Source organism: Euphorbia lathyris, chromosome 3 (genome assembly GCF_963576675.1).
Source record: "Euphorbia lathyris chromosome 3, ddEupLath1.1, whole genome shotgun sequence".
Lineage (NCBI taxonomy): Eukaryota > Viridiplantae > Streptophyta > Magnoliopsida > Malpighiales > Euphorbiaceae > Euphorbia > Euphorbia lathyris.
The window spans coordinates 3,220,644-3,292,732 of record NC_088912.1 but is presented as its reverse complement, the minus strand read 5'-3'; the positions used below and the strand labels follow the sequence as shown (position 1 = coordinate 3,292,732).

At 35.8% G+C, this 72,089-nt stretch overlaps 1 protein-coding gene and 1 pseudogene across 4 annotated transcripts; one reads left to right on the top strand and one right to left on the bottom strand.

The window, feature by feature from the left end:
* Nucleotides 1–19,228: 19,228 nt before the first annotated feature.
* LOC136222503 (pleiotropic drug resistance protein 2-like) lies at nucleotides 19,229–42,093 on the top strand (annotated as a pseudogene).
* Nucleotides 42,094–44,018: 1,925 nt separating this feature from the next.
* Nucleotides 44,019–62,068, bottom strand: LOC136222246 (pleiotropic drug resistance protein 2-like). 4 transcript variants are annotated; one of them, XM_066009810.1, is made up of 21 exons: nucleotides 61,932–62,068; nucleotides 61,708–61,813; nucleotides 59,711–60,261; nucleotides 55,951–56,071; nucleotides 55,747–55,835; nucleotides 55,175–55,550; nucleotides 54,930–55,020; nucleotides 52,212–53,112; nucleotides 51,435–51,595; nucleotides 51,243–51,346; nucleotides 51,003–51,162; nucleotides 50,838–50,909; nucleotides 50,623–50,765; nucleotides 50,210–50,539; nucleotides 49,831–50,121; nucleotides 49,652–49,735; nucleotides 49,434–49,567; nucleotides 48,970–49,194; nucleotides 48,693–48,864; nucleotides 47,122–47,376; nucleotides 44,019–44,844 (listed from the first exon to the last, which is right to left on the bottom strand). In XM_066009810.1, the coding sequence occupies exons 3-21, from the start codon at nucleotides 60,085–60,087 to the stop codon at nucleotides 44,575–44,577; spliced, it is 4,356 nt and encodes a 1,451-aa protein (XP_065865882.1). In that variant the 5' UTR covers nucleotides 60,088–60,261; nucleotides 61,708–61,813; nucleotides 61,932–62,068; the 3' UTR covers nucleotides 44,019–44,574. The 4 variants fall into 4 exon arrangements, with proteins under 4 accessions (XP_065865882.1, XP_065865881.1, XP_065865885.1 ...); XM_066009811.1 differs by having other exon boundaries at nucleotides 44,020–44,413; nucleotides 44,643–44,844; nucleotides 59,711–61,813; XM_066009809.1 differs by having other exon boundaries at nucleotides 59,711–61,813.
* Nucleotides 62,069–72,089: the final 10,021 nt, after the last annotated feature.

Sequence of the window (72,089 nt, the reverse complement as noted above, 5' to 3'; positions counted from 1 at the left end):
GGGTGAGTGGGGGTGTCTCGTCTCTAATGGGTGGTGGTGGGGATTGTTGTTGGGAACGAGAGATGCGGGCCCGAGTGGACCGCGGGGGACGGATGTCCGCGGTTCTCTTGCTTCTTGTCATGGTGGAAGTGAAGGAGTAAGAGAGAGTTTGGAATGAGTATGGGGGGTTAGAGTGAGTGTGAAGGAAGAAGTTGGGAAAGAGGGTGAGAATTTATAGGAGAGGGGTGGAATTCCAAGGGATTCTCGGAGTTCCAGGAGGGATACGCGGGGCGTGAAGGGGCCACGCCTCGCGTATCCCACCTCCTGATCCGATTTAACGCGGAATTAGGCACGGCACGCGGGCCATGCATGGAGGCACGCCACGCGTATCTCACCTTCTGACCGTAAAAATGTGGGCGAATGGCGAAGATGCGGGGCGTGCCTATGGGTACGCCCCACGTCAAATGAGGAAGAGGAAGCATTTTTCGGTTTTTTAAGAGATTTTAAATTTTTATGGGTTTTCATTTAATGTTTTTATTATTTTAATGAGTAATTAAGAGGGTGGTTAGAAAGTAATGAAGAGGGAAGTTAGAGAAATTTGAATTTGAAAAGGTGAAGAGTGATTGGATGTTAAAAGAGGTGGAGTGGAGAAGTGGGAAAGATATTTGGGGAAGAGGAGAGAGTGATGGGAGAGGTGGAAGGTGAAAAGCTATCATGGGGAGTTGCAATTCGCAACTCCCCTAGGATACGCGGTGCGTACTCTAGGGGGCACCTCGCGTGTCCGTACACGTGGTGTTTCTTTAGGGAGAAGACCCAACGGTCGAATGTATGCGGGGCGTGGTAGGGCAGACGCCCCGCGTAGCGTGTCTTTGATTGCAAAAATGGGGACAGACACGCAGATATGCGGGGCGTGAAAGGTATGGCGCCCCGCGTAGGGTCTTGGATGTTAATGGGATTTGTTTTTCTTTTGATTTTCTTATTTAAAGAAATGAAACGAGACGGAAAAACAATAAAAATAAATAAAAATAAGGTGAAAAACGGTTATGATATATATAAACAAGGGGTTTGAGAAATTCAAACCGGTGCTACGTTTAGAGTCGGAGTAGCTTGACTTTCTCATGCGGCGGCTTACTGCAAGCTGTCCGAGTTGGAACTTGATGGGTCCGAACTTCTACCGTTAAGGAGGGTAATTGCTTGTCCGGACTCTCTATTTTTGCCCCGCGGGTTTTGCTCGGTGTTTGCCGAGAGAGTTCCTAGTGGCCTTTCCTGTTGCTGACGATTCAAATGGGCTACCTGGCGGCTAAGTTCCCTGCAAAACACCTCACTATCGGCAAGACGGGTTAAGATATCCTTTAACAAGGACGTTACCGACTGGCCATGCACGTTGTCGGGAGGCTGAATGTTCCGACCACCGGGCATGGTTTGTGATTGCCCTAGCCCATTTTCCCGATATTCTTGATGAAAGTCGGGTGGGGGCCTCAATACATTATTATTATTGCCGTACGACAAGTTAGGGTGTTGGTATTGAGGCCTCCAACCGCTGTCATTATTATTATGGTGGTGTGAGTAGGAGTTCGGGTTAGGGTTGTATCTTTGATTGCCTCCTACGTAACTTACATTTTCGGTGTCACCGGCGAAAGGGCTACCGGCTTGGCAATTAAGTCCGTCATAATCTCCACCACAATGATTGCACATCAGGACCTGTGCAACTTTGTTGAGGCTCAACTGTGCTATCAACACGTCCAATTTCTTATTCATTTTCGCCATGGAACTTTTTGGAGCCTCTTTCTCCACGGTGAACGTTTGATGTCGTGGGGGTCCGGCAAGCCGATCTTCTTGCCACTGTATGCTTTTCCTTGAGAGCTCGTGTGCTTCGCTGGCTGACTTCCTAAATAGGTCCCCACCTGCCGCGGAATCCACAGTAGCACGGTTAGTAGGCGTTAATCCGTGATAAAAAGTACTTACCAAATCGTGCTTGGGGATATCGTGGTGCGGGCAGCTTCGAAGCAACTTCCGGATTCTCGCCCAAGCCGCATGAAGGGCTTCGCACTCGAGCTGCCGAAAGGTAGTGATGTCGTTCCTCAACTTAACCGTTTTGGAAGGCGGGAAGTAGTAAGAAAGGAACTCCTTCTCAAGCTCCTCCCATGATGTAATCGAACCCGCCTCCAACGAGTGTAACCATTCCAACGTTTGTCCTGTCAAAGAAAAAGGAAACAATTTTAGTCGAACGGCCTCAACCGGAACACCGTTTTGCCGAGAAGTTTCGGCACACATAAGAAATTTATCGAGATGTTCGTTAGGGTTTTCATGGGGTTCCCCTCCGAATTGACCAAGTTGTTGAATGAGTTGGATCATGCCAGTCTTGATTTCATATGTGTTGGCCGGGATGGTGGGGGCGACGATTCCGTTACGGTTTTGAGGGCGATGCGGAGCAAGAATCTCCATCATCGAGCGCATGTCATTACCTCCACCATTGCGGTTGTTATTCACGGGTTGCACCGGCGGCCTTTGGTTGACCTCGGGTTGGTTAGCTTCATTGTTGAGGTTTGCCATTTTCTCTCTCCGAATCCTACAAAGAGTACGTTCAATTTCAAGATCAATAGGAACGAGAGTATCACTCTAAGACCGGGTGTGCATAAAATAAATAAACGGAACAAATTATAAACAAGAAAGAATGTTGTTAGTAAAAAGTATATATAAACAATTTATACAAAGATAATGCTTAGACTAACAATAAAACGTTTTTGTCTAATATTGCAAGAAATTATAAATCCCCGACAACGGCGCCAAAAACTTGATGTGGCATGGCGCCTAGGTAGAGCTTATGAAATATATATATATATATATATATATATATATATATATATATATATATTATGACAAGTTCGTTATGACTATGGATGTGATCTTCCTAAATGCTCTATCTCTACTAGACGCTACTATTTAGGGGCAAGTGTACCCCGTCGTATCAAATAATAATCCGGTTAAGACCGGGTATCGAATCCACGGGATTTATAACTACAAGTATTAAACGACTCGGTTTTATACGTTATCTAAGCGGTGAATACTTTGAGTTGATTCGGGGAACAACTACAAACTACTCCTAACTACAGGTGAGACAAATTTATATAACAAAAACTCTACGAAGTGGTATGGATGGTGATGAGTTATAAATACGATAAACAATGACTCCCAATATATACGGTTAATGATTTACTCTTGCAATGACGACTATGTGTAGAGTGATCGACCCGTGAAGTACTTAGACTACGTGGTTCCTAGTCAAGGCGTGTCTAATGCTTGGGATTAGAAATTAGGGCCCGTAAGTTCCGTGGCTTATCAATTCCTACGGTTTCCGGAGCGTCACTTCCGGTAAGGCAACACCTATATGAATCCCTAAAGATAGCCCGAATGGCGTCGGAAATCGCATTCCCCTACACAATAATCAATTACGAATATCAAAACAAGTAACAAACATCAACACATATATAGAAAAAGAGATTATGAATCATAAATTATAAATATGGGAAATGTAAATATGGAATACAACCAAGCCTAGTACATAGGAAGAGTACAAGCTAATTAGCAAGTGAAAAGTGAAGAATCCACCCTTGGAACTAGCTAATCGGACTTAAGGCCGTCTCTTAGGACTTGGAGGTGGAACTCTCGAGCTTGGTGAACGAAGATGGAACAGAACTTTGACGGAATGCCGGAATCAACGAACAAGCTCTCAAGGTGATAGAGTTTTGCTATATAAAATCTAAAAATAAAATCTAAAACTATGTAGCAAGAGCTCAATATATAAAATTCTCTAGATTCTAGCCTTTCAAATGAGTGCTAGTCACTCTTATTTATACACATCAAGCTAGGGGTAGAACTCTAAATTCACAAGATACAAGCATGGAGATACATTATTTCTGCAGAATTCCCATGATACGTCCCTCGTATGGTAGATGACGCCCCGCGTATTGACCCATTCCGTCAGAAATCTCCTGCATGTGGACCAAATTCAGATATTGTTGTCTCAATCACGCCCTGCGTAGACTAGGGTACGCCCCGCATGGTTGAGCTCCTGAGATTTTAATGGCTTGAAATGAGTCTTTTACGCCTCGCGTGGCCTAGCGGACGCCTCTCGTATATGAGTCCGTGGAATTTTAGATTGAAGAACCTTCCATATACGCCCCGCGTGTAGGTTGGGACGCCCCGCGTAAGAGCAGTTGACTTGGAAGACTATGCAGTCTGACATTTATGATTGGGCTTATCATTGCTTATACGCCCCGCGTGTAAGGTAGGACGCCCCGCGTGACAGTGGGTAAATCCCACGTGGTGCCTGCGGATTGAGCAATCATTTCTGACTTGGTGTTCCACGCCCCACGTAGAGGGTGATATGATTTTTGCTCCTTACTCGTACCTGAAATACAATTCTCGAGAGCCGAGTTAGCTTGACGTTTTATTTTCTAAATTAATAAAAAATAAAGATAATTAACCGAAAGTACGGATTTTATTTTTATTTCGTTATTCTATTAAAACATTCTATTTTTGCAATTAAACTTATTTATTTCATCTAAAATTAAACCGTAAATCACGCTAAAAGATAGGGACGAAACGCCCCTATCAGATACTTTCCATCCTAAAACACAAAGACATGGACTCATTTTCATAAATTAAAAATTGGGCCAAGCCCAACACTATCTAATGTATTATTTTATATGCAATATACATATCAAGAGTTCTCTTAAATTGATCCGATTATCTAGCCGAAATGAAATTTAGTCCTTACTTCACTTATGTTTCGATATCCCACTTGGATCATAGCTAATATATTATTTTATCTAGGCTAAATACATCCGGTGTTCCCTAAACTTAGTCTAAAATAGTGATTCACTATCCAAATTTTGGAAATGTCTCGTTATCACATGAACTAACTTAAATTGATAAATTGACCAATTACCTTATTTAAAGTGACCTTTTAGCCTTTTGATTTTTCTTGAAGTGACCTATTAATACCTAAACTCTTGGTTAATGTAATACGCATGTCAATTTGTCCAAATCTCACACTCCCACATGACAATGGAGAACTAGTCATGTCATATTAAGCAAGTTTAGAAACTAATGAGACATACTTAAAATTTAAGGGTGGTCGATTTTTCTTTTACAAAATCCGGAAGTCTTCAACATTTTATCTATTTATATCAAAAGGATTTATGGTAAATAATGTTGTCCCTACATTTTTACCTAACATATTATTTAGTCCTTTTATTTTAATAATACATTGTTTAATCTTTAACTTTTATTCTATTCAACATTTGAAAGTCCCTCTTTTCATCTCCAGTTCTGCATTCCAAGGTGAAAAGAATAGAAAATTGACGTCGATCACATCGGATTGGCCATTCTTCTAGGTGAAATTACCCCCCTACTTACTTGCGCTGGTAGATTTTATACCAGGCTGACCGTCCCTATGCCCATTGCTCCGTTCAGTCTAGAATTTCCTTCCCTTTTCTAACGATATCTTCCTTGCCTAGTTCGCTAGAGGACAAACACCAACAAACAGGGAGGGGAAGCGAGTCTGGCTACGTTATTGCCAACAATATTAATGTACTGCATTATCGTCTTTAGTCTTAAACTGTTGAATAGAATAAAAGGTAAGGACTAACAATGTATTATTAGAATATAAAAACTAAACAATGTCAAGTAAAAATGTAGGGATTAATATTTATAACACAAAAAAATATTTTTTAATATAATATATTTGCTTATTTCTATCAACTATGGAAGAAAGTACAAAATTGTAATCGGATTCCTCATGACTTGTAAAAATTATATCATAATTATCATATACACATCTACAAATATGGTACACTCCACAAAAATAGGAAAGAACAATATCCACTATCAAGCTAATCTGAAAAATCTATAATAGAATACACCAGCAGACTTGAACCTAATTCAAAAAATCAATTGACTCCACAATTTACAGAATATCTCATTAATCCATTAACTTAAGGCCCAATACATAAATAACCCCCTGAATTTGTCTAAATGTTGCAACTGCCCCCTCCAACTTTCAATTGTAACAACTTACCCCCCAAACTTGTCCAATTATAAAACATAACCCCTCAAACTTGTTTAATTGTAAAATATAAACCCAAATTGCTGACATGGACTGCAATTGAAGAAACATATGAAATATAAAAATTGCAACACTCGTGGAGTGTGATAATAAGATTTTTGGCATGATACGAATCCGGGGAAACGTTTTTACGGTTGCTTCAAATACGGGATAAAAAAAATTCCCAATTTGGGGTCATGTTTTGCAATTGGACAAGTTTAAGGGGTAATTTGTTACAATTGAAAGTTGAGGGGGGCAGTTGCAACATTAAGACAAGTTTAAGGGGTTATTTGTGTATTAGGCCTTAACTTAATTAAGTTGATTTATTGTCTACCTGAAATTCTTTAAAGTGACCTTACCCCCTTGAATTTGCTTACAGTGCTATCCACCCCCTTAACTTGCTTAAAGTGATGCATATCTCAATTTGACGTGGATTCGGAGAGTTAATCAGTCACTTTAAGCAAGTTCAGGAGACTCATGAGACACTTTGTAAATTCAATAGGTCAATCAATTTTTTTATACCAACTTAAGGGGACTATTGATGTACTAAACCTATATAAATCTATCTTTTTTGGAAGTTAAATGGTACTTTTGGCAGTTAACTTTTATCTTTATCAAATTATAAAAATAAACCTTGTGTTTTGGCGGATTTGCAAAGATTTAAAGGTTTTTAAAAAGGGGTATCTGTTTAGTTTAGTTACGAAATCAGTCATTTCGTGAAAAATGATTGTCGTGACTATTTACTCCAAAATATAGTGATGTGGAGCAATTAAAGAGTCTGACTTTGTAAATTACCGAAAATACAACGTCTAATTTTACAAAGTAACTAAACCATAAAGCTTATTTGACCAACGTAAAAAAAATTATTGTTGTGATTATTTTGCCTCAAAATGGAGTGATTTGGAACGATTAAAAAGAGTTTTGCTAATTACTGAAAATACAAGGTATGATTTTACAAATTAACTAAATCATAAATATTAGTTGATAAAAAAAAATAACATATTCTTTTAACTGTAAATTTCACAAAATGCAGACTCCTATTTACAAACTTTTACACCAGAATGACTATCTTTACAAATTTATATATTTGAAGTGTATTGTAATTAATGAAAAAAATGAATATTGTATGAGAATTAGTTATTAAAGATAATAGGCTACCATTTAAGGTTAAATTGAATGGTTAAAGGCATCAAATCGGTTAAACTAGTTCGAATTTTACTGTAAGGGAACTTGACGAGTTTCGAACCGAGAAATTACTATAAAAGAAAAGATGGGATTATAGACTAGTATTATCTTTTTAAAGCCTTATTTAGTGATTTTTTAATTTATATAATTTTATTTTAATTCAAAGGAACTCTTTTTACAAATAAAAAAAACTACAAAATTTATTTTTCTACCTTTGTCTTAATATAATTTAGGGAAAAGTATAAAAATAAACTTTGTGGTTATATCCATTTTCGAACAACAACAATGTGGTTTAAAAGTTTGCAAAGTGGTACCATGTACTTTATTCCGTTAGCAAACACATACCAAATTGACTAACGGTGTTAAAAGTCAAAGAGAAAAGAGTTAATTTAGTCCTTATATTTATTTATTTTTATAAATTGACCCTCTTATTATCTAATTATCACAAACAATCCCAAAAATAAAAAATAAAAATCAAATATACCATCTTCTACATCTCTCTTTAATTTCTTTTTTTTTTTCTCTCTCCTCTCTCTCTCTTAATTTCTCTCTCTAAAATAAAGCTATCCCCATGGACGCTTTCAAAATTTTAACAATAGATGAACTTTAGCAATAGATGAAACCAAAATTCAGGAACAGAGGATAGCAAAGCTGAGAATTCAAGTCAGAGAAGCAGCATAAACACACAAAGACAAGTTTAATTCCATTTCCTACCTTCAAATGAATACAGAGCAGCAAAACACCATTGAAAATTTCATGAAAACAAAAATTCCTAAAAATGAAGTAACAAAACCAACATAATTCACCTACAATCAAGCTACAACAAAGAGATAAGGTAAAACAGACAATTAGAACAAATTCATCACATCGAATGCATTCATCAATTTCTTTGCTCCAATTCCAAGAAAAACAAACGAAATGAAATTACATTTTTGAATATATACACAATCGAGAGAGATAGAAATAAACAAGGACCTTCGTTCAACGACGGAGATAAAGAAGGTCCCTTGGTAACAGTAGGAGGACCAGTACTGGACATCGGAATTCCAGCATCAAAATCCATATAGAAGGTAGTTTTATTTTAGAGAGAAATTAAGAGAGAGGAGAGAGAAAGAAGAAAAAAAAGAAATTAAAGAGAGACGAAGAATATGGTATATTTGATTTTTATTTTTTATTTTGGTGTTTGTTTGTGATAATTAGATAATAACGGGGTCAATTTATAAAAATAAATAAATATAAGGATCAAATTAACTATTTTCCCTTTGACTTTTAACACCGTTAGTCAATTTGGTATGTGTTTGCTAACGGAATGAAGTACATGATACCACTTTACAAACTTTTAAACCATATGAGTGTTGTTCGAAAATAGGTGTAACCACAAGGTTTATTTTTATACTTTTCCCTATAATTTACCCTCAAATATACCTCAAATAAAGCGCATAACATCCTTTCGTCTCTTCAAACTAAAGCTTCAAAATTATTAATCATGTCCATGAAATAAGTAAAAATCATCAATTGAATGTTCGTAAAAAAATCATTCAATTGAACAGTTTGAAAACCTTTTTTCCAAATTCATTTTGAGCCAATACAGAAATTATTACCATGTCACATTTAGGTTAGGATGGGGACTGAATTGATAATTTTTGCTTAATCCAGAGATCTAATTGATAATTTTGATAGTTGAATATCCTAATTAACTTTTAAGTTTTACTTTAGGGGTTAAAGCGAGTATTATGCTTAAGACAAAAGTTAAATACCAGAAATATCCTCCTTCTTCTTCTTCCGACCCATTTGCTATTTTTTCCGATCGGAAACAGCTCTTGCTTTTGCTTCTTCTCTTCTTTAAATCGAGGGCAATATTGTTAAGGAAACTTAATGTGTTTATTGATAAAGTCTGTGAAGACCTTCTTGAAGGTAATGCCTGACCTCTACTGCTGCTTTCTTTCAGTTCTAACAATGGCATTATCAGCTTAATTTTGTTTTTTCGCAAATTTTTATTTCGTTTTCTTAAGTTTTTCTTTTATGCGATAGCCCTAAGTTCGTGGAATTGAAACAAATGGGTCTGAAGAAGCTAACTTCCGGTGATGAAGAGGATCGGAAGAGGAAGAAGAAGAAGTGGAAGGAGGAGGAGGCGGTGGATCCTGATTCAAGGGTAAGTTTGGTATTTAATTTTGGTTAAATAATATATTAGTTTCTGTCTTTTAGGGATGGCAACGGGTAAGGTAGCTCCGGGTAGTACCAATCCCAAACTCTTACCCGTTTATTTTTTAATTACCCGTACCTATCCCATTATTCTAACGGGTATATGTTTTGCATTCCATACCCCGTCTCATTTAATTCACGTACTCTTGCCGGTTAAGAATCAATAAATAAAATAAAAAATATTATAAATTTAACGAAGTATAAATTTAATAAATTATCTATGTAAAAATTGAATAAATTGAACCTTAATCAATAAAAATAAAGTAGTTTAGTGGTATTAATTAACGGTCAAAGAACAAAAGGTCGGTTTACAAATCTCACATCTTACGTCTAAAACACAATAATATTTTATAATATATAAAAGGGTTATGACAGGTACCAGGTACCCTGTGGGGTATTCCCATACTCGTCCCATTAGCCTAACTGGTATTGGTTTTGATCCCACATCCTTAGTCCCATTAGGGTCGGATAGTGCCGGGTACCCGCAGGTAGAGTAGTAGATACAAAATGGTCATGTTGCTCTGTTATTTCTGTATATCTGTTTATACCAAATATAATGGTTAAAAATCTAAAAAAGAATAGACAAAAGGACTAAATGGTAAATATTGATAAAAAATAGGGATTTCCTAATGTTTTTTCAAAATATGGGAACTAAACAACGTGTTAGGTAAAAAGGAGGAGACTAATAAATTATTTATCCTTTAATTTTTATTTTATGTACAATAGATAACTTATTAATCCCCGCCTTTTTAACGTAACATACTGTTTTTTACGTAACATACTGTTTTTTTTAGGTATTACACATATTTGGCTTCTCAAACTAAAGCTTCGAAAGGAAACTATAATATAAAAATAACCAATTAGGTTTTTGAACTAAGCAAAAAATCATCAATTGAGTCTCCATCCCATATACAATTAGAAATTGTAACTATTTGATATAGACTGTAATAATCTTTGGGTTGGTTCAAAATGGATTTGCAAGGGAGTCGGAAACTATTCAACCGAATGATTTTCGATGAGGCCTCAATTGATGATTTTTGTTTATAATGGAGACTCAATTGATAATTTTGCTTAGTTTAGGGATCTTATTAATGATTTTGATAGTTTAACATCATAATTGGCTTTGAAGCCTTAGAGCATCTCCAACAGCCTCTTAAATTGGCTCTTAAGTTAAAATTTGAGGAGGGAGGATTAAAAATCAACTCCAACAGCCTCTTAGTAGCTCCTCAAATAACTAAGAGCCTCCTCATCCTCTCTATTAATAGAGAGTCTCTCTCCACCTCTTAGTGACTCTTAACTCATTTTTTATTAATAATTTATTATTGAGGATTCTCTCTCCTTTCACTATTGGTAGATAGAACAATAATTAATTATTGATTTGTCTCTCTCCTTTCACTATTGGTTAATAACTTTAATAATAAAATAATAAATAGAGAGTGAATATAAAGAGTATTGTTGGAGATGATATGTATTAGTAACTCTTAAATCACTAAGAGTCAATTTTTTATATTATTTTTAGGGAGTGAACTAAGAGTCTGTTGGAGATGCTCTTAGTTTTGGGAGCCAAATGAGTATTATGTTTTTTTTTTTTTAAAGCAGGTAAGATCCAGGAATGTTCACATGCACCTTAATGATCAAATGAATTTGGTCATTCACCGTTAGATTTAGGCTTATTAAATCTAAGCTGTAGTGTGCTTTCAATATTCACCCTAGGATTCTAATAAGCATAGATTTAACGGTGAATGACAAAATACTACATGGTCATTAAAGTCCATATGATCAAAACTGCTGTTTAGTCATCTTATTTTATAAAAAAACACATTATAAGAGAATCTTCAATAGATGTTGTTATAAATTCACTGTTAGATCTAGATTTATTAGAACCCTAAGGTTTAATTTAATAAACATAGATCTAATGGTGAATAACTAAATACATTTGATCATTGAGGTCTATATGAACACTGCAGGCTATAAAGATTGCCCAAACTTAACACATCGAGTTTTTATATTAAGTATTTAGTCTTCCATGTCACTTGGAGGACTCCTAATCACATTTGAACACATATATTGTGAGTCCACTAATAATTAAAATAGTGAGATCTCTTATAATATATGTAGTCCATGTTACACATGATAAAATATGTATGAGAGGTCATCCATTTGACATGGAGAACCAAGTGTTTCTAATGATTTCCCTAACATATCATACTCAAATATAATATTTTATTTCCTAATTCATCCGCATCACTTTTGGCAATTTTTATTAAAAAATAGTCTTAATACATCATTTGTCCCTGAACTTGTCCAAAAAGCTTGATTGGCCCCTTGAACTTTCGATGTGTTCCGATAGCTCCCTAAACTTGCATAAAATATTCAGTTAGCCCCCTAAACTTGTGTAAAATGTAATCAATTGATCACTCTGTTGGGGTTTAGTGTACTATAGACAATTGTTGCAGGATACAAACTTAATGTAAATGAATTGTTCTTTATATCATTTGTTTTAATGAGATATATGTTTTATAACTATATAAAGGCAATCCCTTTTAAGCACTAAATAAAGTCTAATAAAAGGAAATCCGTAAGTTTGTTTAAAGTGATTATAAAGTGTTAATACAAGCATGAAGTGAGACAAAACTTTATAATAAACTAATAAACTTAAAACCACCCCAAGTCAAGTGATATGTTTAGGATTGATATATCACTGTTGAGACATGTATGTAACAATGTCTTCCGTCCGACAGAAAGCTGATCTTACAAGCTTCATATATATAGATATCTGGACAGTTACATAGATCCGATGAAACGTCGTTCATTAGGATTGGGGATCCGATTTGAGATAACAGGATGGATAGATTCATCCTTGTCACCTGTTCATCTCATTGGTATTAATAGGTATAAGTAATCCTCAGACTCAAAGGGATGTTAATTGGTCATCCTGAATTACTGAATGTGAGACTTTGATCCTGCGGTCCCACGATCCTTAACAGAGATGACTCTGGGGTGTGAACTGCAAAGGTTGGGTGTCACAGGAAGTAATGTCAGTGTAGTTATACATTGGATTGAGCATTTATCACTCCCGATTAATGGGAGATATATCCAAGGATCGCTTGTGGAAGACTCGACTCTAAATCCTTGCAAGGTGATAGCTTAAGACTTGAAATACAGATTTCACTTAACCTATCTATTTGAGTTGACTCGGCCTGAACAAGTAAAACGAACGTCTCGCTATATGTGACTTGACATCATCCATAGTCATAAGATTCAGTTCAAGGATATAGTTGATAAAGGATCGAATTATACTATAACTAATACGGAAGGGTTAACGACAGAATCAACCTGTCTTCTTAACGGACTCTGGGGGAATGATTACAGACTTGCCAATAACATACTCAGTACATCATTCCGTTATGCAAGGATTAAATATAATTCTTGAAGAAATTAATTTAATAGTTGCATACGGCCAGAAGTAGTAAGAACCTAATAGATCACACATAAGACTTGGAACCAAAAGAGAGATGGATGTCATTAATAGATGGAAGCCCAAATGAGCCCAATAAGACCCATTTAATTAGGGGAGGCCGAAATTTGTATATAATAAGTTAGGAATTATTTTAATTCCCTTAATCCTAATTTGATTAGGTTTGTGAATTAAATTAATTAAGAGAGATAATTAAATTAGGAGTTTTAATTAGATTAATATACTCCTATTATTATCCAATTAGGTTATTTGTTATTATCCTAAATATATTATAAGATAATAATTAGGAATCCTATTGCGAAATTGAATTCCTATTAAGTAACCTATTCCTATCTAACTAGAGTTTAGATACAAGTTATTATATATACCCCTAATGTGTGAATTTCGACTAAGCCCTAACCCTCACCTCTATGTGATTTTCGAAACCTACATCTAGAGAGAGAAAAAGAATTCGCATCCCCTAGTTCGTGGACAAGAATTCATACGGCTTCCGTCGATTGATTAATTTCATTCATCTCCTTTTCTCTTTGATCTTGTGTTGGTTAATTAGAGGCAATCTATTTTGGTTGCATCTCATAAGGGTTGATTCTATCTTAACCTCACCGTGTTATACTTCGTGCTTGGGATCTCGGAGAAGAATTGTGGGCACTTCTTTAACAACGGTGGATTGTTCTTCAAAAGGTATTCCTTCTTATCCCTCTTTATATGAAATAACGATTAACGGATCGTATGGTTAAAAGGAAGTAGGCTAAAATTTTTATATTTCCACTGCTATACCTTAGCCTAATTTCCAACACACTCTGTCGTAATAAAGTAAGTTAAATGTGAAAAATGTATTACATGCATCTTAGAATGTTATTACATAATTAAAAAATAGATTAAAAAGGAAGTTATTGTTTGCTCAACTATACAACTTGTCTTCTCTAATATTAGAATCGTATACTCCGATTTTGGTCGTTTTACTTTTTTTTAAGACTCGTGGATTACATCTTTCGCATTTAACTTACTTTCTTACGACCGAGTGATCAATTGATTACATTTTACGTAAGTTGAGGGGGCTAACTGAACATTTTATGCAAGTTCAAGGGGCTATCGGAACACTTTGAAAGTTCAGGGGGCAAATGATGTATTAAGCCTAAAAAATACTTAATAGTAAGCAATTTTAAAAGTTGACACTATGATTCCACAAGTCATTACTTTTATATATAATTTATTTTAATTATAAATATTGTCATATAAATGGATCAATATAGTAGGCAACTAAATTATTTTTATATTAAAAAAAGTGAAGTAACTTTATCAAAAAGTGACAACATTGCTTGAAAATGTTAATGACACTTTTTAAGAGTTGACAAAGTCATTATGATATTATCCAACATTTTTCCAAACACTCTCTATTGGAGATGCTCTAAGGTTCCTATCTTTTGTCAGTGTTAACGTTTTTCTTATTCTATCTTTTTTTAAAAAAAAAATTAATCCAAATATATTGACCTTATAATGTGTTTTTAAAATAGATGGACTAAACAGTATGTTAGATAAAAAAGAGATGACTAATAAATTATTTACCATTTTATATGTATAGGCTAAATAGTTGACGTTAACAAAATTAGGGACCTTATAATGTATTATTGTAAGTACGATGACTAAATAATATGTTTGATAAAAATATAGGGATTAATAAATTATTTATCTAAATAGATAAGGTGTAATAATACTTCTAACGTTAACAGACACGATAATTTTACTCCTAAAGTTGACAGTAAAAGGCAAATTTACCTTTAACGTTAACAAGTTGTGTCAATTTGAGAAATAATTAATCAAATTGTCTACTTAGTCATGAATAATGTCATCTACACTCCACATGTATATCATTTTATCGCTCATTAGTAACAGATCACAACCATACGAATATATGTGAATTTAAAAAAAACATTAAAAAAATTATACAGTATTTTGTACGAGTTGGACAAGAGAAATCTAAATATTTTTTCGAATTTAATGTTAAAGGTAAAATTTGGTTATAAGCAATAGGAGTATTTTTGCACATTGTCTCTAATGAAAATATCTAATATTTTTTCATTAAATTGCACAAATAATCACCGAAGTTTGGTATCACTTTCAAAAAGATTAGGCTTAATACATCATTTGCCTCCTGAAATTTGTCCAAAAAACTTGATTGACCTCCTGAACTTTTGAAGTGTCTCGATAGCCCCCTGAACTTGCATAAAATGTTCAGCTAGCCTCATGAACTTGCGTAAAATGTAATCAATTAATTACTCGGTTGCAAAAGATTAATTTAAATGCGGAATATATATTGTACACGTCTTAGATTGTTATTACATAATTCATAAAGTAGATTAAAAAGGAAGTTCTTACTTGCTCAACTATAGTATTTGTCTTCTCTAATATTAGAACCACATACCCCGACCTTGATCGTTTTACTTTTTTAGAGACGTATGCAATACATCTTCCACATTTAACTTATTTTTTTTGCAACCGAGTGATTAATTGGTTACTTTTTACGCTAGTTCAGGGGGCTAACTGTATATTTTATGAGAGTTCAGGTGGCTACCAAGATATTTCAAAAGTTGAGGGGCCAATCAAGCTTTTTGAATAAGTTCAGGACGCAAATGATATATTAAACCAAAAGATTATTAAACTTTATTTTATTTCAATAAAGTTATTGATTTTTTTTATTTTAATAAAGTCATTTTAATTAATTGAGACAAGAAAAAGTCGTTGTGATAATTACGTTGGAAATAATTTACTTTTACCTATAACATCACAATCACGTTTATGGCATTTGACAAAAAAAAATATAGTTTTTTATTGTCATACTACAGTTTCAAACAATTGAATTAAGTAAATAAAAAATATAATTTTTCTTTTATGTCATGTGGCAGCAATGTCATACGTATAAGTCAATTATTTCCATTGTGGTTATTACGTCACTATTTCAGTGACGTTTTCTGTTTGAAATGCCCGAAATATTGAAATAAAATTAAGTTCAATTACCTTTTGAAATTGATCCCAAACTTCATTGACTTTTGATGCAATTTACCTAAAAAATGGTTAAAGGATAATTTTGGTATTTAAATTTTTATTTTATGTATAATTGACTGTAATTTGGTTTGATAAATGATTCTCGCCAATTTTTAACCATAAGGACAAAATAATTCAAGTATTTGAGAGACTAATTGTTGAATAAAATAAAGGTCTAATGCTTCTCCAGCTCCCTTAACTTGTCCAAATTGGTCATTTTACCCCCTCAACTCATCGAATATCCTATTTACCCCTTAACTCCATAAAAGTGGTATTTCTCACCCCCCTCAACTTGTCCATTTATTCCCCCAACTCATAGAATGTTCTATTTACCCCCTTAACTCCATAAAAGTGGTATTTTTCACTCCTTACAATCCGTTATCAAAACCTAAATTGATAACTTTTTTTAAATGTTAAACCTATATTTATGCTATTTTGTAAGTGGAACCTAAATTGGTACTTCCCCAAAAATCATAGGCATATTTTGGTACATTATCCCTACATATTATGTATTTAACTTGTTTATATTAATGTTCTTGTTATTTGTATTTTTTATTCGTTCTTTCTCTTTTCAACTTTTTTGACTACTATAAAAGGATAAGAAATACCATTTTTATGGAGTTAAGAGGGTAAATAGGATCATAAGTGGTGAGAAATACCACTTTTATAGAGTTGAGAAGGGGTAAAAGGATAAATTTGGACAAGTTAAGGGAGAGAAATACTATTTTTATGGAGTTAAGGGGGGTAAATAGGACATTCGATGAGTTAGAGGGGTAAAATGACCAATTTGGACAAGTTAAGAGGGCTGGAGAAGTATTAAGCCTAAAATAAAAGGTAAAGAACTACAAGGACTAAATCGTGTATTAAATAAAAATGTAAGGACGACCAAATTATTTTTCAATGTTTAATCAACAGACATCGATAAAATAAATGACCTCGATTAATACATCATTTGCTTCTTGAACTTGTCCAAAAAGTTTGATTGGCCGCCTGAACTTTTAAAGTGTCCTGATAGGACTCTCAACTTGCATAAAATGTTCAGTTAGCTCCCTTAATTTGCATAAAATGCGACCAGTTCATCACTCGGTTGCAAAAACGTAAGTTAAATATGAAAGATATATTGCACGTGTTAAAAAAAAGTAAAACGACTAAGATCGTGGGTGTGCCGGTTTATCATTAGAGAAGAAATTTTTTATAGTTGAGAAAGGAAGAACTTCATTTTTAATCTATTATGTGAATTATGTAATAACATTCTAAGACGCGTGCAATACATTTTCCGCATTTAACTTACTTTTTTTTTTTGCAACTGAGTGATCAATTGATTACGTTTTGCACAAGTTCAAAAGCCTAACGGAACATTTTATGCAAGTTAATTAAGGGGGCTATCAGGACACTTTTTGAAAATTCAGGGGGCTAATCAAGTTTTTTGAACAAGTTCAAGGGCAAATGATATATTAAGTCTATTATTTATATATACACATATATAACTTTCAAGATCGAAACCATCATCACCATCTAGGGATGGCAACGGGTAGGGTACTCGCGGGTAATGCCATTCCCAAACCCTTACCCTTTTATTTTTTAATTATCCGTACCCGTCCCATTACCCTAACGGGTATACATTTTGCATCCCATACCCTTCCCATTTAATTCGCGGGTACCCGCGGGTACCCTTACCCGTTAAGAATCAATAAATAAAAAAAAATACATTACAAATTTAACAAACTATAAATTTAATAAATCATCAATCTAAAAATTGAATAAATTGAACCTTAATTAATAAGAATAAAGTAACTTAGTGGTATCACTTAATTGTTGAAAAATAAATGGTTGGGGTTTAAATTTCATATCTTACATCTAAAAAACAATGATATTTATTAATATAAATTTTTTTTATGACGGGTAATGGGTACCGGGTACCCTAGGGGGTATTCCCATACCCGTCCCATTACCATAACGGGTAATGATTTTGATCCCATACCCGCCCCATACCCTTTTATATAAGGTACGAATAGTCTCATTAGGATCGGGTAGTGTCGGGTACCCGCGGGTACACTACCCGTTTCCATCCCTATCACCATCTCATTTTCAAAGAAAGTGAAAAGGGTAATCAAAATGTTCACTTAGGCGCCAATGTGAACATTTAGACGCCTGTCCAAAGGATGTAGGCTCCTTGACATGCTTGAGTTGAGGGCCTATGTTGTCCGGATACGTATCAAGGGAAATATTTTTTTTTATAAAACATAGGACATGGAAATGTGAGGGAAACGTGTAAATATTAAAAATATTGAGGCATATTTATAAATATTAAAAAATATATTTTCATATTTGAATTTTTGTAATATAACTAAATAAACACATATAAAAGAAATTATAAAACTCTTATCTCAACGTAATTATTAAATACATGAAATATAAATAATGTCAAAAAACGTTTTGAGGAAAAAAAAAAATAAAACAATGAAAGCTTTTGTCTTTGTCTTTTGGTTTATCTCAGATTTTATTTTTGTTGCACATACAGATCGACATACTCTTTTGAATATTCCTATTAGTTTTCCATTCAAATAACTATCGACCATGATTGCCCTATTTATCTATGTTTTTTTTTTTCCTGAAATGAAATCCAATCGTTTTTTTTGTCTGGGAAACGTGTTTCCCAGAAAGATAGGGTCATAGATAGGGGGCCTGGGGCCCGGCCCCTTCGGCAGCCGGAACCACCTTGACCCCGGGTAGTTTCGGCCCTCCTGTCTTAAATTTTTTTTATCCCGGTGTTGAATTAGCCCCCCAAGATGGCCCCTTAAGTGTTAGATTTATCCAAAATTTAAAATTTTAATAGTTTGGACCTATACTCCCTAAATCCAAATTTTTAATTTTTTTTGGCCTGTTAGGTATTCCTAACCAAATTTCTAATTTTTTTTTTTGGCATGTTAGGCTTGCCTGAATCCAAATTTCTAATTTTTTTTTGGCCTGTTAAGCCTCTCTAAATCCAAATTTCTACTTTTTTTACCTGTTCGGCCCTCCTAAATCTAATTTTTCTTTTACATGTTAGGACTCTTAAACGAAATCTAACTTAATTTTGAGAAATTGCACATTAATACTTAAAAATTGGTTCTTAACCATTCAAATTATAACAACCGTATATATATAAAAATTGAGCAAGTTCGATTTAGTTTTTTTTTTTTTTTTTTGCGAATGCACATGTAAAATCGGCCTCCCAACCGAATATCATGTATTCCAACTTGTGAATAGGGCCCCGAAACGTATACCAGCAGTTTCCGTATCTGAAACGTATGGAAAATGTGATACCCGGTATGTTGAAGTTTCTAGGCACGATGTAGTTTTGGTTTGAGAGACTGAGTGTGAGATCTTGTAATCATAGGGGAAGGTGCAGTTGAGTTGTTGGGTGGGGCTGCATTTTCCGCTGCATTTGCTGAATGTGGGACGTGATGGGATGGTGCACTAATGGAAATTAAAGGAAGCGAACCAAATGTGGTTAAGTCCATATTAAAGGAAAGGGAACCAAAGGTGGTTAAGTCCATGTGCAGTGTTGGAGAAGAGGTATGGGATTGAGCAGGTGATGGAGGGTTTGTATTAGATTTGTCTTGTTTGGCAGGTTTATAGCAGGATTAATAATTGATGGGGGCGTTGTTAAATTTGGTGGGTCTGAATTTTTTGGCAGATAATGATTTTCAATGAGACTATTTACGATGGAGACTCAATTGATAATTGTTGATGATTTCGGTAAGTAGTAATTGATTTTAAAACTTTAGTTCGGAGAGGTAAATGGCTGTTAGTCTAAAAATATAAGAAAGCTGTAACCTTCCAAAATCCAAACCATTATCACCGTTTCATTTTTCAAAGATTTCATAAAAAGTAGACTCTTTTTGGAGCATTTTGAAAGAAGGAAGAAGAACAAGTGTGGCGAAATTTCAGTGTTTTTATGTTATATTTCGAAATTCAGTAGTCATATTATTAAAATTGCTAAAGTTCAATAGCCATACTGTAATTTATCTATATATTCTCGTCTTTTTATCTAACATACTGTTTAGTCTCCCTATTTTAAAATACACATTATAAAATCTTTATCTTTTGTCAATATTAAGCATTTGGTTTTTAGATTTTTAACCGAACATATTTTAGCTTTCAGAACAGCCATAGTAGATATAAAATTGTCATGTTACTCTGTTATTTTCTGTCAAATACAACAGTTAAAAATCTAAGAAAAATAGACAAAAGGACTAAAAAGTTAATATTGACAAAGGATAAAGATCTTATAATGTGTTTTTCAAAATAGAGGACTAAACAGTGTTTTAGGTAAAAAGGAAGGGATTAATAAATTATTTACCCACATATATATATATATATATATATTGTTATTGTATCTCGCCAATGTCTGACCAGGACTTTGTTGTTGCTGCATATTAAAATAAGGTATAATACTCGTTTTGCCCCTTAAACTATTAAAATTATAAATTAGATCTTTAAATTAAGTAAAAATCATTAATTGAGTCCTCATCCTATTTTAAAATAGAAATTGTGACTATTTGACATGGACTATAATGATCTTTTTGTTGGTTTAAAACGAGTTTGGGAAAGAGGGTCTGAATTGTTCAACAGAATGATTTTCGATGATGACTCAATTGATGATTTTTTACTTAGGATGGAAACTCAAATGATAATTTAAATTTGGGTTAAGGTGCAAAAATACCCCTAACGTTTTGGGTCATGAGCAATTTTACCCTAACATCTAAAATAGTGCAATTTTACCCCTAATGTTTGTAGCCAAGAGCAATTTTATTCCTAACATTGATAAATTGGATCAATTTCAAACACTATTATAAAATACAGTCATTTTATACTGTCTTTTGTACGAATTTATCAACATTAGGGATAAAATTGCTCTTGGCTTCCAACATTAGGAATAAAATTGCACCATTTTAAACGTTATGGGTAAAATTGCTGGTAATTTTGCACCTTTAACCATTTAAATTTTTACTTATTAAAGATGTGATTGATGATGTTGATGGTTTGAAGTGGTAACTGACCTTGAAGCTTAGTTTAAAACGTGTGTTATGTCTAAAATATAAGAAAGCTGTAACCTTCCAAGATCCAAACCATCGTCACCATTTCATTTTTCAAGATTTCATAAAAAGTAGACTCTTTTTGGAGCATTTCAACGAAGGAAGAAGAAGGAAAAAAAAACACAAAAATGGCATTAGCTGCTGATGATATTAGCAGATTAAGTAGTAGTAGCAGGCACAGTAGCAAGAGAAGTTGGGGTTCAACCAGTGTAAGAGAAATGTTTAATGCACCGGATGTGTTTCAACGGAGTTCAAGATACACGGCGGATGATGAAGAGGCGGAGCTCCCGTGGGCGGCGATAGAGAGATTGCCGACTTTTGATAGAGTGAGAAAAGGGATGTTGCAGCGTGTTCTGAGTAATGGAAAAGTTGTGCAGAATGAAATTGATATTACTCGGATTGGAGTTGAAGATAAGAAACAGTTGATGCAAAGTATTCTTCAGGTTGTTGAACAAGATAATGAGAAATTCTTATTGAGGTTAAGGAATAGAATTGACAGGTTAGTTGACTTTCTTAATCTAGTTTATGTTGCACGAAAACTCGTCTTCAGTAGCATTTTCGCAGTTTCATATAAGGTACCTCAATGGGTGAGGATTGCCTCACATATTTAAGGAGCCATATAGCTTCCTCATTTAGCAATGTGGGATGTGGGATGTCTAACACGCCCCCTCACGTCCAATTCATTTGGTGCGTGAGCTAATATCAGCGGGAGCCCCATGGCTCTGATACCATGTAAACAAATGCCTAACTCACCCCAAAAGGTACCTCAAACGTGAGGATTGCCTCACATATTTAAGGAGCCATATAGCTTCCTCATTAAGCAATGTGGGATGTCTAACACATTTCTGGTGTCGGTTTCCGTTTCTGTGCAACATGGAATCTAGTCAAGTCTTTGAGGATCATATCAACATATTGAGGTGTGAAGCATGACCCTCAATGCGTTCATCAACATAGATCTCGATTTTGTCTCCAGTTAAGTGTTGAAGATTTTGTTAATCTATATTGCACGGAAACTGGTTTAGTATTTCATGTCGGTTTTCATTTTGGTTTCCTTGCTATGTTTTTTTAGAAATAATGTTTCATGGTGTCGGTTTCCTTCCATCTAGTGAACATCAAAATTGCTGAAAGAAAAAAGATGAACTCAAGTTTTTTACTTCAGCTATGTTGCAGGGAAACTCGTTCAGAGTTTTGTGTTGGTTTTCATTTTGGTTTCCTGAATATGTTTTTTTAGAAATAAGGTGTCCTGGTGTCTGTTTCCTTTTCCGTGCAACGTCGAATCTAGTCTATCTGGTGCATGAAAAATTTATTGAAAGAAAAACGATGAACTCAAGTCAACTATTTGACGATCATATCAACAACATAGATATCGATTTTCTCTGCAGTCAAGTCTTTGAAGATTTTGTTAATCTATGTTGCACGGAAACTCATTCAGCTTTTCCTGTCAGTTTTATTTTGGTTTCTAGCTATGTTTTTTTTTAGAAATAAGGTTTGCTGGTGTCGGTTTTTTATTTCAATACTTGGTTAGTTGACTTTCTTAATCTATGTTGCACGCAGAGTTTCGTGTCCGTTTTCATTCTGGTTTCTGTCAGAACCTGAGTTCTGATGAGAGAATTTCAGAATAGGAAGAAGGAAAGAAGTAGAGAATTAGAGGAAGAAGGAAGGAACAGAGATTAGGGAGAATAGAGAAGAGAAGAATTTAGGAGAGAAAAGATAAAAGTGACTTCATTAATTCTTGGATGATTTGTTAGTACAGTGTGTGACCTCTTATAGAAGAGAAGGCCAAAACAGTTGGTACAGCTGGCACTACAATCCAAAATCCTAACAAACTCATAACAAGTAGCTACTTTAGCTCATAGGACCTGTTAAGGAAATAACCTAAATAACTAGAAGGAAGCAAACAGAATTATAAAAACTAATCCTTAGAACCCGATTAACTAATTCCCTTTCAAACCACTAATAGTCGTGACAATACCCTCCCCTTCAGAGCATTCTTGACCCCAAGAATGTAAAAAAAGCAGTAAACTGAACTTGCCACACACACTGAAACTTCCTAGGATTGTCCAATGCTGTCACACCATGCAGTTCTACACGTATTTTAATTCCTGCAGGCTCAAGACTCTTAGTTTTGTCGCCCTTGAACTCCCTCAAGAGTGATGATGCAAAACTTTCATCCCCATTGGACCCTGTATCCAATTGCCGAGGGCTCATGATGTCCCCAGTGAAATTCCTCACTTGACTTATGAAGTGCACATGAAAATTGATAGCTGCAATCATTCCTTCACCAAAGTACCCCTAGTGTTGACCCCAATAGCCATATCAGCATTCATGGTATGTGGGTCTCCTTCCTTTCCAATGGCAGCAAGTAACTCATTTTCATACGCAACCATTCCTTGCATTTCATCTTCTGCAGCCTGTCTTTTAGCTCTGTTTATGAATGCATAAATTGCACAATATCTCTGCTGCCATCGCTCTTTTTCTATCTTGGACCACTTCATCATCACTCTAGCAAAAGGCCCAAATTTGTCAAATGCCCATAGAAGAAAATTCTCATCAATAATTCCATTTATTGCCAAATTCATGCCAATTAAAGCAGTTGAATGCTGTATAAAATCCTTGATTGTACCTACAATCAAAACAGTGAAAGCATTTGGTATGAGCATACCTACTGCTGAAATTGAAGCACAACGAACAAGGGCACCAAACAAGGCAGAGGACACAAGGGCTAAAGAGCCAATGGCAAGACCTGCGGTGGTGTTTCCAGCAGCACCAAGGGCATTCGTTCTCTCTCGAATTATGTGGCTTATGCCTGCTAACTCAATAAGTCTTCCAACATTGTCATTAATAAGACCATATTCATTCTTCCAACATTGTCATTAATAAGACCATATTCATCAAGAGACAATCCAATTTCAATAGTGCTAAGCATCCTCAGGGTAGCTACTAGAATTCCATCCATAGCAAGGATGAAATTAACCGAACTGCCTACTGCAATGGAAAATTTGAGAATGACAGATTCATATCCCAGGAAAACATTTGCAGCTTTCACATTCCAATGAATATTCCTGTGATTACAATACTCAGACACATGAAGGTATTCCAGCTCCCATGACGCACCTAAGGCCATTCTTTTCCTTGTTTTCCAAACTAAAACAAGCTCAGCAGGCTTGTGCTGGCTTAGACTATTTGCAACATTTAATTTTGGTATAAAGGAATACACCAAAAGACGTTCTTCAACTTCATATTGGAAAGCTGCATCCATTCGAAAACCTCCATTTCCAAGGACATTCTTCTCGCAAAAGTTTTCTTCCATCCGCTTCTTTTTCCCTCTTTCAAACGGATACAATAAATGACGAGGGGGAGAAGTTCTCTCCTGTCCAATTGGAGTAGTGCAAAGGCTCAGAGCCTTAGCATCAATTGGAGGATAAGGAGTCGCACTCCTTGACAATGACAAACCAATAAGAGCAGCAAAACTATGAGAGGAAGATGGCCCAATAGTTTGACCAGCAGCTAGGCTCACTTTGGTACCAAAACGTAATTTGTCTGGAGTTTTCTGGTTGAACAGTGAGAGCTGATGTTTTTGTTTGATTGGGGTGTTTTGGGCATAAGGTGAAGGGGTGATTGGAGATGTGAAAGTCTGGTTAGGTTTCAGATTGTTTATGGTGTTTAGGGTCCAAAGTGTAGTGGTTATTAGGGATTTGAATGGTGGTTTAGGTTGCAATTCTTCCCTGTAACCTTTGGCTTGCCTAAGGGCTGCTTGCAATGCTCTAGAGTAATAAGATCTCTCAACTGATTGAGATTCAGTATCTAAAGGAATGATGGGACATGGTAGAGAGTAAGACTCAGTAATGGAGGGGCTTACCTTTTCCATTTGGAGTTGTAGAGCTTTAAACTGACCCTCCTTTTCAGCAGTGACCTGCTTCCTTAGAGAAGGCTGCACCAACACATCAGTTTTTCCTTGCAAACTGAAATTTGGTGGCTCTAATTTCCTCTCAGACTTTTCATCAAATACTTGGGGTGCAACTGATGGCAATTTCTGCTCAGACTTTTCATCAAACACTTCGGGTGCAACTGATGGCAATTTCTGCTCAGACTTTTCCTCAAACACTTGGGATGCAACTGAAGAAGGATCTGAAACTCCTCTAAATTCTTGAATCGATTGAATCAAGTTTGAGAAGGATTTGCAGATTTGCTCATAATTTTTTTGTTGCTTCTTGCGAAGCAGTTCCCATTGTTCGTCAAACCTTTGTTGCCGCTCGCGCGTCTCCCTGCGGTAACGTTCCATTTGCTGTTCAAAATCTTCCATAGCCGGAGGAAAGACTGTCTCTGATACCAATGTCAGAACCTGAGTTCTGATGAGAGAATTTCAGAATAGGAAGAAGGAAAGAAGTAGAGAATTAGAGGAAGAAGGAAGGAACAGAGATTAGGGAGAATAGAGAAGAGAAGAATTTAGGAGAGAAAAGATAAAAGTGACTTCATTAATTCTTGGATGATTTGTTAGTACAGTGTGTGACCTCTTATAGAAGAGAAGGCCAAAACAGTTGGTACAGCTGTAATATAAGACAGCTGGCACTACAATCCAAAATCCTAACAAACTCATAACAACTAGCTACTTTAGCTCATAGGACCTATTAAGGAAATAACCTAAATAACTAGAAGGAAGCAAACAGAATTATAAAAACTAATCCTTAGAACCCGATTAACTAATTCCCTTTCAAACCACTAATAGTCGTGACAGTTTCCTCGCTATGTTTTTTCAGAAATAACGTTTCATGGTGTCGGTTTCGTTTCTGTGCGACATTGAATCAGTACTTGATTATTTCTATCTGGTGCCTATCAAAATTACTGAAAGAAAAAAGAACTCAAGCTTTTGATTTCTGTACTTATAGTTGACTTTCTTAATCTATGTTACACGTAGAGTTTCATGTCCGTTTTCATTTTGGTTTACCGGTTATGTTTTTTTTTAGAAATAACGTTTATGATAGGAAACTAGTCTATGATAGACTGCACAGAAACTTCAACATGCCGGCATATCACGTTTTGGATACGGCAACTCCCGGAAACTGCTGGGATATGTTTCGGGGCCGTTTCCATAATATTCAGAAGTTGGATATGTGTATCTGTTTGGGAAACCCATTTCCGAGACAAAAAACGATTGAATTTCATTTCAGGAAAAAAAAACATAGGTAAATAGAGCAATTATGGTCGATAGTTATTTGAAGAGAAAACGAGTAGGAATATCCAAAAGAGTATGTCGTTCTATATTTGCAACAAAAATAAAATCTGAGATAAAACAAAAGAGTATGTCGTTCTATATTTGCAACAAAAATAAAATCTGAGATAAAACAAAAGACAGAGACGAAAGCTGTCATTGTTTTATCTTTTTTTCTCAAAACGATTTGTTGACATTATTTATATTTCATGTATTTAATAATTACGTTGAGATAAGAGTTTTATAATTTCTTTTATATGTGTTTATTTAGTTATATTACAAAAATTCAAATATAAAAATATATTTTTAATATTTATAAATGTGTCCCAATATTTTTAATAGTTACACGTTTCCATGTCTATGTTTTATAAAAAAGACATTTCCCGTATCCATGTCCGTGTCGGATACCGTATCCGTGTCCGTGTCTGGACAACATAGACTGTCTATCTAGTGAATATCAAAATTATTGAAAGGAAACAGATGAACTCAAGTTTTTTTATTTCAGTACTTGGTTAGTTGACTTTCTTAATATATGTTGCACGGAAACTCATCCAGAGTTTCGTGTCCGTTTTCATTTTGGATTCCTCGCATGTTTTTTTTAGAAATAACTTTTCATTGTGTCAGTTTCGGATTCTGTGCAACATCAAATCTAGTCTATCTGGTAAGTGATTGATTTTTTTTTTTTTTTATCTGCAACAGGGTAGGAATTGAGATTCCGAAGATTGAAGTGAGATTTGAAAATTTAGAGGTTCAAGGAGAAGCACATGTTGGAAGTAGAGCACTCCCAACTCTTCTAAACTCTGTCCTCACTGCGATCGAGGTACTTTTTTTCCTTAGTTTCATCATGATTAGTTTGATTGATATTTGGGTGTTTAAACAACCTCGAACTGATTAATGGGATGCACTTACTAATTAGCTGACTTTCTATGAATAGGGTGTTCTTGGTACTATTGGGCTTTCTCCTTCTAAGAAAAGAGTTATCAAGATTCTCCATAATTTGAGTGGAGTAATAAAGCCATCAAGGTATGCATATGGAATGTGCAATTAGACTGTAATTTCGTGTCCGTTTATTATTATTGTTAGCTGTTTGGTGTTGCTGGTAGCTGGTTTGTGTATGGAAATTGCAGTTATTGTTGATGTTTACGGATTTCAGGAAAAGTGACATTCTGCGGCCACGAGTTTTCGGAATTTTATCCTCAGAGAACCTGTGCTTATATTAGTCAGCATGATCTTCATTGCGGTGAGATGACAGTCCGTGAAACCATGGATCTCTCGGGACGTTGTATGGGAGTTGGAAGCAGATTTGATTTGCTGTTAGAGCTTTCAAGACGAGAGAAAGAAGCCGGTATCAAACCAGATCCTGAAATTGATGCATTCATGAAGGCTACTGCTGTTTCTGGTCAGAAAAGCAGTTTAGTCACTGACTATATTCTAAAGGTTCCTTTATTATTTCATCGTTTATGATCTTCATCGAAAAATTCGAAATCATGGCCTTCATTTACGCGTTACGTACTTCGATTTTGATAAATTATATCAAGTAAAAGCATAATTTTTTGCAAACCTAATGATTTTTTTTTCCTCAGCTTCTTGGATTGGATATATGTTCTGATATAATGGTGGGAGATGAAATGAGAAGGGGAATTTCCGGGGGACAAAAGAAGCGTGTGACAACGGGTACGTTTAAATTAAGGGTGTAAACAAGCCGAGCCTGAACCTAGGTGGTCTCGGTATTGGAAACAAAATAAAAGTCCCATAACATACCCACATGAGTTTAAAATATTAAAAAAAAACAATCACATGTTATGACCGAGATTCAAGAATAGTAGAAGTTACTCGTGGTCGGAAAAGACAAACTCACAAAAAATTTAAAACAATAAAATATATATTAAATCTTACTTGAGTTATAAATTATAATGAAAACTAATAATGAAAGAAAAATTTAAAACAATGAAATACATGTAATATATATAATAAAAATTTAATGAAATATATATAGCAATTAAAAAGTAATCGAGCCTGTTCGCGAAGCCGAACTTAAGTAAAGTCAGCTCAGGCTTGCTAGTGCTCAAACTGATCCCGAACTCGAGTTGAGCCCTATCGAGCCGAGCTGGAATAGTTTGGGAACTACCAAGGCTCATTAACAGCTGCAAACCTCCATTTGGTGCAGATTAAGGTATGTTGATGCTGAATTTTTCACATTTCTGATTGTAAAAGCTTGTATGAAATTCCAGGGGAAACGTTAGTTGGAGCAGCAAAAGCGTTTTTCATGGATGAAATTTCGACGGGGCTGGACAGCTCTACTACTTTCCAAATTATCAAGTACATGAGGCAAATGGTTCATATCACTGATGCAACAATGGTCATCTCTCTTTTACAGCCTCCACCAGAAACATACGATCTTTTCGATGACATTATTTTACTTTCAGAGGGTCAGATTGTCTACCAAGGTCCGAGAGAGAATGTACTCGAATTCTTCGAATACATGGGTTTCAAATGTCCGGAAAGAAAAGGAGTTGCTGATTTTCTTCAGGAAGTAACTTCAAAAAAAGACCAAGAACAATACTGGTTTAGAAAGAATCAACAATACCGTTATATATCAGTGTCTGAATTTTCGGAATCCTTCAGTTCATTTCATATTGGTGACCGGATATCCCAAGAACTCAGCATTCCCTTTGATAAGTCTAGAACTCATCCTGCTGCTTTAGTGAAAGAAAAGTATGGAATTCCGAGTTGGGAACTCTTGAAAGCATGCTTTTCCAGGGAATGGCTATTGATGAAACGTAATTCTTTTCTTTACGTATTCAAAACGTCCCAGATAACATTCATGGCTATAATTTCATTTACTTTGTTCTCTAGAACTGAGTTGGAACCCGGTAAAAGAGAAGGTGCGGGGAAGTATTTTGGAGCCCTCTTTTTCGGTCTCTTTAATGTCATGTTCAATGGAATGGCAGAGATTACAATGACTCTTATTAGGCTTCCTATATTTTTCAAGCAGAGAGATGCATTTTTCTACCCAACTTGGGCTTTTACCTTGCCTATTGTTATCCTCAGAATTCCCTTGTCAATTTTGGAATCCGGCATTTGGGTCATTCTAACATACTACACCATTGGCTTTGCTCCCGCTGCAAGTAGGTGAGTTCTGTAATCTATTCATTACCATTTTTTTTAGCAATGGTTTCTCTCAATTAGGGAGCTAAATGGGACGGGGAATCGCCAATAAGAATCTCCATTGGACGGGGATAGTTATAATTTTCTCCGATGTGGCGGGAATGGGGAAAGGTATCCCCGCTCTGTGGGGATCCCCGTCCCCACCCGACGCTGTTAATCCCTGACGGAGGTCCTTCATGGATTATCCTCTGTGATAATTGATTTTTTTGGAGGATGATTTAAGTACATTTTAATTAGGTGATTATTTGTTTTCAAATTTTAGTTTCTTGTGGTTTGAAAAACTTGGGAATGATCGTTGATGCTTGAGAGCATCTCCAATAGAGGGTGTCTAAAAGAGTGCCAAAACTTAACAAATAATCCCAAAATATAATATTTTATTGTCTTTTTCATCCACATCACTTTTGGCAACCTTTACTTAAAAAATACTCCAATAGAGGTTGCTTGAAAAGTTGCCATTATAATTCTACAAATTATTATTTTATTATAAATATTAAAAATAAAAGGCTCCAGATTTTATTATTTCTAGGAGAGGGACCATATATTTTATATTAAAAAATAATAAACAAGGTTGCCAAAAATTGGTAACTTTTCTTGGCACTAACAATCACTCCAATAGTGGGTACCCTTTAAAAGTTGCCAAACCTGATGCCACATCAAGTGACACTCTTTTGGGCACCCTCTATTGGAGATGCTCTGATATTATTAGCTACTGCTTCTTAAAAGTTCTACCCTTTACTGATTTTTTTTTTGGCCTAATACATTACCAACTCCCTGAACTTGTCAAAAATAGTAGATTGGCTCCCCAAACTTTGCAAATGTCTCACCAACTAAATACAAAAACTTATTAAACCTAAATTCCAAAAATATGTTTTCATCTATTCGAGAGGTAATTTTTCGCTTCTCCTACCTTTCAAACTATTATAAGAGTTAGTGTTGCAGGTTTGAGATATTGAATGGATGAGGATCGAGAGTTAGTATTATGGTTTTTGTATTTAGTTGTTACAGAATACGCAAGTTTGGGGAGTTGGTGAGACACTTGCAAAGTTCAATGAACTAATCTACTTTTATGGACAAGTTTAGGGAGCTGGTGATACGAAATAAGCAAGTTTAGGGAGTTGGTGAGACACTTACAAAGGGAGTTAATCTACTATTAGGCTTTTTTTTTAAACATAAATGGTGATTCCTTGCGGAAAGGGGGAATGAGGAATATGGATAAAGTTTTTGGAACATCTGTAAACGGAAATGACGATCCCCACGGGACGGGGATGGGAAAAATCTGTCAACGGGGATGAGAAATGCATTCCACTGTTTACATCCCTACTCCTAGTGTTAAAAAACAAGGCTGCCTGGATTGCCCTGGCTCTGTTTAGTCGCTCAAAATTGAGAATCCCCGATGGAGATCCTGGATGGATTATCCTCGGTGATAATTGATTTTTTTGGAGGATGATTTAAGTACATTTTAATTAGTTGATTGTTTGTTTTCAAATTTTAGTTTCTGTGGTTTGAAAAACTTGGGAATGATTGTTGATGCTTGATATTATTAGCTATTGCTTCTTAAAAGTTCTACCCTTTACTGATTTGTTTTTGAAACATAAATGCTGATTCCTTGTGGGAAAGGGGGAATGAGGAATATGGATAAAGTTTTTGGAACATCTGTAAACGGGAAATGAGGATCCCCACAAGACGGTGATGGGAAAAATCTATCCTCGTCTAACTCGCGGGGATGGGGATGGGAAACGCATTCCCCGTCCAACATCGTTTACATCCCTACTCCCACTGTTAAATTCCTGTGTTCTTTATTTTCTTGTGCACTGGTTGCTTTCTGCTTACACAAGCGCACACTCAAGGCTTCGTATACTTTGCAATTGTTAGAGTATAAGTCAATGTAATTGTTAGAGTATAAGTCAATGTAATTAATGAATAACATGCCTAAGGCTGCTGAAGGGTTGTTGGGGCATGCTTAGGCTGCTAGTAGGGTCAGTATGTCTCCTTGACTGTAGGAGTAATATCAGGAGCTACTACTTGTATATATATCTGTGTATTGTTCCTAAGTAAAATATATCAATGTAGCATCTTACTCTACATGGTATCCCATGGATTTCTCTGTATTTTCATAGTCTGTTACATCAATCAAATGGATTATTTCTCCTCATACCTGTAAAGTCTTATTTGATTTCAGGGATTGAATTGGTGGCGACTCGAGGACATAACAACTCAAATGATAATGTTTCCAGAAATCGGTCTATGAAAGGAATGGTTCTGCCTTTTCGGCCTCTGTCACTTACTTTCAATCACGTGAACTATTCTGTGGATATGCCCGCAGTAGGCCATTTTCCCCAATTTTTTTATAATAATTAAACCTTTGGTATCTGAATATATCCTCATCATTTTTTTGGTGAACTTTTCAGGAAATGAAAGCTCAAGGATTTGAAGAGGATCGGTTGCAGCTATTAAAAAATGTCGGTGGAGCTTTCAGGCCTGGTACGTTGACAGCATTAGTTGGTGTTAGTGGTGCCGGGAAGACCACTCTAATGGATGTATTGGCTGGAAGGAAGACTGGTGGATACATTGAAGGAAGTATAAGCATCTCTGGTTATCCAAAGAACCAAGCCACATTTGCCCGGATAAGCGGTTACTGTGAGCAGAATGACATTCATTCACCATATGTAACAGTATATGAATCTCTCGTATACTCTGCTTGGCTTCGTCTTGCTGCTGATGTAAAGAAGGAAACACGAGAGGTATGTTGTTTAAGTACCAAAGGCAACTTCTTCTTTTTATGAGCAATTGGGGGAAAATGTAGCTCGTATTTTCACTCGCAGATGTTTGTAGAAGAAGTTATGGAATTGGTGGAGCTAAACTCAATAAGGCATGCCTTGGTAGGACTTCCGGGAGTGAGTGGACTTTCGACAGAACAGAGAAAGAGGCTAACTATAGCAGTAGAGTTGGTTGCTAATCCATCTATCATATTTATGGATGAACCCACATCAGGTCTTGATGCTAGAGCTGCTGCCATTGTTATGCGTGCTGTGAGGAACACAGTGGATACTGGACGAACTGTCGTCTGCACAATCCACCAACCGAGCATTGATATCTTTGAAGCTTTCGACGAGGTTTGCTTCTTGTTCTGTTTCGTTTAGATTTGGTTATCTGTGATTGTTTTCTATGTTGATCATTGTTTTATATCGGTATAGATGTTTTAACAAAACGGTGTCATTGATTGTATCAGTATCAATGTTTTAACAAAACGGTGTCATTGATTGCAGCTCTTGTTAATGAAAAGAGGAGGACAAGTGATATATGCGGGACCTCTTGGCCGCAATTCTCATAAGCTTGTCGAGTATTTTGAGGTGAGTAAAATCATTTCAATACGCAATCTCATGATACACGAAAGTATCTATGTCATCAAAAGTTGAGCAAAACATCTCCAAATTTCACTTGTAGGCGGTACCGGGAGTTCCGAAGATCAAAGAAGGCTACAATCCTGCTACTTGGATGCTAGAAGTCACCTCTACTTCAGTAGAGGCACAACTTGGTGTTGATTTTGCAGACATATATACCAATTCTGATCTATACCAGTAAGTACAAGGAAATGTCTTTTAGGGTAGTATCAAACCTCCTACATTGTGATTCAATGTAAAAACTAACATTTCTGTTTCGTCTGCAATTTTCAGGAGAAACCAAGATCTCATTAAAGAATTGAGCTATCCGTCACCGGGCTCCAATGACCTTTACTTCCCTACGAAATACTCACAAAGCTTTACAACTCAATGCAAGGCATGTTTCTGGAAACAATACTGGTCATATTGGCGGAACACGCAGTTCAACACAATCCGGTTCATTATGACAATTGCCATCGGTCTTATGTTTGGTGCTATATTCTGGGATAAAGGACAACAATAGTAAGTGAAGAACATTTTGTTCAAAATATTTTTAAAATACTAAATTTTGTTTATTTTGAGCGTTAAAAGCATCCTTGTTCATTGAAAACTTTCATGGTTGTCTCAAAGTCGTCGCTCAACTTCAATGTGTCTCAATAAAATCAGTCAACTTTAAATTTTATTTAAATAAAGTAATTCGGGCGACTTTAAAATGAAAAAGACATCAGAAAAGTGATATGGCTTCCGCATCAACTTTCACTGCTGACCCAAACGAAACGTGGCTGCCATCTGTCAGCTAGGTGGCAGTCATGTGTTATTTCAGTCAGCGGTCAAAGTTGACTAGAGCTGACGTGCACGTCATATTTCCAGTGTCCTTTTTCAATTGAAGTCGTCAAAGTGTTTTTATTGAGACTAAATTCAAAGTTGAATGATTTTATTGCAACATATTAAAGTTAAGTGATCATTTTGCGACAACTGTGAAAGTTTAGTAACGAATGATGAATGTAACCCTGATGTATGCTGATTCGGGGTTAAATGCATCGTTAGTCACTGAACTTTCATGATTATCTCAAAATCATCACTCAAATTCAATTGTCTTAATAAAATCATTTAACTTTAAATTTTGTCTTAATGAAATTACTCCGACGAGTTTAAGAGCAAAAAAGACGCTGGAAAAGTGAGACGGCTGCCGCATCACTGGTAGTCAACTTTCACGGCTGACCGAAAGGACACGTGGCTGCCACGTGTTCCGGTCAGCTAGGTGGCAGCCATGTGTTGTTCCGCCCAGCGGTGAAAGTTGACTAGTGCTAATGTGGAAGCCACGTCATATTTACAGTGTCTTTTTTCTCTTGAAGTCGTCCGAGTTTATTGAGACAAAATAAAGTTGACCTCTTCTTTTCTTATCAGTCAAAAGCAGCAAGACCTGGTGAATCTTCTTGGAGCTGCTTTTGGTGCTCTTCTTTTCCTCGGAGGTATCAATGCTATGGGAGTAACTTCTGCCATAGCAACAGAGAGAACCGTCTTCTACCGCGAAAGAGCAGCTGGAATGTATTCAGAATTGCCTTATGCATTCGCTCAGGTAAGCATTCGGAAGTCAATCTTGTTGACAGGTCTAGTTGTTTATGGCTCTTATACGGTGTTAAAGATGATAAAATTATTCTTAAGAAAACTAGAGTTGTAAATGAGCCCAGCCGCTCATGAGCGGCTCAACAAAAGCTCGATCATGTTCAGCATGATTTATAAATTAGCTTGGCGGCTCGAAAGCTCGCGATCAAGCTCAATTATAAGCTAATGAACAAACTCATGAGCAAGCTCGATTATAATGTTTATGAACATGCTTATGAGCAAGCTTGGTTTGATTACTTTTTTAATAATAATATGCGTTAATTTCAAATAAATTCCCAGTGGTTTCACATTTTTGCAGATTGGTACCTCTGGTTTTTTTTGTTACAAACTGAATCCTCTATTTGCAAAACTTTCATTTTTCATTGACAGCCCAAATTTGGTCGTTAACGACCTCAAAATGAAAATTTTCAAGAATTACAGTTGGTTAGTATCATCATATTTATTATGGAACCATATTTTGAATTATTCAAAATCATCATTGTTGGAGTTTTCTCTCTCGTAAGAAAACACCTAAATGACCTTAAACCTAAAAAGTTAGAGAATTAAAGATGCTTAAAATATCATTTTATTCTTGAAAATTTTCATTTTGAGGTTGTTATCGGCAAAATTTGCCAAAGTCAACAAAAATGAAAATTTTGCAAACCACAACGTGCAGTTTGTAACAAAAAAAAACCACACGTACCGATCTGCAAAAACATGAAACCACATGTCATTTATTTGAAATGAACCCTAAAAATATTTCTACAAAGGGGAAGTGTAAATCAACATAGTTCTGTGTAAAAAATTTAGTTTCGTAGATTTAAAAACTATGTAGTTTTGTATAAAAAAAATTTCAAATCAATATAATTAATGAACATAATTAATTAGTTGTTCGCGAGAGAATTTCATTAAATGAATTAACGAGCTTGTCTCACGAACAGAATATTAAGCTCGAACTCGTCAATTTTCTAATGAGTTGAGCATGAGTGTAACAATGTAATTCTCAGTGATTATCATTGATGTGTAAAATAGTATAATACATAGTACAGTTCACGTTTCAGTGAAACTCTAATTCTGTCTAACTGTTGTGTAGATAAGTACAGTAAATGCTATAACAGTAAATAATAATAAATATCTCTAATACACCCCCGTAGTCGCAAGGTTCGGAGGCCGAACATTGAGACTATTTCTGAAGTCCTCGAACAGAGGTGAGGGCAGGCCTTTTGTGAAAATGTCAGCTATTTGATATCGGGACGGGACATGTAGCACACGGACTTCGCCTTTGGCAACCCGTTCCCGGACAAAGTGAATGTCCATCTCTACATGCTTGGTTCGATGGTGTTGAACTGGATTACCGGTGAGATAAATGGCGCTTACGTTATCACAGTAAACAACTGTAGATTTTTGAATTGGGTACCCGAGTTCAAGTAAAAGGTTACGAATCCAGCATGTTTCAGACACAACATTGGCCACACCGCGATACTCGGCTTCTGTGCTGGAACGGGACAGCGTGGGCTGTCGTTTGGCTGACCAGGAAATAAGATTGTCACCAAGAAAAACACAGTAGCCGAAGGTTGAGCGACGAGTATCAGGACAACCAACCCAATCCGCATCAGTGTAAGAGATCAACTGCGATGGAGATGAAACAATTAATGTGAGACCGAGATCAAGAGTGCCTTGTATGTACTGAAGAATGCTTTTAAGGGCTGCCATGTGAGATGTTTTGGGGTCGTGCATGAATAGACAGATCTGCTGAACTGCATAGGAGATATCTGGCCTTGTGAGGGTAAGGTATTGCAGTGCGCCGGCTAACTGTCTGTATTCAGTAGGATTGTGATACGCTGAGCCAGAGGATATACTGAGCTTTTGTTTTGTGTCAACCGAAGTGGCAACTGGATTGCAGGAACCAAGCCCAGCTTTATCAATAATTTCTGAGGCATACTTCTTTTGAGACAGAAATAGGGAGCCTGGTGAGTGTGTAACCGATATTCCCAAGAAGTAGTGAAGGGGTCCCAGATCTTTCATTGCAAATTCAGAATTCACCTGAGATAGAATTGAGGACTGAAGTTTGTCAGAAGAGCTTACAAGAACAATATCATCAACGTAGAGGAGAATGTAGGCGGTGTCCGTGCCTTGCTGAAAGATGAATAAAGAGTGATCAGATATGCTATTGGTGAATCCCACTTTGGTGACAAATGCAGCAAAACGCTGGTACCAGGCCCTAGGTGCTTGCTTTAAGCCATACAAAGATTTTTGAAGCAGACAAACATAATCAGGATGTTAGGGGTCACGAAAACCCAAAGGCTGATGCATATATACTGTTTCATTAAGCTTGCCATGGAGGAATGCATTTTTGACATCTAATTGACGGATATTCCATCTTTTGGATAGAGCAATACTAAGAACAGCTTTGATGGTTGCAGGTTTGACCACGGGACTGAACGTTTCACCAGAATCGACACATGCCAACTGTCCTGATCCGTTACCCACCAATCGTGCTTTATACCTCTCGAATGATCCGTCTGATTTAGTTTTGTGCCTGAAAATCCACCAACTACGAATAACATTAGCATTATTTGGACGGGGTACTAGTACCCACGTCTTATTTTCAATAAGAGCTTCAAATTCATCACTCATGGCTTCTGTCCAATTTGGATCACTTAGTGCAATAGCCGGTGTTTTAGGAAGAGGGGAAATTTGAGTAGGTGCAGAAACAGATAAATTGAGCATACGACGGGGCTTGTGAATGCCATGTTTGGCGCGGGTGGTCATAGTGTGATTGTTGGGATTAAAGAGCTGGATATTCATTTGTGGGGAAATAGAGGTAGAGGGAATAGATGTTAAGGCCGGAGCTGTGTTTTGCGATGAAGAGGAATAGGGGGGAGAGACATCAGACGACTCGAAGGAGGACGAGATGGAGGACGGGACAGACTCGACGGACGACGCGACGGGAGAAGGAGACGCAAGCGGGGTCGACGCAACAGGGGACGCGGAAGACCGCGGGGTCGATACTGACACGGACGAGACGCGAGGGGACGAAGGAACGACGCGGATAGGAGATGACGCTACGACGGGGGACTGCGGTGTTGAAATAGAAGCAGGAAGGAACAAGCCTGCGTCTTCCATGGGAAGTGCAGGGATAGAGGCGGTAGGCGTAGAAATTGAGGAAAATGGGTAAACAGATTCATCAAACACGACATGACGGGAAATTATGAATTTATTTGTGGAGGGATTGAAGCATTTATATCCTCGGTGATTCGACGGGTAGCCGAGAAACACACACGGAGAGGACCGAGCTTCGAGTTTGTGACGAGATGTGGATGGAATGAGAGGGCAACAAAGACAACCGAACACACGGAGATGAGAGTATGTGGGATCTTTCCTATATAAAATTTTGGTGGGAGAATTATATCCTAATACTTTGTGAGGGTAAATGTTTAGGAGATATGTGGCAAGTTCAAGTGCATGGTGCCAAAATTTATATGGAATAGATGCATGGTTCATGACAGTGCGGATGACATTGTTAATAGTTCGGATTGTGCGTTCGGATTTACCGTTTTGAGGCGATGTGTATGGACAAGAAAAACGAAATTGCATGCCGTGTTCATTGCAAAATTGACGAAATGATTGATTGTTAAATTCACCTCCGTTGTCACATTGGAAAACTTTAATTTTTCTCTCAAATTGGGTTTGAACGTATGAACTGAAATTGAGATAGACGGAAAAGACTTGGGATTTATTAGCCAACGGAAACGTCCATAAGAAGTTGGTATAGCTATCAAGAAACAGTACATAATATCTATGACCACAAGAGCTTAGAGTAGGAGAAGTCCAGATATCACTATGGATTAAATCAAAAGGCATACATGCGACATTATACGAGGACTGAAACGGTAATTTTACTTTTTTGCCATTAATGCAAGAAGAACACACAGAAATATCCTTAATCCTATTACATGAAATAAAAATTTTATTCTGCAGGACTCTCAGTATAGGAGGTCCTGGATGACCTAAACGGCTATGCCAGACATCAGAAGACAATGCAGTAAACGCAGACGGAGAGGAGGACGACACGGAAGGACTAGATGTGACTGGGTAGAGATCTCCTTTACTGTTACATCTCATGATAGGAATTCCCGTCTGTATATCCTTCACAGAAAAACCCAAAGGATCAAATTCAACAGAAACATGGTTATCTTTAGTAAACTTTCGGACGGAAATAAGATTTTTTATGAGTTGTGGAGCATGTAAGACATCATTTAATTTTAAGGGATAGTGTTTGGAGCGGCCTTGGCGCAACGGTAAAACGTTGTTGTCGTGTGACCAGAGGTCACGGGTTCGAGTCTTAGGAGCGGCCTCTTGCCAATTAAATTGACAAGGGAAGGCTTGCCTCCAATACACCCTTGTGGTGGGACCCCTCCCCGGACCCTCGCTCAGCGGGGACGCGTAATGCGACCGGGCCGCCCTTTTTTTTTTTTTTTTAGTGTTTGGTGTCTAATTGCGTATTGCAATGCCAGATTGAGAGCTCGATTGGCCTGAAGAGTACTGTGGCTGCCAATTGTTCGTTGGGAAGGGGCAGGGTGGAGCGGACCATTGCTGTTGGGGCGCCATGGGTATTGAGGAACCCATTGCGCGTAGGCAGCAGGACGATAGCCCGAGTGAGCAGGGCGATACCGTCCACCGCGGCCGCGGTAGTTGCGTCCGTATCTCCTGCCGTGATAATGAGATTGTTGGCGCTGATGCGGCGGGCGGCCAGGGGGAAACGGCGACTGTTGTGCAGAGGAGTCAGGAGAGGCGGCGGTGAGTGCCACGGTATCAAATGGTGGAAGGTTTTTGCGGGCACGGGCTGTTTCCTCTAAGATGAGCATGGATCGGGCTTTATGAAATGGGGGAAGAGGATCCTCATGACGAATCTGTGTTCCAATGGTATCATAGGCATCAGTGAGACCATATATTAGTTGGAGAACTATCTGATAATTAGTAACAGGGCAATCCACATTGGATAGTTGATCTGATAAGGATTTTAGGTGTTGGCAATAGGAAGAAATATCGGAAAAATTGTCAAGCTTAGTTTTGGAGAATTCTTGTTGTAGGAAAAGGGCACGAGAGTTTTTGTTATCTGAGAATATATCTTGTAAACTAGTCCAGGTTGTGGCTGCGGTGGAATCAGCCTCAATAATGGTATGAATGAGATCAAGAGATATGGTACTGTATATCCATTGAAGGACTATGGCATCAATACGGGACCATAGGGCAGGATTTCGAGTTTTGAGGGATGTAGCAGGGGTTTCAGAAGGTGGAATGATGTGATCTAGGACTTGGAAGGCAGTGGCATGGAGTTTGAATAGGGCTGCCCAGGTTGGATAGTGGCCTTTTTCAATGTCCAGGGTAATTTTGATGAAGGTCGTTATGTTTGAGACGGAGAGGGCGGGATGGTTTGTGTTGTTCTCGATTATGGGAGATTCCGTGTTGGAATTCGCAGTGTTGTTGGTGTTTGTATTACAGGTGGCTGAGGTATTAGTCATGGCGGCGGAAAGGGGGGTGGGCGACGGCGGCGATTTGGTAGCTTTAGGGTTTCGGCCGGCGGCGGCGGCGGAAGGTTAGGGTTTGGGGGAGGAAGACCGAATTTTCAGAATTTTAGAGGGGGAAGGAGAGTAAAGTCTCTGATACCATGTAACAATGTAATTCTCAGTGATTATCATTGATGTGTAAAATAGTATAAATACATAGTACAGTTCACGTTTCAGTGAAACTCTAATTCTGTCTAACTGTTGTGTAGATAAGTACAGTAAATGCTATAACAGTAAATACTAATAAATATCTCTAATAATGAGCAGGCTAAAGCTCGACTCGCCTCAGCTAGATTAGAGCCATAGTTAAAACCTTAATTGTTAGGTTAACCTTCTAAAATGAAATGGCTTTTGATATGGTAAGTGTCCTAGACAAATAGGTCTAGATTTTGAGTTACACGCTTTAAAATCGGTCCTTTTTTTTTGGATGAATAGCTACAATAACAAATTTTGACGGGATATCTGAGTGTGCAAACTGCACCAACCACAGACATGTTTGCAAAAATGTTAAATCACATGTATTTTTTTATACTTTAACAATAGTACAACTGCTAAGTGTTTCGTTCTCTACAAGATTTCAAGTTATATGCTTCAAATGATTCTCATTTTCTTTGCTTCAGGTGGCTATAGAGACACTCTACGATTTCGCGCAAACCGTAATATACGCTCCCCTTCTCTTTGCAATGATCGGTTTTGAATGGAAGGTTGACAAGTTTTTCTATTTCGGTTATTTCGTGCTCATGTGCTTCACCATCTATTCATTATTTGGAATGATGCTTGTTGCCCTCACTCCTAATCCGCTTTTTGCTGCTATTGTTATGGGTTTCTTCATGAGCTTATGGAACTTGTTCTCTGGCTTCATGGTTTCCAGACCGGTAAGCAATCCGAAACTGACATTTTACTTTTTATGGTTAATTTCGAGACCAGTAAGCAATCCGAAATGACACTTGACTGCCACCTAGTTGACATGTGTCATTTCGGTCAGCTAGGTGCCCGCCACATTTAGTTTTGCTCTTTAAAGTCGCCGGAGTGACTTAATTAAGAAAATTTGATTTTATTGAGGCAGTGACCATTTTGAGACCACATTAAAGTTCAGTGACCAACTATAGGTTTAACCGTTTTGAAAATGCATGAGGAATAATAATAGTAATAAGGGATAAGGTGCAATAATACCATAACATTGACACCTAAGATCAATCTTACTTCTAACGTTTAAAATGGTGCAATTTTACAGAGCAAATTTACTTCTAATATTGGCAAGTTAGATCAATTTTAGACATCATTATAAAACACATATATTTCGTTTTCGTTTCTTATTCTCACCCAGTTTCTTATGAGTTGGTTCTAAAAATAGATTTCATATTTTGTAACATATATCTTTAAAAATGTGCAAACATCAACATTTCAACAACAATATCATTGAAACAACCTAAAAGTGAATTACAATAAAGGAAAAAATAAATTCACAATAAAAAATGTTTTTCTTCTGCGCCTAGTCTGAGCCCAAACTACTAAAAATTGCATAAAGGCTAAAAAACGCCTAGAGTGACTAATCGGAGAAAATCGATACGTATTCTCAATTTCAAGCGCCTAGATGGTTCAGGCAGCCTTGGTTTTGAATAGTGATTAGGAGTACTTTTGTATCTTATCCATAGTAGCAAAACTTGACATTTGTAACTTGGATTAATGCAGGAAATGCCTGTATGGTGGAGATGGTACTACTGGGCAAATCCAGTATCATGGACAATTTATGGAGTTATAACTTCTCAAGTTGGAGATAAAACAAGTATGCTTCAAATTCCTCAATCACAACCCATGCCTGTAAATGCATACCTTGAACAAGTCTTTGGTTATAAATATGATTTTCTTGTACCTGTTGTTCTTGCTCAACTTGGTTGGGTATTGCTCTTCTTCTTTATTTTTACCGGAAGCATTAGATTCCTTAACTTTCAAAGAAGATAAAATATTCTTATTATTTATTGGAAATGAATATTCCTTAATTTGTATACATGAGCTTTATGAGATGATCTTTTGGCTTAATACATCAGGGCCGACCCTTTTACGTAGGGTAAAAAGCATGGGTTAAATGCATCGTTGGTCACTGAATTTTGATGGTTGTCTTAAAATGGTCACTCTACTATAATTTGTCCCAATAAAATCATTCAGCTTTGAATTTTGTCTCAATTAAGTCACTCCGGCGACTTCAAAAGCAAAAAGACACCGAAAAAGTGACGTGACTGCCACATCAGCAGTAGTCAACTTTCATCGCTAACCGAAACGACACACATGTCGTTCCAGTGGGCAATGAAAGTTGACTGCTACTGATGTGGCAACCATGTCACTTTTCCAGTGTCTTTTTGCTCTTGAAGTCGCCGGAGTGACTTAATTGAGACAAAATTCAAAGTTGAATGATTTTATTGAAACAAATTATGGATAATTAATTTATTAGTCCCTATATTTTGACAAAACACATTGTTTAGTCCCTGTATTTTCAAAAACACACGGTAAAGTCCCTAACGTTTTTCTTGGTGAACTGTTTAGTCCCTGCCGTTAGACTCTCATGAAGATTCTGTTAGTCAATTTGGATTTGCGTTCTTCTTTTCCTTTATTTTTCTTTCCTTTAAACTCTAATACATCTGAAATCAACTTTGAGTGTTCTTCTTCTTGATTTTCTTCTTAATCGTTCAAATTCGCAAGCATGGGGTCCGTTCTTTTTCTTGTTCTCCATACAAATAGCTTCTTCTTCTAAATTGGATTTTCTCTTCTGAAGTTTGAAGGTAAATAGTAAAGGGTAATTTAGTTATTTCTGAAGTCATAAACGGTAAAAAATCTAACAAACAGATGGAATGACTAAACAGTTCATTGAGAAAAAAGTTAGGGATCTTACCATGTGTTTTTGAAAATACAGGGACTAAACAGTGTGTTTTGTCAAAATATAGGGACTAATAAATTAATTACCCTATATTATATTTATCTCGAAATATCGTGCATTTACTTTGTTTTTTATTCCTTTGAGAGATTAACAAAGGAGACACTCCAATCTATGTTGCACGGACATTCCTTTTTAATTGTGTATTTGCATTTTGTATCTATGTACATTTTGTGTCCAAGATGTGAGGATATCGTGTTTCGTGTTATCTCATATATATGTTCTATATGGTTTTATATATTATAGATGCTACAAAAATGATTTTCGTGTCAATCGTATTATGCAACTTACTTTATTTTTTTTTTTTTTGCAACCGAGTGATTAATTGATTATAGGCCTAATACACAAATAACCCCCTGAAGTTGTTCAAATGTTGCAACTGCCTCCCCGAACTTTCAATTGTAACAACTTACCCCTTAAACTTGTCCAATTGTAAAACATAATCCCTCAAACTTGTCTAATTGTAAAACATAACCCCAAATTGCTGACATTGACTGAAATTGAAGAAACACGTGAAATACAAAAACTGCAACGCTCGTGGAGTGTGATAATCAGATCTTTGGCGTGATATGAATCCGGAGAAACGTTTTTACGATTGAACAAGTTCAGTAGACACGTGATATAATAAGCTTTTAAAGGTTAATGATCATGCTGTAACAATCAGCAAACTTGAGTGACAATGGGTGCTTTAGGATCAAATGCATAGTTGGTTAGTCAATTTTGATGGTTGTTTTAAAATGGTCACTCTACTATAATTTGTTTCAATAAAATCATTCAACTTTGAATTTTGTCTCAATTAAGTCACTCCGGCTACTTCAAGAGCAAAAAGACACTGGAAAAGTGACATGATTGCCACATCAGTAGCAGTCAACTTTCATTGCCCACTGGAACGACATGTGTGTCGTTTCGGTTAGCGATGAAAGTTGACTACTACTGATGTGGCAGTCACGTCACTTTTTCGGTGTCTTTTTGCTTTTGAAGTCGCCGGAGTGATCGATTAAGCCAAAAAAAGAAAACACGAATGAACTTACATATAAAAATATGCAGAATCCACAAAAATAGGAAAATTGGTTAAATACACCATTGCTCACTTTATTTACATGGTTATCTCAAAATGGTCACTCAACTTCAACTTGTTTCAATAAAATAACTCAATTTTGAATTTTGTCTCAATTAGGTCACTTCGACGATTTTAATGGTTAAAAGGGATCAAAATGATTCCACGGATGACACGTCAGCATAAGTCAACACAGATTTCTAACCGAAACAATATGTAGCAGTCGCGTGTCAGTAATTTTTATGAAAAAAATTAAATTTTATGTTTTTTCTCACAAAAATAACAGATACGTGACAACCAGGTGGCACATACGTGGATGTCATGTGTTGTTTTGCTCAGATATATGAGTTGACTAATGCTGATAGGTCACCGATGTGATTATTCTGATGCCTTTTAATTACCGAAGTCGCCGGAGTGACCTAATTGAGACAAAAATCAAAGTTGAGTGATTTTATTAAGACAAATTGGAGTTGAATGACTATTTTGAAACAATCATTTAATTTCAGTGACCAATGGTGCATTTAATTCGGAAAAAAAATAAAGAATATTCACTGTCCAGATACTAGTAAGAACAGTCTTTTTATCTTTTTTGGAAGTTAAGGAATCTGATGCTTCCAGTAAAAATGAAGAAGAAGAGCAAGAACCAACCAAGATGAGCAAGAACAATAGGTATAAGAAAGCTATGCTTGAAACCAAAGACTTGTTCAAGGTATACATTTACAGCCATTGATTCTGATCCTGGAATTTCAAGCATACTTGTTTTATCTCCAATTTGAGAAGTTATAACTCCATAGATTGTCCATGAAACTGGAGATCCCCAGTAGTACCATCTCCACCATACAGGCATTTGCTGCATTAACAAGAAAAAAAAAAGCAATTTTAGAGGTTTTTAATCAGTAAAATTTGTCAATTTAGACCTTATACTTAGAAAATACACATGACCCTATCACACGACATGTAATTAACACTCAATTTTACTTCTATTAGAAAACATGTCCAAGCTACGGGCCTGTGCGCCTGCCAGATGATACAGTAGAAAAAAACAGATTGTCGCTAATAGTTGATTCGACACAAAAATACCGGATTAAAAACCTACAAAATTTCACGAACTTTGTTAATGCGAAAAATTCACAATTTCATTAATCAATAATCTGCCTTGTCACAAAGATAATAGGCATTTAAATAGGCGAATAGAAACTCTAAAGGAAACAAAAATCCTAATTAAATATGGAAAAGGAAAACCTAAATAGAAAAGGAAAAGAAATGAACCCTTAAGAAATCGCCTAAAACACAAAACTGCGAAAGTAAAGGCCTTAAAGATCGAATTTAGCTAAATAGACCAAACATCACGGCAAAGCTGTGTGTTTTGCTCTCAGGCCCATTTCCATGCAAAATCTGGATCCAAAATTGTAAAAAAACAAAACTCCGCAACTTAACAGAATTTACCGAAATGCCATTAAATCATACTTTTCCATAAACTTTCACGGCTTGTTCTTCAACCGCATCACCAGACTGGGCCAAAAGCCTAGAAACTATCTATTCAATTGGTGGCTTCTAGGGCGTCTGGGAGCTTCTGGCTGATTGTGGTGCAAGAGGGCGGCAATTGGCCCATAGGCCAACTGACACAACTTCAAGGAAGCTTCAACAGGGAGTGTTTTGAAAAAGACCAATTAACTCTTTAAACTTGTCTAAAGTGACCTAATAAACTCTCAATTTGCTTAAAATGACATATTTTCTTACTGAACTTGCTTAAAATGATAAGTGTTTCAATTTGTTCACATCTCCACTTTGCTATGCTATATACGACTGGAGAGGTTAATCATGTCACTTTAAGCAACTTCAAGGGGCTAATAAGTTATTTTCAAAGTTGGAACGGCCATTAGAAACAAGTTTGAGAGGTTCCAGATGTATTATCTCTAAAATAAAGTTGAATAAAAAAGCAATCCTCTAATAATAATCATGACTAAAAATAATAATATTCAATCTACATGTCAGATATTAATATGAATTTCGCTTTTAACTATCGGCTTAAACTTTTAGTTCAACTGATTTCATAACATGGTATTTGAGTCCTACGGTATTTTTCACATGGACCCTGATGACCACGTGAATTTGGTCATTCACTGTTAGATGTAGGCTGATTAAATCTAAGCCATAGGATGTTTTAAATCTCCACCTTAGGATTTTAATCAGTCTACATCTAATGGTGAATGATCAAATTGACCGTGGTCATTTGGAAGGAACCAGTATTGGTCTCATCCCTTTGTAGAAATTTTCGTGCAGTCCTATGAGGATTGGGGTTTGATACACAATGGAATCTTGCGAGACCGTTTCAAAAGTGGCTAACTAGTCTCAAATTAGGTTTGACTATACGCTCAAATGCAGGACTTGGCAAAATGCTTATACGGGAGAAATCCTCTCGGAATTAGGGGTGGCAATTTCTGACACGAAAACACGATTTACAAAGACAACTTGACTGACACGACACGATTGACAAGAAAATCATTTTTCTAGCATTTATAACATTTAAAATCATACGGAACATATATATGAGATAACACAATTTGGCACGAAATATGAAATTGCCACCTCTACGCCGAATTAGTTGGTTAGTGTTTCAAAGTTCTACTATGCTTTTTCTCGCTTGTTCTGTGATTGTTTCTATTCTTTCATTTTAAGTAGTTAAAAATGCATAAAGAAAATAGGTAAAAAGCATCATGAGATCCCTAATCTTTCATTTTTTAGTTCATTAAGCTCTTGACATTTTATTTAGATATATTAAACCTTTCCTCTTTTATTTTTGGTAACATTAAGCCCCTGATGACCAAAAAAATCAACTTTGAATATGAAATTCCGTTAACAAAGCAGTTTTTGATGTGTAATATGATTATAGGGCTGAAAAGCATTAATTCAAACTGTAAAAAATATAATTCCAAAAACAGATATGAAATGAATAAGGCTTTTTTAGATGTTTACAACTAACTAATTTGGTAAAAAACAAAGGCTTAATAGAAGCAAAAATAAATGATCAGGAGCTTACTGTGTCCAAAATAAAAGATCAAGAGCTTAATGAACCAAAAAATGAAAGATAAGTAGCAAGAAAATATAGCAATAGTAGATTACATACCGGTCTGGAAATCATGAAGCCGGAGAACAAGTTCCATAAACTCATGAAGAACCCCATAACAATGGCAGCAATTTGTTGTCCAGGAGTTATCGCGACAAGCATCATTCCGTACAATGAATAGATGACGAAACACATCAAAACAAAGTAACTGAAATATAAAAACTTCTCAACCGTCCATTCAAACCCGATCATTGCATACAAAAGCGGAGCATATATTATGGTTTGTAGAAGATCGTAAATCGTCTCTATAGCCACCTGAAATAAAGAATAAGACAGCCATTTAACCCAAAAACTTAAGCTAATAGGTATGCTTAAATGCAATGTTGGTCAATGAACTTTTATGGTTGTCCCAAAATGTGGTAATAAATTCATTCTAATACCGGAAAAGTGACGTGGCTGACACATCTACAGTAGGCAAATTTCACCGCTGACTGAAACAACACTTAACTGCGACCTAGCTGGCACCTGTCCCTTTGTTCAGCTAGGTGACAGCCATGTGTCATCTAGTCAGGGCGGGTCATGGGCATAGGCCAGGAGTAAGGCTGCCCAAGGTAAAAGGGGCCTGATTTTTTTAGGCTTAATGCTCCTCCAGCCCCCTTAACTTGTCCAAATTGGTCATTTTATCCCTCCAACTAATAGAATGTCTTTTTTACCCCCTTAACTCCATAAAAGTGGTAAAAATGACATTTTTATGGAGTTAAGGGGGTAAATAGGACATTCGATTAGTTGGAGGGATAAAATGACCAATTTGAACAAGTTAAGGGGGCTGGAGGAGCATTAGACCTTTTTTTAACTATATATATATATATATATATATATATATATATATATAAATGTAATTATAATACTCATTCAAGTTTAAAGGGATCAAATAATATGATATTTTATGGGCCCAAATTTCAATTCTTAACTTTTAAGTATATTTTTTTCTTATTAAAGTCCCCTTCTCTTATTTTGCCTAGGGCTCGTAAAATGTCAGGACCGACTCTGCATCTAGGTGGCAGTCATGTGTCAATTTTGTCAACAGTGAAAGTTGAGTAGTGTTGATGTGGCAGCCACGTCACTTTTCTGGTGTTCTTTTGCTCTTGAAGTCATGAGAGTGATTTAGTTGTGACAAAATTCAAAATTGAATGATTTTTATTGAGAAAAATTGAAGTTGAATGATCATTTTGAATGAAAATTCAGTGACCAATAATGCATTTAACCCCAAATAGGTAAGTTTTAAGGAGGGGTGGATTTACACGTCGAGAAAGAAGGACCAAAAGGTTAATATTGACAAAAGATAGAGATCTTATAATGTGTTTTTTTAAATAGGGGAACTAAAAAGTGTGATAGGTAAAAAGGAGGGGGCTAATAAATTATTTAGGCTAAAAAATATATATTTACGACAGAAACTTTTGTTGCCAATGTATATTTTCTGTCACGAATTACGGTATATTCAGAATTTCTAACCGATTTGGTATTAGTGACGTGTTGATGTAAATAGTTTTTTTTTGCTAATGTAAAATTTCTGTCTTCTAACCGATTTGGCATTAGTGACAGAATAAGTGATGTAAATACCCGTTGCTTACCTGAGCAAATGCATAAGGCAACTCTGAATACATTCCAGCTGCTCGTTCGCGGTAAAAGACTGTTCTCTCTATCGCCACAGCAGAAGTCACTGCCATAGCATTGATACTTCCTAAGAAAAGAAGAGCACCGAACGCAGCTCCCATAAGATTCGTCAGATCCTGCTGCTTTTGACTGTCAAGAAAACAGAACATGGTCCAATCCGAGATCAGCATACATTCAAAAATGAACAAAATATGGCAATTTAGAAATATTTTTAACAAAATGTTCTACACTTACAATTGTTGTCCTTTATCCCAAAATATACCACCGAGCATAAGACCGATGGCAATTGTCATAACGAACCGGATCGTGTTGAATTGAGTGTTCCTCCAATATGACCAGTATTGTTTCCAAAAACATGCCTTGCATTGAGTTGTAAAGCTTTGGGAGTATTTCGTCGGGAAGTAAAGATCTTTAGAGCTTGATGGAGTGCTCAGTTCCTTGATGAGACCTTGATTTCTCCTGAAAATTGCGGACAGAAGAGAAATATTAGTTGTTACGGAATAAGCAAGTTCAGAGAGCTGGTGAGATATTTGCAAAGAGCAGGGAGCTAATCTACTTTTATGTACAACTTTAGAGAGCTGGTGATACGAAATAAGCAAGTTTAGAGAGCTGGTGATGTATTATGCCTAGTTTCTATATAGAATCACAATATATGCGGTTTGATACTAAGACCCGAAAAGACATTTCCTAGTACTTACTGGTAGAGATCAGAATTGGCGTAAATGTCTGCAAAATCAACACCAAGTTGTCCCTCTACTGAAGTAGAGCTGACTTCTAACATCCATGTAGCAGGATTGTAGCCTTCTTTGATCTTTGCAACTCCGGGTACCGCCTGCAAGAAAAATTGGAGATGTTTTCCTCATCTTCTGATGACATGGATACTTCGGTATATCATGAGTTTGCATATGTTACTCACCTCGAAATACTCAACAAGCTTATGAGAATGGCGACCAAGAGGCCCGGCATATATCACTTGTCCTCCTCTTTTCATTAACAAGAGCTGCAATCCATGACACCGTTATGTTAAAACATTGATACCCATAAAAACATAGAAGCAAACAATCACTCATAAATGAAACAGAGCAAGAACCAAACCTCATCGAAAGCTTCAAAGATATCAATGCTCGGTTGGTGGATTGTGCAGACAACAGTTCGTCCAGTATCCACTGTGTTCCTCACGGTACGCATAACAATTGCAGCAGCTCTAGCATCAAGACCTGATGTTGGCTCATCCATAAATATGATAGATGGATTAGCAACCAACTCTACTGCTATAGTTAGCCTCTTTCTTTGTTCCGTCGAAAGTCCGTTCACTCCTGGAAGTCCTACCAGGGCATGCCTTATTGAGTTTAGCTCCACCAATTCCATAACTTCTTCTACAAACATCTGGGTGTGAAAATACGAGCAAAGTCAGCTACAATTTCCACATTTCTCATAACAAAAAGACGTCGGCTTTGGTGGTTAGACAGCATACCTCCCGCGTTTCCTTCTTTACATCAGCAGCAAGACGAAGCCAGGCAGAGTATACGAGAGATTCATAAACGGTTACATATGGTGAATGAATGTCATTCTGCTCACAATATCCGCTTATCCGGGCAAATGTGGCTTGGTTCTTTGGGTAACCAGAAATCCATATACTTCCTTCAATGTATCCGCCAGTTTTCCTTCCAGCCAATACATCCATTAGAGTTGTCTTCCCAGCACCGCTGACACCAACTAATGCTGTCAAAGTACCGGGCCTAAAAGCCCCACATACATTTCGTAGTAGCTGCAGCCGGTCCTCTTTAAATTCAGCTTTCATTTCCTGAAAAGATCACCAAAAAAATGGTAAGCACATTATTTATATACTGAAAATTTTGATTGTCATACAGAATCGAAGAAACATACCGCGGGCATATCCACATAATAGTTAATGTGGTTAAAAGAAAGTGATAGAGGCTGAAAAGGCAAAACCATTCCTTTCTTAGACGGACTTTTTGCAACATTAGCATTTGAATTGTTACGCACTTGCGTCGCCACCATTTCGATCCCTACAATCAATCATCTAATTCTTCATAAAACACAAAGGAACATAATTATACATTTCCTTGTCAAATACTGACCTTGTGAATTGGATCCTGACGGGTTTTTCTCTTCATACGAATCATTAATAGAATGATTTTTTCCACCGGGAGCTAGTATTGATATAAAAGATCATATCTTTAAGTATTCGAATTCGAGAAATAGGAGAGGTTGTCAAATAAACATGTGGAAGACATAAGAGTTACCATTCAAATATGTCATTGCAAAAACAACAAGAATGTTGAGAACAATATTAAACCCGAAAAGCACTCCGATGCAAGTCCAAAACCACCCTTCAGTCGTAAACAGATCCCTTTCCTTAAGAAGGGAAATACCAACTGTAGGCTCACTTGGATTGCCAGTAGGCTGTTATACGATTAAGAAATACCATAAGTTAAGAAAATATGCCGAAAAATTTCATTGAAATACGGATGATTAAGACTTACAGTGCTCCACCGATCATCGAGAAACTCGTTCATACAAATGGCACTTTGTCCATACATCATAGGAGAAGTATAATATGCCCACCTCAACCATGATACAATGTCATCTGCATACCAAAAATTAGACATTATTTTCGCTAGAGGTGGCAAAATTACACACGACTGACATGAAATCGACAGGCAAAGGTTTATTACCTTTGGAAATCATGAAGCCACCAAGGATACAGAACAACAAGAGGGTAAGGAATCCAACTGAATTTGCAGCAACTTCTGTTCTTCCAGCAGCGGCTATGAGACGGAACAAAGCGAGGCCCGACTGATTTATTGCAAAGAATGACAAGAACTGTCTGAAAAACCTGCAAAAAATTGGAGATGCATCTGTAAAAAGTCTTAAGAGAAAAGCAATAAGAGTAAAGAGCATATCAGCACTCAACTCGCAAATTTTGATGGAAAAAAACAAGGGAAATGATGCAGTCGAAGATCGACCAATTCGGTAAATTCTGCCAAGTTTTAAAGTGTTAGATGTTTACATTTCTGAACCTATTCTGATTGGAAAAGGACCAACGGCTAAAACCCATAGCTAAGCTATAGGTCGGCCAAATTCGATTGTTTAGAGCCTCAAAATCTATTTTCGTATTCCTTTTATGATTCTAAGTTAGTGTTTTTCCTATTTAAAGACTTGTTATCATGGTAAGAGACACTTATTGATTAATGAAATTGCGATTTTTCACACTATCAAAGTTCTCGAGAATTTTGAAGGTTTCTAGTAGGTATTCGTGCGTGGAATCAACTATTAGCTACGACAGGTGGTCTTGTTATTCCTATATTTCTGGCATTCAACCAAATCAACAGACTACTAGCAAAACTGTATTAATCCCGCTGCATAGGATTTTTCTGCGAATAGACCTATAACGAGTTCCTATTCACGGAGCTGCAACAACTGCATTGTAAAGAATAGATCAAAGTACGCACCTATTTGCGGAAGGAGCAAATCCAGTGGTATAGTAAGTAAGAACGATCCAAATGGCAGATTCCATTAATGATAGGGGAATTCTGAGGATGAAAATAGGCAAGACATAAGCCCATGCCGGGTAAAATAAGGCATCTCTCTGCTTGAAGAATATAGGAAGCCGAACAAGAGTCATTGCAATCTCAGCCAATCCGTTGAACATGACATTAAGCATAGCGAAAAAGAGAGCTCCGAAATACTTCCCTGCACCTTCTCGTACACCAGGTTTCATCTCAGTTCTGAAGTAAAGCGTAAATGAAATTATAGCCATGAATGTTATCTGGAAAGTTTTGAATATGTAAATGAACGAGTTTCGCTTCATCAATAGCCATTCCCTCGAATAACATGCTTTGAAGAGTTCCCATTTAGATATCCCAAACTTTTCTTTCACCAAAGCAGCTGGATGAGTTCTAGACTTATCAAAGGGAATGCTGAGTTCTTGGGATATCAGGTCACCAATATGAAATGAATTGAAAGCTTTCGAGAATTCAGACACCGAGATATATCTGTATTGTTGATTCTTTGTAAACCAGTATTGTTCTTGGTCCTTCTTTGAAGTTACTTCCTGCAGAAAATCTGCAACTCCCTTTCTTTCCGGACATCTAAAGCCCATGTATTCGAAGAATTCGAGTACATTCTCTCTCGGACCTTGGTAGACAATCTGACCCTCCGAAAGTAAAATAATGTCATCGAAAAGATCATATGTTTCCGGTGGAGGCTGTAAAAGAGAAATGACCATTGTTTCATCCATTACATGAACCATTTGCCTCATGTACTTGATAATTTGGAAAGTCGTAGAGCTGTCCAGCCCCGTCGAGATTTCATCCATGAAAAACGCTTTCGCTGCTCCGACTAACATCTCCCCTGGAATTTCATACAAGATTTTAGAATCAGAAATGTGAAGAAACAAATTTGAAAACTGAGCATCAACACCACTGTCATTAGAATCTTACCATTCACAATTTGATTCGATTCAGCTCTATTTCGAACTGAATCTATAGGACGAATCAAAATTATAACAGAATCTTATCATTCGTGATTTGAATAATATGATTCGATTCAGCTCTATTTCGAGCCGGATCTTCATCACCATTTATCAAAAACTTCAACAATACTAATTACTAAACTCACTATCCTCTAGCCCGGTTGTTATTTATCAAGTTATCAAATCAAACAAGCTTCATTCCATCATTATCAAGTTGACAACAAGTAAAAACAACCGAGTCAGAAACTCAAACTCTCCATCTCCACTGAGTTATTAAACAGAGTCAGATTTTTGAATTAGTTTTATTAGAATTGCATTTGCATTAGATTTGAATTTTAAGTACTTGGTTGATATGATTTTTTTTTTTACATTAAAATTGCATTTCTAGACTAATATTCGATTCATGAGTCACAATTCACAAATTGAGGATTTCATTCACAAGTCGAATCTCGATTTGACAACTATGATCAACACACCTTAATCTGCAGCAAATGGAGGTTTGCAGCTGTTAATGAGCAAATGGAGATTTGCAACTATGATCAACACACCTTAAACTATTCGAGCTCGGCTCGATAGGGCTCAACTCGAGTTCGGGATCAGCTTGAGCACTAGCAAGCCTGAGCTGACCTTACTTAAGTTCGGCTGAAAAGCTCGCGAACAGGCTCGATTACTTTTTAATTACTATATATATTTCATTAAATTTTTATTTTATATATGTAATATATTTTATTGCTTTAAATTTTTCTTTAATTAGTTATTATTAGTTTTCATTACTAATTCATATTAGGCCTAATACACAAAATACCCCCTGAACTTGTCCAAATGTTGCAACTGTCCCTTCAAACTTGTCTAATTGTAACAACTTACCCCTCAAACTTGTTCAATTGTAAAACAGAACCCCAAATTTTTGACACGGGCTGCAATTGAAGAAATACGTGAAATACAAAAGCCGCAAACGCTCGTGGAATGTGATAATCAGATCTTTAGACCAAAAAAAAATCAGTATTTAAGTAACCAAATCCTCAATTCTTCAACTTATTCTTCAACTTCTTTTTCTTCTTTTTGTTATTGCTATTCGTTTTTTAGTGATTTCTGAATTCAAAGTTTTGGGATATTATGTGGGTGAAAATGTGTTTATGTGGAGAAATAGCTCCATTGAAGATTTCATAGCGTGATACGAATTCGGGGAAACATTTTTACGGTTGCTTCAAGTACGGGTAAAAAAAATCCCAATTTGGGGTTATGTTTTACAATTGGACAAGTATGAGGGGTTATATTTTACAATTGGACAAGTTTGAGAGGTAAGTTGTTACAATTGAAAGTTGAGGGGGGCAGTTGCAACATTTGGACAAGTTCATGGGGTTATTTATCTATTAGGCCTTCATATTATAATAACTCAAGTAAGATTTAACCCATAAGAAAAATGATAAAGAACAAAATATATTACACACTTTAATATATATTTCATTGTTTTAAATTTTTTGTGAGTTTGTGTTTTTCGACCACTAACTTCTACTTATTCTATGCATTTATGATGAATTTGGTTAAAGCTCGTTAAAAGCTCGATAAGTTTTATTTGATCAAAGCTAGTCTAAGCTCTGGTCAAGAGGCTTGACTCAAGATATTAACGAGCCAATGCTGAGCCTTCCTTGTTCGGGCTCGACTCAGCTCATTTGCACTCCTAATTTACACATACCCGTTGTCACACGCTTCTTTTGTCCCCCGGAAATTCCCCTTCTCATTTGATCTCCCACCATTATATCAGAACATATATCCAATCCAAGAAGCTGAGCCAAAAAAAAAAAAACATCATTAGCTCTACGAAAAATGATCCTTTTTACTTGATATAATTTATCAAAATCGAAGTACATAAGGCGAAAATGAAGGGCAAGATTTTGAATTTTTCGATGAAGATCGTAAATGATGAAATAATAAAAGAACCTTTAGAATATAGTCAGTGACTAAACTGCTTTTCTGACCAGAAACAGCAGTAGCCTTCATGAATGCATCAATTTCAGGATCCGGTTTGATACCGGCTTCTTTCTCTCGTCTTGAAAGCTCTAACAGCAAATCAAATCTGCTTCCAACTCCCATACAACGTCCCGAGAAATCCATCGTTTCACGAACTGTCATCTCACCGCAATGAAGATCATGCTGACTAATATAAGCACAGGTTCTCGGAGGATAAAATTCCGAAAACTCGTGGCCGCAGAAGGTTACTTTTCCTGAACTCCTTAAATCATCATCAAGTTTCCCTGCAAGTGCTTTTAGTAGAGTTGTTTTCCCCGAACCAGGTGGACCGAGAAGTAATGTTATCCTTCAAGTCAAAAAGAACAAGAAAATCAGCTAATATCTACCCGCTAGCCGCAATAGCAAACAACAATACCAAACGGTAAACATCAACAATATCTGCAATTTCCATACACAAACCAGCTACCAAAAACACCAAATAGCTAACAATAATAATAAACCGACACGAAATTCCAGTCTAATTGCACATTCCATATGCATACCTTGATGGCTTTATTAATCCACTCAAATTATGGAGAATCTTGATAACTCTTTTCTTGGATGGAGAAAGTCCAATAGTACCAAGAACACCCTATTCATAGAAAGTCAACTAATCAGTAAGTGAATCCTATTAATCAGTTCGAGGTTGTTTAAACACCTGAATAGAAATCAAACTAATCATGATGAAACTAACGAAAAAAACGTACCTCGATCACAGTGAGGGCGGAGTTTAGAAGAGTTGGGAGTGCTCTACTTCCAACTTGTGCTTCTCCTTCAACCTCTAAATTTTCAAATCTCACTTCAATCTTCGGAATCTCAATTCCTACCCTGTTGCAGCCAAAAAAAGAAATCAATCACTTATTTTAATGTTGCACAGAAACGGAAACTGACACAGTAAACATTATTTCTAAACACAGCGAGGAAACAAAAATGAAAATGGACATGAAACTCTGAACCAGTTTCCGTGGAACATAGATTAAGAAAGTCAACTAACCAAGTACTGAAATAAAAAACTTGAGTTCATCTTTTTGCTTTCAATAATTTTGATATTCATTAGATGGACTAGATTCGATGTTGCACGGAAACGGACACCATGAAACGTTATTTCTAAAAAAACATAGAAAGGAAACCAAAATGAAAACAGACACAAAACTCTGAACAAGTTTCGGTGCAACATAGATTAAGTAACTCAACTAACCAAGTACTGAAATAAAAAACTTAAGTTCATCTGTTTTCTTTCAATAATTTTGATATTCACTAGATACAATAGATTGGAAGTTGCACAAAAACAGAAATAGACAGCATGAAACGTTATTTCTAAAAAAACATAGCTAGGAAACCAAAATGAAAAAACGAACACAAAACTCTGACGTGTTTCCGTGCAACATAGATTAAGAAAACCAACTAACCAAGTACTGAAATTAAGTTCATCTGTTTTCTTTCAATAATTTTGATGTTCACTAGATAGACTAGATCGATGTTGCACAGAAACGGAAAAGGATGCCAAGAAACGTTATTTCTAAAAAACCATAGTGACGAAATCAAAATGTAAAAACAGACACGAAACTCTGAACGAGTTTGCGTGCAACATAGATGAAGAAAGTCAACTAACCAAGTACTGAAATCAAAAACTTGAGTTCATCTGTTTTGTTTCAATAATTTTGATAAGGACTAGAATTGATGTTGCACAGAAATGGAAACAGACACCATGAAACGTCATTTCTAGAAAAACAAAGCGAGGAACCAAAATGAAAAAACAGACACAAAACTCTGACGTGTTTCCGTTCAACATAGATTAAGAAAACCAACTAACCAAGTACTGAAATTAAGTTCATCTGTTTTCTTTCAATAATTTTGATGTTCACTAGATAGATTAGATTCCATGTTGCACAGAAACGGAAAAGGATGCCAAGAAACGTTATTTCTAAAAAGCCATAGCGAGGAAATCAAAATGAAAAAACAGACACGAAACTCTGGACAAGTTTCCGTGCAACATACATGAAGAAAGTCAACTAACCAAGTACTGAAATCAAAAACTTGAGTTCATCTGTTTTGTTTCAATAATTTTGATATTCACTGGATGGACTAGAATTGATGTTGCACAGAAATGGAAACAGACACCATGAAATGTCATTCCTAGAAAAACAAAGCAAGGAACCAAAATGAAAAAACAGACACAAAACTCTGACGAGTTTCCATGCAACATAGATTAAGAAAGTCAACTAACCAACTGAAATAAAAAACTTGAGTTCATCTTTTTTCTTTCAATAATTTTGATAGTCACCAGATATACTAGATTCAATGTCGCACAGAAACGGAAACAGACACCATGAAACATTATGAAAATGGACACGAAACGTTAAACGAGTTTCCGTGCAACATAGTTTAACAAAAACTTCAAAGACTTAACTGGAGACAAAATCAAGATCTATGTTGATGATATGATCGTCAAAAATCAACACATTGGATGTCAATATGTTGATATGATCCTCAAAGACTTGACTAGATTCCATGTTGCACAGAGACGGAAACCGACACTAGAAAATGGATATAATGCACTGGAGACGAGTTTTCGTGCAACATAGATTAAGAAAGTCAAGTAACCTGTCAATTCTATTCCTTAACCTCAATAAGAATTTCTCATTATCTTGTTCAACAACCTGAAGAATACTTTGCATCAACTGTGGTTATTTCTAAATAGTATTAGATGGATGAGATTTAATGTCGCACAGAGACCGAAATGGAAACCATGAAATGTTAGCTAAAACAAAACATATCGAGGAAACCAGAATGAAAACAGACACGAAACTCTGAACAAATTCCCATGCAACGTAGACTAAGAAAGTCAAATAACCAAGTACTGAAATAAAAAACCTGAGTACATCTAAAAATACATAGTGAGGAAACTAGAATGAAAACGGACACGAAACTCTGCGAGCAACATAGATTAAGAAAGTCAACTAACCAAGTATTGAAATAAAAAACTGACACCAGGAAATGTAATTTCTAAAAAAACATAGCTAAGAAACCAAAATAAAACTGATAAGAATGAGTTTCCGTGCAGCATAGACTAACAAAATCTTCAAAGACTTGACTGGAGTCAAAATCGAGATCTATGTTGATGATATGATGGTCAAAAGTAAATACATTGAGGATCATGCTTCACACCTCAATATGTTGATATGATCCTCAAAGACTGACTAGATTCAATGTTGCACAAAAACGGAAACCGACACCAGAAAACATATACGAAATGCGAAAACGCTACTAAAGATGAGTTTCCGTGCAACATAGATAAAGCAAGTCAACTAAACTGTCAATTGTATTCCTTAACCTCAAAACGGAAACGAAACTCTAAATGAGTTTCCGTGCAACATAGATTAAAAAAGTCAACTAACCAAGTACTGAAATAAAAAAACTTGAGTTCATCTTTTTTCTTTCAATTATTTTGATAGTCACCAGATAGACTAGATTCAATGTCGCACAGAAACAGAAACAGAAACCGACACCATGAAGCATTATGAAAACGGACACAAAAAGCTAAAGGAGTTTCCGTGCGACATAGACTAACAAAATCTTCAAAGACTTGAATGGAGACAAAATCGAGATCTATGTTGACGATATGATGCTCATCTTTTTTCTTTCAATAAATTTTTCAAGCACCAGATAGACTAGATTCGATGTTGCACATAAACAGAAACCGACACCAAGAAAGTTATTTCTATAGATACATAATGAGGAAACCAAAATGAAAACAGACACCAAATGCTGAACGAGTTTCCGTGCAACATAGATTAACAAAATCTTCTAAGACTTGACTGGAGACAAAATCGAGATCTATGTTGATGATATGATCGTCAAAGACTTGACTTGAATTCACGAAACCGACATCAGATAGACTAGATTCACGGAAACCGACATCGGAAAACGTTATTTCTAAAAAAAACAGTAAGGAAATCAAAATGCAAACAGATACCAAAGGCGAAAACGCTACTGAATAGGAGTTTTTGTGCAACATAGATTAAGTCAACTAACCTGTCAAAATGAAAACGGGCTCAGAACCGTGAATGAATTTCCATGCAACATAGATTAGGAAAGTCAAACTAACCAAGTACTCAAATCAAGAACTTGAGTTCATCTTTTTTCTTTCAATAATTTTGATATACTATATTGAATGTTTCACAGAAACAGAAACTGACACCATGAAAAGTTATTTCTAAAAAAAATCATAGCTTGGAAACCAAAGTGAAAACAGACAGGAAACACTAAACATAGATTAACAAAATCTTCAAATACTTGATTGGAGACAAAATGGAGATCTATGTTGTTGATATGATTGTCAAAGGCTTACAGACACCTACATTATTTCTATAAAAACATAGTGAGGAAACCAAAACGAAAACGGATACGAAACACAAAAACGCTACCGAACAGGAGATTCCATAGATTAAGAAAAAGTCAACTAACCTGTCAATTCTATTCCTCAACCTCAATAAGAATTTCTCATTATCCTGTTCAACAACCTGAAGAATACTTTGCATCAACTGTTTCTTATCTTCAACTCCAATCCGAGTAATATCAATTTCATTCTGCACAACTTTTCCATTACTCAAAACACGCTGCAACATCCCTTTTCTCGCTCTATCATAAGTCGGTAATCTCTCTATTGCCGCCCACCGGAGCTCCGCCTCATCATCATCCGCCGTGTATCTTGAACTCCGTTGAAACACATCCGGTGCATTAAACATTTCTCTTACACTGTTAGAACCCCAACTTCTCTTGCTACTTTGTCTACTACTACTACTTAATCTGCTAATATCATCTGCAGCTAATGCAGCTGCCATTTTTAATCACTTCAAAGCTTTCTTCTGTATTTTTTTCTTCTTCTTCCTTCTTTAAAATGCTCCAAAAAGGAGTCAACCTTTTATGAAATCTTGATAAATGAAATGGTGACTGATAGTTTGGATCTTGAAAGCTTACAGCTTTATTATATTTTAGACACAACACACGTTTAGCTCCTGAATTAAAGCTTTAAAGTCAATTGGTACCTTAAACTATCAAAATCATCAATTAAATCCTTAAATTGATAAATTTATAAATTTTTCTTAATTTAGAGATATAATTGATAATTTTAATATTTAAAGTACTAACTGATTTGAAATTTAGTTTAAGGGGTATTATACCTTTATTTTAATATGCAGCAACAACAAGTCCTCGTCAGACATTGGCTAGATACAAGAAACAATAACAAAATAGTATATAGACTAAATTACAGCATGGCTACTGAATTTTACCAATTTTGACAATATGGTCACTAAACTGCAAAATGTAACATAAAGAACACTGAAATTTACCTTTTGTTACATTTGTGGCCGCTAAACTTTAAAAAAAAACTCCTCAAAATGAACGATCTCAAAGTAAAAAATATTCAAGAATCAATGACTCTTAATTGTTTTTATTTTGAGACCTTGATTGAAGTTTAGTGGTTACAGTTGTAATAAAGTGTAAAATTCAGTCGTTTTTAGGTTACATTTTGAAGTTTAGTAGCGAAACAAGTGAAAATTGGTAAATTACACAAAAGCCACTCAACTTTATCAATTTTTATGATATGGCCATTAAACTTTAATTAACGCTTCAAAATAAACTTTTCTCTTGCTTCTTTGCCATTTTTGTGTTTTTTTTTTTATTATTCCTTCTTTAAAATGCTCCAAAAATAGTCAACGTTTTATGAAATCTGGATCAAAAATGAACATTTTGACTACCCTTTTCTCTTTCTTTGGAAAATGAGATGGTGATGATGGTTTGGATCTTGAAAGGTTACAGCTTTATTATATTTTAATATGCAGCAGCAACAACAAGTCGTGGTCAGACATTGGCGAGATATAAGGGAAGAAAGAAGTACAAAATAGAATATATTTTATTATAAAGAATCATCCATGTGTTGCAGTAGTTATATATATATATATATATATATATATAATTTGTCAGCTTATGGGTCGTCATATGCATGAAGAAGCATCCATGTTTTGCAGCAGGTATATCAAGGCTTTTTATTTTAATATCTAGGCTTAGCAGCCCCCATAAACTTGTCCAAAAATGTGTTAATAGTCCACTCAATTCGTTTAAAATGTCCAAATAGCCCCTTTAACTCGTTTAAAATGTAATTAATTAATCATTTGGGTTGTAAAATAAATAAATTGCATGCGAAATACGTGTTGGACATAGCCTTAAAATATTATTATGCAATTTATTAAAACATATTAAAGATGAAGTTTTTACTTGTTAAACTGTAAAACTGAGTTAAATGCACCGTTGGTTACTGAACTTATCTCAAAATAGTCACTTAACTTTAATTTTTCTCAATAAAATCAATAACTTTGAGTTTTGTAGGACCCCTTAGGATATTTTTTTCCACCTTATAACCGAGTCAAATATATAAAATAAAAATTAAATACCAAAATTACCCTTGAACGATTTTCTTTCTTTTTCTTTCTTCTCTTCTTCCGACCCTCTTCATCACCGGCAGTTACCTTATTCCGATCCATTTGTTTCAATTTGAAGAATTTAGGGCTATCGCATGAAAGAAAAACTTAAGAAAACGAAATAAAAATTTACGAAAAGACAAACTTAATCTAATGCCAATGTTAGAACCGAAAGAAAGCAGGAGTAGAGTTCAGTCATTACGTACCTTAAAGAAGCGCTTCACATACACATTAACAGTGTCGCACTCGATTTAAAGAAGAGAAGAAGAAATTGAAGAAGCAAAAGCAAGAGCTGATTCCGATCGAAAAAATTGCAAATGGGTCTGAAGGAGAGGCGGAGAAGGGTAATTCTGGTATTTAATTTTTACTTTAGTTAATATTTGAGGGTATTTACTAAATTGTAGGCATAATATCCATTTGGCTGCCTAAACTAAGTCTTTAAATCAATTAAGACCTTAAACTATTAAAATCATTAATTAAGTCTTTAAACTAACCAAAAATCATCAATCTAGTCCTTATTCTAAAACAAAATCATCACTTAAGGTCCCATCGAAACTCATTCGATTGAACAGTTTCAGACTCTTTTCCCAAACTCATTTTGAACCAACACAGAGATTATTACAATCTATATTAAATAGTCACCGTTTCTGATTTTAGAATAGAATAGAAATTCAATTAATAATTTTTGTACCTAATTAATAGTTTTGATAAGTTAAAGTTGTAATACTGGTGACTAACTTTTGAGGTCACTATGTAATCCCTAATTAATAGAAATCCAAATGCATGTAATCCCTAAATTGTATTACTGGTGACTAACTTTCGAGGTCACTATGTAAAAAATGATAGTTTGCAAAAACTACTTCTTTATGTTCATACACAATAATAATTTTATATTTAATCGTTTGTAAGTTTAGTGAATTTTGGATATTATTTAAAAAAAATACACAAATTTTATTCTTATATTTTGTATCAATTACATATTTAGTTAATTTTAATTTTTCTTTTACGTTTTTATAATTTTATAGTAAAATTAGAGTTTAGTATTTTTAAATTTGATAAATATTTGAATTTTCTATCCAACTTGTATAGAACATAGTACTTTTTTTTATAAAAACTTATGTCTATACACATATTAGGTGCTCGAAATCGAGATTCTGCCTCGAATTTCTCTGATTAGTCCTTTTACCGTTTTTAGTCTCTTATGTGATTTTTAGTTGTCTATAGACACATCTTTGACGCAACGGTAAACGTTGTTGTCGTGTGACCAAGAGGTCACGGGTTCGAGTCTTAGGAGCGGCCTCTTGCCAAATAAATTGGTAGGGGAAGGTTTGCTCCCAGTACACCCTTGTGGTGGAACCCCTCCCCGGACCCTCGCTCAGCGGGGACACGTAGTGCACCGGGCCGCCCTTTATGGTATTGTTGTTGAAATGTTATATTACACATGTTTAAAGATATACTGTATATGACAAATATACGTATTTTTCTATATTAAATTATATGTATTTTTCTATAGTATCATATATATTTTACTTGAATTTATATAACAATTTTTTTATTAACAAATAAAAAATACAAATCTGATTAATCTTTGAGGGCGTTGATCGTCCGACTATCGTTTTTTACAATATTGTCTGTTACCAATGGGTGATAAATGAAGTACGTATGAAATGGAGATGACAAAGATTCGTGGCTGAGAACACACAATTTGATGAAGGATTTCTTAAATTGACCCAACTTGTAAAATTGCATCATTTTAGATATTATGAGTAAAATTGCTACTGACTAAGTTATGACTATTTTTGCACCTTATCCTCTATTAAAAATGCACTAAAATTATTTCGTTTGAATAAGGTTATTGACTTTATTTTTTGCGCCTTATACAAAAATAAACTCCGTGGTTTGGACAATTTTCAAACATAAACTACGTGGTTTAAAAGTTGCAAGCCAAGTATTATGAGGTTGATTCCGTTAGTAAACACAGTCCAAACTGATGTTAAAAAAAAATCAAAATGTCAGTGAAAGTTAAATGGTAAAGAGTTATTTCTATTTTTATATTTATTTATTTTATAAATTAACTCTTCTATTATCTAATTATCAAAAACAAAACCTCAAAATAAAAAATAAAAATCAAACTTACCATCTCTCCCATCTCTCTTTAATCTCTCCTCTATTACCCTCAACATCTCTCTTCCCACACTGTGGGTTTTTCCGGCAAAACACATTTTTCGACTATGACTTGTTAAATTAATTCTTGAAATTTTTCATTTTGAGATTGTTATAAGTCAAATTTGGCAAAATCAATAAAAAAATGAAAATTTTACAAACTACATAATTTTGTTTATAACAAAAAAAATCACAAATACCAAAAACCACGTGTCATTTATTTGAAGTTAACCCTAAAATTATTCTTATCATGATAAGAATATCTTTATTCTTTAATTTAATTATAGTAATCAATAAGAAAATATCTAATAAAAGCTTGGCACGATAAAAACCTATGAAATTAAATAAAAATGAATCTAATTTAAATTAAAAATACAAATTACATATAAATACAAATTTATATACAATTTAAAGCCTATGAAATTAAATATAAATTTTCATATGAATACACTCTTAACTTTTTATTACAATTAAGGGTTAAGATGCAAAAAAATCCCCTAACGTTTTGTATCAGGAGAAATTTTACCCCTAACGTCTAAAATTGTTCAATTTTGCCCCTAACGTTGGAAGCCAAAAGTAATTTTACCCCTAACGTTGATAAATTGGGTAAATTTGAGAAATAATTTATCAAAATGTCTTCTCACTAATGAATCTTGGCATGTACACTTTACACGTGCGTCATTTAATCAGTAACAAATCACAAACATATATTGAGATGTGAAAAAAATAAAAAAAATATATATTGTCTTTTGTACGAATTGGATAAAATATTCAAAAAATTATATATTAATAATTATAATTATAATAAATAGGCTTAATACATCATTAATTTTCCTCCTAAACTTGTCCAAAAAGCTTGATTGACCCTCTGAACTTTCAAAGTGTCTCGATAACCTTCTGAACTTACATAAAATATTCAGTTAGCCCCCTGAACTTGCATAAAATGTAATCAATTGATCACTCGGTTGCAAAAAATCAAGTTAAACGCGGAAGATGTATTCCACGTGTCTTAGAATGTTATTACATAATTCAAGAATAGAGTAAAAATGAAGTTATTACTTGCTCAACTATAAATTTTGTATTCTCTAATATTACAATCGCAGTACCCCGATCTTGATTGTTTTATTTTTTTAAAGACGCGTGTAATATATTTTCCCAATTTAACTTACTTTTTTGCAAGTGAGTGATCAATTGATTACATTTTATGCAAGTTTAGGGGGCTAACTGAACATTTTATGCAAGTTCAGAGGGTCAATCAAGCTTTTTGGACAAGTTCAGGAGTTAAATGATATATTAAGCCTAATAAATAATAATAATAAATTATATATATATATATATATATATATTAAACAATAATAAAAAAAATTATATATAAATAATAATAATTATAATAAATAATGATAAATTGCTAAATGTTGAATGGAACAAAACTCAACTCCATGGTCAGTGTTTCTTTGTGAACATATATTTTTGTTCGTGCTGTTGTCAGGAACGGTCTACCCAATAAGATTTCTGAGGACTTTGAGGAGTGATCCTCATCATCCATGTCGAGCACATAAAAATCGGCTGGAAAAATTAGCCCATTGACCTGCACTAAAACATCTTCCAACAACCCTTCAGGGTATACAATAGATCGGTTAGCGAGTTGGACTATTACTCCTATCTCCTCTAAAGGACCAGCATTTAAAGAAGAGTATATTGATTTAGGCATGACATTGATGGATGCCCCTAGATCACACATGGCTCTTTTAATGCTAGTATTTCCGATTTGGCAGGAAATAGCGAACATGCCTCTGTCCTTACATTTTTGGGGCATTTTCCCTTTCAGGACAGCAGACACATTCTCACCCACTGTTATCTTTTCATACCCAAATTTTTTTGTTTTATTGGCACACAATTCTTTGAGAAATTTTGCATATCGAGGTATTTGTTTAATAGCGTCAAGTAAAGGAATATTTACCTCGACCTTGCGAAATGTCTTAAAGATATCTTTTTCTTCTTTTTCCTTCCTAGTCTTGGCTAGACGATCAGGGAAGGGTGGTCTAATCACCAAAGGTGTGTGTTGATTCATGGTTTTCTCTCCAAATGATTTACCTACTGAATCTTCCTTTTCTTTTTCTATTACCTCCTCTCTACTCGTGGACTCTCCCGACACAGCTTGTTTAGATTCAGGAACAGATTTAGTCTTGGGCAAGGCTATATCTTTTCCGCTGCGCAGCGTGATTGCACTTACATTTTCTCTCGGGTTTGTTTCGGTTTGTGAAGGTAACTTCCCTTGGGACTGTATTGCACTCAGCGTGGTTGCTATCTGGCTCATCTGTTTTTCCAAGTTTTGGAAGTTCGCTTGAACATTGGCATTGACCTTGCTTTGCTCTTCCTGGACTTTCAGCAAGTTAGTTATAACCGAATGATCATTGGAACTAGATGCCATACCTGAACTTGGATCCGTTTGAATTGGTCTATATTGTTGGGGTCTTTGGTACTGCTGGGGAATGTTTGGTTGAACCACATTACTTTGCGGCTTGTAGCTGAGGTACGGATGATCCCGCAGTCCAGGATTATATGTATTCAAGTATGGATCATACTTCCTTGGGGGATGTCCCTGATATCCGAGGACGGCATTGATCTGTTCCGGTGTACCTTCGTGCAATGTGGGACATTCATCTGTGGCATGTCCAATAACTGTGCAAATCTCACACGCCTTAGCTTGAACTGCTGTTCCTACAACCAGATTTTGAACAAGAGATGTCAGTGCATTAAGTTTCTCCTCAATGGATGAGGTGCTTACCTCGTATGCTTTTCGTGGAGGCTCTTGTTTTTTCCCAAACTGTTGGGATGCGGCTGCCATACTCCTAATTAGCTCTTTAGCTGCAGCTGGTGTTTTGTCAATGAGGCTCCCCCCACTTGCAGCATCCACCATCCTCCTTTCCATGCTTAACATTCCTTTATAGAAATATTGAACAAGAGAATGTTCAGTTATCCCGTGTTGGGGGCAGCTCGCACATAGTCTTTTAAACCTTTCCTAATAATCATGGAGTGTTTCAACATCCTTCTGCTTGATATCGCTGATCTCTCTACGGATCATCGCTGCACGTGAGGCTGGAAAATATTTCTCCATGAATGCTTGAGTCATACCGACCTATGTCGTGATCAATCCGGAGGGTAGGTTGAGAAACCAGTCCTTAGCTGCATCCTGCAAAGAAAAAGGAAAAGCTCTCAATTTCACTTGTTCCTTAGTAATTCCTTGTGGGCTCATACCTGAACAGACAACATGAAATTCTTTCAGATGATTGTGCGGGTTTTCACTTTCCATCCCATGGAATTTAGGCAAGTAATGGATCAGCCCTGACTTAAGTTCGAATGCCGCATCTAGGTTTGGATATGTGACACACAAGGGTTGCTGATCAGCTTGAGGTGCATGAAGTTGCCTCAATGTTCGTTCCGCCATCGTTTCTACTTCGGATGATTCACTTTCCTCGCTGGAAATTTCCTCTTCTTCACTAGAACTGGAAGTTTCAGCACCTTGTAATTTCTGCAACCTCACTTCTTTACAAAGTCTTCTTGCTAGCAATTCAATTTCTGATTCAAAAAGAAGTTGCTTCGAGTTTTCAGACCTGGTCATATATAGAATTAAATCAAGTTAGATTAGTCCCCGGCAACGGCGCCAAAATTTTGACGGTTGTCGAATCCACCAAAAATAAAATATAACTTCACAACCCTCAGGCTTGCACAAGGGTAAGCAAAGGTCGTACCCAAAGGACTAATACTGATCTAATTGTAAATATAACCAAGCAAATAAATAAAAAGTAAAAAGGGGGGATTGGAATAGATGATTGCTAAATTAACAAAAGTAATGAAGTTGAGTTGAAATTGAATAAAATGATTAATTAGAATTTCAGCTAAGGGATTCTCAGGCAAGGAATTTAGTTAGTCTTGATCATTGACAGAAATGATGTTTCTTCTAAATTGCATATCAGACTAGTTTGGTGTATTCTTCCTAAATAATGAATTAACCAAGTAAGACTGTAGTTAACTCCTAATTAACGAATAACCTTACCTCAGCGGCTAAGATTCAACCCGTTAACAGCGTTATGAATTAGAGGAACCTAATCTAAGCCAACCGATTCTCAGCGATATCGATTCAGAAACTTAATTACTCATTCACTTGATGTGATAAAGTCGAAAATAGATGTATTAATGTCACATGGAGAGTTCTCGGTTTGTCAATCTGATTATCCCCAAATACAATCTAGATTTCAACTTTATAGCATCAATTGCTACTAACTCAGATTTAACTAAATAATGACTTGTTGATTATCTAGTTTAATCAGACAGCTATATGCCAGTTTTATCAAATGAACAATCGGCCGCATCATTCAAAAGTAAACTAACAATTGAGATAAAATCCCTAAACACAGTGAATAAACAAATGATATGAATAAAGAGAAAATACTAGAAGAGAAACGATCTCACAATACTTGAAGATTCCTGCCTTTGAATTATCCCTTAACCAAAATAAAGGAGTTTAGCTATGAATAGCCATAAAGAACAAAATAAATGTTTCTGAGTTTTTCAGTCTGAAGAACGATCGATAGAAAATGTACGTGAAGTCTAATAAAAGAGAGAGAAAGAGAGATAATCTAATCTCAAAACTCATGTTTCTGTAAAATACGATATATCCCTCTAAATTAGCTAACAAAAGAATCTCTTTTTCCATCACAAATCTTTTCTAATCTTCTCATATCCCTTATTTTCTGCCTTCTTCTTTGAGTAGGAAAGAGTCCTGATCAATCTAAATGTCATCAGTTCGGAGGTCTTAGTCTTGGGCAAGACTAACTCCAGTTTGTTTCAACTCTTTGATTCAGCTCATCTTGGGCAAGACTAACTCCAATTTCGTTTCAAGTCCAAAGTTTCTTCAAATTAAGTCCAATTCTGCTCCTTTTAATCATTTGAGTCCTGTGGAGACAAATCATACCAAAACAAGCAATAATATCAGAAATAACACTAAATTAATTAAATAACCTAGCACTAAAGTGGACATTTGAATGTTGAATTGGACACTTATCAGCTATGAATGTGGGATTTATGGACATACTTATGAGGGTTGTCCTAAGAAGAGGATGGTCAAGGAAGATGTTGTTGAAGATGTCAAAGCTAGGGAGGAGGGCATCCAAGGGGATGGGAGGAGTTTCGGACCATGGATGGTGGGTAAGCGCTCTGGTAGAAGAAGGACACGGGCTCCTGTTGTCCATAATCGTCCCCCTGACATTAATAATGTTCAAATCCTGCCCCAGGTTGATAATGGTAGTAAAGAGTCGGCTAGTTCTAGTAAAGCTGTGGCCCCCAACATCCCATTGGAGGTATGTTCTGGCTCCAAATTTTGGGGTCCTTCCTGTGGATGAAGATCAGGACCCTGTTCCTGCTGATGATCAACCAGAATTAGAAATGCCAGACTTGGAACCTGTTGATCCTGCTGAGAATAATGTGGAGACTGTCAACCCTCTTTTTGAATCCAAAGAAGTCTCCTAGGTTTGTCCTAAGGATCATGATACTCAAGCTTCAGAGTTAAATAAAGAGGTTAGTTTTTCTATACCCAGTACTGAAGTTAAAAATGGTAAAACCATAGGGGTTAATAAGATGAATATGAAGAAACTTAAGAGTAGTCATAAGACTAGCCAAACCTCTTTTGGGCTCATAGAGAAGAGGGGGTCTGCAGGTACTGCTGTGTTGAGCGATTTCCGCAAGTGCACGGTATACGCTTGTAGTAATAAAAGATATCGAACCCATAGGGAACGCTTTTTAACTAAAACTTTATTTAATTCGGTTTAATCACGTGTTTAGGTTTAATAAAAGAAATACGTTTATTTAATTGAATAGGTTTTGGTAAATTAGGATTAGATAGAAAGATTATATCGAGTTTAGAGAACAATTCCGTTTTGGAATTTTGATTACAAAACAGATACTTCCGTAATTGGAATAAAATAGATCTTATTTTCATAAAGCAAAGTAAACAACTTTAACTTTGTGAGATTATGGACATGTAACAATATAGTAATTTACTCAATTAAATGGCTTTGAACTATAGAAATCCCTCTAGCGTAGAGACGATTCCTACCTTAATCAAACTAGTATTTTACTTCCGATAAGCCGCGATCAGCGATCATGTCATCCATAAAAACTAAATTTATTAAGTGTTCAACAAAGTTCTTATATGAATAAGATGGAATAGAACGTTTTAATAAAAACACCAATTTATCATTTCGAAAATCATTTTATCAGAACGATATCAAAATAACAAACAGTAAGAATGTGTTGAATAAAAAAGGTATATCATTAATGAAATATGAATTTTCACAAGTTAACAGAGAAGTAGAAACTTGGATAGCATGGTAACGAAGACTTTGAGATCCGGGTCGTCAATCTTTCTCTCAAACTTCGTAGGCTCGTCAAACCATCTGCGCTTCAGCCGTCAATTCTTCTCGCTGGATCTTTGGAATAGAGACTGGTCTCGTCCACTATCAGAATGAAAGCTAAACTAATACTGTGTTTGTAACTAATCTAAATACAATTCGTGTACAACACGATTGCTTACAGAAATGAACTCTAACTTTCTGATTCTTTTCTGAATCAGAAACTCAACATAACAACTCTCTTCTCTAATTTCTCTAACTTTTTCCCAACTTAACCAACCTTTTAATTCTGAAATGAATCATTTATTTATAGTTGTTGAAGGGTTGTAAATGATGGGTCATGTCTGCTGGTGAAGGGTTGCTTTTATCCGAACGAACAGACGCGTTTTTCCGTTTTAAACATGTGTTTAGTGTGCAGGAAGGTTCGCTGTCGCGACTGAGATTCTGAAAATCTCAGTCGCGACAGGGGGTATAGGGGCGAGCTTTGAGACTTGATTTCCCCCGGTCTGGGCTCCGTAAGTCGCGACTGAGATTTTAAGAATCTCAGTCGCGATAGAGAGTTTTCCTCCCTGGCGTTCGACTGTTTTTCGTCCTCCTCGAGCGTTCTTCTGACTGTTATGCATTCTCGGTACGTTTTTTAGGTTTTTCCTCCATTTTAGCTCCGTTTTCACTCCTATTTAGATTTTACCAAATATTTAGGTACCTTGCATCAAAGAAGTAAATAAAGACGTAAAAGTATTCCAAATGAATATAATTAACACGATTTCAATGTAAATTTAACGTATTTATATAGGATATTTTAGGTATATTTTGGGCTTAACAAACTCCCACACTTAAGCTTTTGCTAGTCCCGAGCAAAATTTCACTGAATTTATTCTTTAATCAATCTCTTTATAAATAGAATATATACCCATATATTTCTTTTTGAATTAGTTAAACCGAAAAGATAAACTTTTCATGGTAAATTTATACGCAAAGTATCAAACTAGCTAGTAGAAAAGAGATATATCACTCGTCTTGTATCTCAATTTTTATATTGAAGTATTCAGGACGGTGTAAGCACGCATGTTTTTGAATCTTTCGTCTCAAGGCATTTCTAAGCACAAAATTTCCTTTCCCAAACCTAAACTATTAAAAATATAGATTTAAGGACTTAGGTTTAATATATTTGCTTAGTTACGCCCAAGATAAGGGTGGTCTCGATCGTAACTTTATACGCATTTTTTTTGCTTTCGTGTTCGTTTAAGAGGTACCGACCATGCCATGGGTGGACGCAATCGTTACTTAAAACTTTAAACACGTTTAATAATAATTTTTTTTTTAACGTTCCTTTCATACCTCGACCGTGATAAGGGTGGTCGCATTAATGTTCTTCCCTTTCATACCTCGATTGTGATAAGGTTGGTCTCAATCGTGGCCAAAAGTTAAGAATACGACTACTTGATTTAATTAATATGAAAATAAAATTGGGAAAGAAAAATAGAACATTCATCATATATTGACTTGAAATTCAACATGTATTATGGCTAAAGTTTCCTTAAAAACTTCAATTGGTTTTTAATGTAAGACGAAAAATAATATCGAGCTAAAAAGCTAAAGTTGTTAGTTTGATTTATGCCTATAAACCTAATTGAAAATTGAAAATAAGATTTATATTTATCATGAATTCATGATATAAAATAGAGATTTGAAACTAAAGAAATTTTACTTGTATACATTTACTCGAGACGTTTTTGATAAAATCGTATCGGAGATTTGTAAAAATATTTGTAAAAATATAGCCCGTATAGA

Coding starts and splice junctions, on each gene's coding strand:
- LOC136222246 (XM_066009809.1), bottom strand. CDS start 60,087: ATGGCAGCTGCATTAGCTGCAGATGATATTAGCAGATTAAGTAGTAGT. Junction 55,021..55,174: donor TCACTGACTATATTCTAAAG/GTTCTTTTATTA, acceptor TTTTTGGCTCAG/CTTCTTGGATTGGATATATG. Junction 50,766..50,837: donor GTCAGGATCCAATTCACAAG/GTCAGTATTTGA, acceptor GATTGATTGTAG/GGATCGAAATGGTGGCGACG.